Genomic DNA, 72,089 nt, shown 5'->3' on the forward strand with positions numbered 1-72,089 from the left:
TCCTTATGTGGTCACACGCAAACCTAACCATCTTCCTCTGGGATATCCTCTCTGAGTGCATGAGAATTCCCCCACTGACCCTGCAGAAATAAAAGGACAAAGCAGGTGGTATCTTTTCAGTTTTTCTTTTTTCTTGTTAACTGTTTTCAGGAAATCTATACTGAGTCACAACCATCATCCCAATTGAGCCAAATTAAAGCAAAGTGAGCTTTAGAATTCATCCCCACACCTGAAATGTGATGCAATAAATGCAATAAAACCAAATTAGTTTTGATTACAGGTGAGAGAAAGTATTGCAAGAGAAGTCACTTTATTCGGTTGTTTACCTATTTTATCTTGTGTATGCAGTTGTGTGTGTGTGTGTGTGTGTGTGTGTGTGTGTGTGTGTGTGTGTGTGTGTGTGTGTGTGTGTGTGTGTGTGTGTGTGTGTGTGTGTGTGTCTGCTCTGAGCCTGTGCCTCACTCGGACTCAGTCAGCTTAAAGCTGTGGTCTGTCAAACTGTGATTCTCTCTAATGGTCTATCTCTCCCAGCAGATGTGCTCCTCTTTGCTCCACAGCTGCATCCCACATGTTTTCCCGCTGTTCGACAATGCAGTTATATTCTTTTTCCTCTAGTGTTGGTGGTGGCACGTTCATTCTCTGCACATGGTCCCTTATCCCCTCCACGTCCAGAACACTGCAGCGGCACTTTGGCTATACTTGGTCCTGAAATGTCTCCAGTTGGGTAACGTAAAGAATGTTGATGGTGGGGGGTCAGATCTGGCAGGGTGTGCTATACGGCTTCATAGCACACACAGTCATTTCCATAATTGCCCACAATCAAACCAACCCCTCCTGGATTCCTCCTGCTCCAGATTCCTGTAGATAAGCTGAGCTGGGGCTCTGATGAGTGCCGGAGACCCCCAAGTAAGAACAGGTGCCGCTAATGTCACTGATTTCAGATTCTCTGTGTATCTGTTGTTTCTCCAGTAATTGCCATTGTTGGACATTCCCTTTCAGATCGCAATCGTGTGACTTTTCTAAAGAGGAGAATGAAAGAGGATTCGTCCCACATTCAATCCGGTTTTATCAGGAGCCAAATTAAGATGCCTTTACAGTATGTGCAACTGTTGGGCTAGAAAACTACAGTGTAGTTGATTTTCCACTGCCTAACGCATGTATTCCTACATTCTGCAGCTAGCAGAATAAACCTTTTAGAACATATTTAGAAACAAAATCAAACGCCTGTGACACAGTTTGTGATGTAACATAATATTCACAATTTCATAATGTCACTGTTTTTACAGAAATCTCCATGCCTCTTTCATAAGCTCAGTTATTTGAGAAAGAAAAAAAGCAAGTATGGCACATTTTTCAAATATTTTAAAGACTTGGATCATGGCCATGAAGTAACTCCAACATATGGACAGCAGTGGAATATCACGTATTCAGATTATGGTAAATTAACCAAATACCACAAAGTGAAAATACTCCATTAGTAAAAGTCCTGCTTTCAATATCTCACAGAAAGTAAAAGTACAAAATATTATAGAAATAGGCTAATGTAAATACTGGGATTGGGCAGAGCAACCTTTAGGTTATTATCCTGTATCATTAGTGAACTGAACTGTTGGGCTCACAGTTACCAATCAAAAAATAAGTACATATATTTCTATATATAACATTTTAAATCACACAGTTAAGGCAGAAACAGACATGAGTAATATTTGTCTTTACTGTTGAAGCCGATGGAGCCCGACAGTGCGTCTCCCACTTCTCCCACTCTCCGTCCTCTGCTCTAGCAGGTAACTGTTTACCGCGACGTGGACGCGACTGTGGCCACATGCGCGCACCCGCGAAGTCATACGTCACCGCGCTCGCTCCTCTTCTCGCGCGCTGGTTAAAAAGAAGGAGGAAAGAGCACGGGGAAACATGTGAGCGGTCTGAGGACTTTAGTGAGAGACAACTTTTATGTCTTCTATGTTTTTTTTTGACCCCGTGCATGCACAAACCGCCGTGTTGTGCTTTAAAGGATTTACATCTAAAGGGACGTCTTTTGCAGTTGGGGTTTTGACTTTTTTGATTTCATCAGGATAAATTGTGTCATTGTTTTGCCTTTATTTTATTTTATTTTGTTTTATTTCTGAGTTTTACTATATAGGCAAAGCAGAAGCAAAAATAATTAATATTTAAACAGATTTCTTTATAGCAGTGAGTCAAATGTAGGACACCTGTTCTGATTAAACAGCATATTTGTAATTTTTCTTGTTGCAATTTGCTTCTGCTGCTTTGAGAAATATAGCCAAAATTAAATAAATACATAGACTGCATTGCAGGCTAACCCCACTCCTTATTTACAAAAGGGGACCACAAATCTTGAGTTTTGTTTTTTATTGTAATTTCATATTTTTGTCAATTTTGTGATCTTTTATTTTTTCTTATTTTTTTTTATTTTTTTTTTTTAAACCATGAAGCATTTGCAATTTGTGCTCGTGCTGTCCGTCGCGGTCAGCGTGTGGGAATGTGGGGATGCAAAGTTCGGCGAAAGGGGAGAAATTAGCCCCAGGAGGAGAAGATGTTACGACGGAAGCCTCCCCAAGCGGCTGAAGAAAAGGGAGCGAAAAGTGCTGCTTGACGGCAGCAGCAGCGGAGAAGTTTGCCACAGGTTGTATCCCCGCGTGTCCTGCTGTCCCACCAGGAGAGCCGCCTTCCAGATCCTGCACCGCAGGGATGCTCGGGTAGGTTGACGTCCATGCACCACGCTGCATTTCCTTCACATTATAAAGGACAGGGGGGGGGGTTACTGCTTCAACGCCTGAGGAGATGCGTTTCATTCACAGCCCTTTTGTATTGTTATTCTAGCTCTGAGTGTGGGGATGAATAGCCCTGGGCTGTGTTAACTCTGAGTGTCCTGATGGAAAAGTGTTTTGTTTTTTTACATAACTAATGTGTGTGTGTGACCTTACCATACCTTTGTGTGTTTTTAATACCACCTAAAGGTTCTCCCTGTAACACGCTGTCTGTAGTCTGTTATCACCTTTAAACCTGTATAATACACGTAACAGCCCTTTAATATCAACTTATTTTGCTCATATAATGCATCTTTTATTTAAGGGCTTACCTGTTACATTTTTTTTTTTCTTACCTGGTCTGAACATATAATGTTTCATGTTTTGAGGATACATTCTCTCATTTTGTCATTTTGTATCTTCTTTTACACAGTCACGTGCAACACTAACGTAGCCGTGCAATGCGCTTCGGCGTTACCATGGTAATCATTTGACCGATTTACGTTACTTCTCGCCCCAGTCAGCGGTAACTGTCAGGAGAGAGGGACAGCCTGGTAGCCTAACTGTTGAACCGTTTACCCCCCCCAAAAAAAAAAAAAAAAAAAAAAAGTAGGAGCCCGGTGGCGAACCGTCGACACGTTTTCGCCCGTAAGCTGGGAGCTGATAACGATAATGTTTATTAGCCGCGTGTTTGACAGCCATTAGTTCTCCGTGTCGTTACGGCGTTAACGTACAGGAAGTTTGTTGACGTACAGCCGAACGTTCCACGACACGTTCCGTGCTCGCGCTCTCAGTGTTGACCGCTATGGCAACGACCGAAGTGATAAAAGGAGCGCGTCAAACTTGTACAGCTGATACACGCTGGAGCCGTTCTCCTGTAGACCTCGAACCATTCAGTTGCTGGGTGGTATCTCACTTTGTGTTGCGACAAAAAGCCATATTGCATCATTTAATTTGCTCAAGTCATGCAAATAAGAGAGGGGGGGCTGAATGGGACAACTCGACTTCTCCTCCTCCCCACTACACTGCCCACACACGGAGCCCTATTCTGATTATGGCAAAAGAATAACAACAACACCATTGTGTTTGTTGGTTCCACTAATGGGAGAAACTGGAGAACATCACCCCCCCAGTCATCAGCCCTGTCCAAGTGTAATGCCTTTGAGAGGGTGTGTGTCCTTCACTATACCCCCCCCCCCCCCATGCCGCCAGCCAACTTACACCTATTCCCAGAGGACAAGTGTTTTGTTAAAGCATAGCATTGCCTCCATCAGTGCTCTCCCCCTCTCCCAGTCTCCCCGACCATATGAGGTTTGCACAGTGTTACTGATTTATTGCATTTAAAAGGCTAGTGTGGTTTTCTTTTAGGTTTTTTTTCTTCTCCAAGTTCGGCATTGTATTTTAATATGTTTGTTCCGGCAATTTCTTTGGCAAAGGCAATCATGCAGATGCTATCCTAGAAAGAAGAAATCCTGTAACAGCTGTTCTCCCATGTGACGCCATGCATTGCAGCTTGGTGTGATGCCAACTTTAGAGAATGTAATGTAAACCTCTGAAATAGCCGGGTAATTCCTCAATTACTATTTTAGTTTCTTATGGCTCCATGTTTATTTGATTACGGCTCTGTTCTTGACTTGCTTCAGCGTGTCCTCAGCAAAACGTGCAACAGCTGAGCCTCATTGCCATTTTATGCCTGCTTTTGAGGAACATATTCACCGAGATTCAGCAAAACACAACAAACAAAGGTCCACTTGTTCTGGTTTGGATGATGGCAACATTGGAGCCCATCCCAGCAACATATGGACACAGGGCATGGCTGAGAGCACACAAATGCTACTCTCTGTGGACCGTGTGCCAGCCCATGGCACACAGAATCAATGGGCAATTTAGAGCAGGAGGGCAGGCATGCCCACGACACTGCATGGCATGGGTTTTGAGGGCACGGAGACAGAGGAACACACCACACATGCAAGGTCATAGCCAGCCTGGAGCTCCCTTTTTCTTTTTAGGAAAACGTCAACAATTAGATCAAATATAGAACAAAATTTGGGATTCAGATCTGAGTTTAACCATGGAATCGCAGTTAGACCAGAATTTTTTTTCCATCTTCAGTTCTGTTCAAGATTTAATGTATATGTTAGTATATCTTTCAGGTAGACCCTCAAGGTTTTGACAGATGTTCTGCTACCTGTTGGGTAAACACAGCCCTGAATAACTGCTAAACAGCACATTTTCCACCAGTTGCAGTTTGTTGCTGCTGTCAGAGCGAAGTGTAAGGCATCCATATGTTGGCCTTGGGTCCGCTGGTCTAATTGACTTCGACAGACTGCTAATTTGTTGATACCAGAGTGGGAATGATGTGCCTGTCTATCTCTAAATTGGTGTTTACACATGGACCTCACACAGAGCAAAGCACTACCAGCCTTGCCTGCCTGGCTGCCCAAGCAGCACTGCTCTTGACCTAAAACAGATTACATTGTGTTTTATTACAGCTAATTTGTTATGTAAATAATCCTGCTAATTTCTTTTGGATTAACTCTTTGTGTACTTTTGCGTAATGACCCCAAGTCAGTCTTTGAGGCTCTTATTTGGCTCCATTCATTTCATGCTCGCGATCTGTCAGACCTGGGAATTGTAATTTGACTTTAACTGTTTATGAACTTGGGTAAGTAGGCAGTGAATTAGATGATTTCTTTGTTTATTTCTCCAAACAGACAGGGTGTTCCAACCTCAATGTTTAACAAATTGGTATCAAAGGATATCAAATTGCATAATACAGAAATTGTTGTTAGGATAGAAATGCGAAAACATCAGTGTACGGGGTTTTGTTATGATTCAGTTTGTGTACATTGCGATTGTAAAATCTCTGGAGAAATGTTTTATTGGGAAAATGAGGTAAGAGGCTATACCAGTTCTACCAGTGCAAATTTGGAGTGTCCTTGCAGTGTGAGTGGTGTGAACGTTCATGCAGATCGTGGTACTGTAGAGATGCTGCAGACTTTCACACCATGCAAATTACTTTCTGTCTCCATCCTCATTCTTCATTCATCAAATGATGCAAGGAAAAAAGAGTTTCTGTGCAAACAAACTGTTCAGCACAGTATCAACCCTAACAATAGCTAACCACATCTCAAATCTAAGGATCATGTAGAATTTAACCATACTTGATTACATTGATGTTTAACATGTGATGTGGCATGTGAGGTAATGGGTTTATTACATCTAGTGTTGCCTTAGACCTTGTTGCCAACAAGAGAGTATCTCACTTTGTGGGTGTCATATGGGAGAAAGATGTTGTTAACAGACAGTTGTTTTCTGGATGTGTTGTAACTTTAGAGAATTTGTGTTAAGTAGAGATCGTTGTCTTTCTGTGTGGCAACTGGCTGATTTAAGGCTGTTAAATGGGAAAGTCTGGTGGGGAATGGAAAGTGCTCAGGCATCTCTGTGTTTTATTGTAGGAACGTCCTCAATATTTATTCCAAACCATTCTTTTAACGCATTACATGGGCTAATATATACATGTTGTAAAAAATGTAGGTGAAATCTTTTAAGGGCTAATATTTGCCTTTAAAATGTAATTTTGACTCACGGGAATCATTTTGAAACACTTTATTTTGTTTTTATTAACGCAACCTACCATCTGAATTCAAGAAGTAAAAGTTAACAGGCGAACATTTTAATCAGGCATCGGTCCTTGTTGTGTGTGGTCTCCAGATTTTCTCCACCAACAACACCGAGTGTGGACGTCTCCTGGAGGAGATCAAGTGTGCTCACTGCTCCCCCAATGCCCAGGTGTTGTTCCACTCCTTGGACATGGATAAGATGCCACACAGGGAGCCAGACCTGCCGCGGCTCTGCCAGGACTTCTGCCGTGAGTTCTACTACACCTGCAGGGGGCACATACCAGGTAATTACACAGATAATAATGACCATGAATGTGACTTGAATTATAGCTCCTGTGTGGTTACCTGGTGATACGCAAGCAAACATACACACAAGAATAGAGTAAGTGAACGTGGGCATACGTTATACTTGCTCCTTTCGGTCTCCCATGCATTTGAAATGAAACTGACACCTCTGATTGTGAGGAATTAAAATTCACAGCAGGCCTCATTTCTCATTGAGACTCAGCCTGCACATGTAGAACTGGCAGATTTTTGGACTTATGCAAGAAGTGGTGCGTCAGTAGTCTGGTCTGTGAATATTTATTTATCCAGCTCTTACCTCATCTGACCTCACCTCCATTTGTTGCTGAGCTTGTCTTACCCGTTTGCCTACTCGCTGCCTCGCTCCTTGCTTTACTGTTGCACTTTAATGCATCAGTAAAATGACTTGCCACACACTGCCTATATAGTATGCTGATTAGTCGGCAGTCTGATGTAGCACATTTGGTCTTGCAATATTTTAGCCTTTTTTATGACACAATATTCAGTCTAGCTGTATTTATGGCACCAGGTGCAGAAAGTTATGTTCTCTTGTCTCTGTTCGGTTTGTTTGGATCATGCAAGTTTATTTTAATCAGCATAAATTTGCAAACTTTTTCTTGAAGCGCTTGAATGTAGCAACAGTTCGCCAATTTGAGGCATTTCCTGACATGAATGGAAAATATTAGATTTGGAAAAAGTGGGAGTGAAAAAATTCACTAACCAAAGCTGACCCAGCCTAAACAGTGAACCAGAAAACATGACTGGAGCAAAGTGAAATATTTTATGACCTGTTCCTGGATACTGCTCACCAGACTCAACTCCTGGGGTTGGTTCTCTATTCGGGATGCATAAGCACCCTAGCTGAGGTCTAGACATGACTGTCAGGCACCTTGCCTCCCTCAGACATAGACTGTCCCCTAAAAACCTGTGTCCCATTCTCTGCCACCAGTATGTTTTTATTTGACTAGTAAGTTCACATGAATCTAAGCGATGCTTTACTGACCCCTGTCATCTCAGACTATGAGCTATACTATGATATTGCAGACCAGAGAAAAAAAACACATTGATGCAACAGATTTCCTTTTGGAGATGGTACTGCTAAATGATAGGAACCCCTTTGCTCTTTGAAAGCATTTGGTCTTCAGAACTTCCTTTGAAGGTTGTCAACATCAGAGGTACCTGTGCCTTCACAGTGCATACCAAACATGATCAAACACTTTCTGACTGTCTCTTCTCCTCCAGCAAAGTCTTCTTCCAATCTCCGTTGATACAAACTGATTAGATCTACCGAGATTTGCAAACAGAGAACAGTTTCAAACACACTTGTCCGCAACCCACCCACATGGTATGCTTCAGCTCAAGTCGAATATCAAACACATACATTCCATCAGAGTCCATCTGATTCTGCATCTAATGGCCTGCTCCCATATCTTGTACTGCTGTTGAACTACGATGGAGGTTGGTGAGTGGGACTCCACAGAGCAGAGATCGGGAAGAAGAAGAACACTTCAAGTTCGGCTACATTACTCGCTCAGAAGCTAACAGACATATGGCTCAGCGGATCAAACCAAAAAAGCTTAAGAGAGGAATCCAGAGAAGAGTCCACACCCCCTCCCTCTGTTCACCATCGTGCCCCCCCCCCAGCCCTCCACAGATCAGCATATGTGGTGACGAATGACACATTTATTTTTCTACAAAGGTTGTGTGTATGTAAAACTGCTGAAGTGCATCAAGATGTCAAGTACTTTGGGTGGGCCACCCAGGTTGCCTTGGAAGATAACCAGATGGAAGTATAACTTTAGCGCTGAGGAGCCGGGAATATGGACAGAGTTTGTCTCTCTCTCTCTCCCTCTTTCCCTCTTTCCCTCTCTCCCCTTCTTTGCTCCTTCTCTCCTGTCTTTTTTTCTTTTGCATGCTCTTCTTTTTCTCTTTTACTTGGTTCCTGCTCTTTTTTTCTGTGCACAATGTACAATAAAGGTGGACCATGTGTTAATACATGACAGACTAACATAATGCAAGCCCTACTTAAAATATTACAATATTTATTAAATTGGTTAATTAGATTGAATCCTATTGCAGAGATAAATCTCTCAATAGAGTTATATGCGTTGTTTGCATAAACAGTTACAACTGTGAAGCAGTTAACAGTAAATAGAACCACAGACATGAACAGACAATATTATTTCCTTAACTTTTCTAAATCAAAATCGCTGGCCAAAGGAATTCAAATGAAACGGTAGCCTTTTACTGCATCCATAACTGTCGTCCTGCTCCCATCAAACTTCCTACCAGCCCCTTGATCGGGGCATGTACTTAGCCCCCATTTCTCCATAAAGACATTTACTGCCTTGACTTTCACTTCTGCACGGAGGCCTCCCAAATTCTTCTCTCGTATCTTCCTCCCCTCTCCACTCACAACCCCCCCCCCCATCCTGCACCCGAGGTCCCCAACCAGCATGCTTAAGATAACTGGAGACGCAAGTGAGTGGGTGGTATAGCCAGAGCTCTGTGTGTGTGTGTGTGTGTCTGTGTGTGTTTGATCTTCATGTTGTGTTTAGATGTTTGAGGGGATATCCTATCACCTCCAGTATTTGGTGCGGTCAGCTCTTGTGGTCGGTGTGTGGCAGGAGAGGGAGATGAAAGGAGGGACAGGGAGAGTCCTGTTTGTGTTTTTATCACTGGTGTATTTGCTCTCCTCTGTCCTCTGAGGGATTGACTAGAGGAAACAATATTGCTAAGATTGTTTTTAGGTCGCAAAGGGCCTCTGAGACCCACTGCACACTTTGCTTTTTTCCAGGGAATAGTGTTGTGACTGCAGAGGCTGGAGGCGTAGCTGCGTGTGACTGCCATGTTTACGCATACCTCTTTCGACTCTGGTATTGAAACATTTTAGGCAAACCGGCCAAAGAGATGTAAGGAATGATGAGATGGCAGTTGTACCTTGAATTCACATACTAACTTAGTAGTATACAATCAGGAAGCCAGGTCAAGTCAATTCTATTTAGCCCAATATCACAAATCACAAATTTGATACCATGTATTGTTAGACCACCTTTTGATTTGGAAAAGGAATAACAAAACTCAGGAACCATTTGGAAACACATCTTCTTTGATTGGCAATGCAATCTATCACCATGAAAACATGTTTTGTTTATTCGGAATTACATGTATTAAACAGGTTGACTCTTTCAATTTGCATGCTGTGCCCGAGTGTTGCTCAGTAATGAAAAACAGTCGGACCTGTTTAATGGAAAGAACAAGTGGCCAAGACTTATTCACTGAAAAACAAATAGGGATGCCTAAGTATTTCAGGAATCATTCAATATTTTTTACATTGGAATGGAGACAGTTTTGCACAATGAAAACCATCCAACTACACTGAAGTGGCATTTTGATATGCTGACTTTGACAGGCGATAGTAAGAGCTGTGACATGCTGTATCCCTCAACTATTGGGCGCAGAGATAATTTGCTAATTTAAATGTCATACAAATAGCCTTATAAAGTGAACTTTTATGACATAATTACGACAGTTTTAACACTCTGTGATCTCCAAGTAAATATGAGTGTCTCTCAGTCTTGATTTGGCTTATGTTGGGGTGTGTTAAGGCTTTATGAGCAGAGTCTTTGGACCAGCTGGATTAGGGGAATATGACTTTATACCTTGAAAGGTCAGTCAGATTTGAGACTGCAGATGAATATCACTGTGTATTTGCTGCCTTCAGTTGGCTGCAGAGAGAGGTATACAACAAAAAGCTTTCACACAAAACACACTTTGTTACACTGTAGAAATGCTGGTAGGAATCAGACAAGACAATAAACTGGATTTTTCTGTGCATTTAATTGTGTCTTCTGGTTAAGAATGTAAAAGGAAAGGGAAAAAAACAAACAAGCAAAGCATCACTATGTTGCTGTATGGACTTTGAAGAAAGCCAGTCTCAGAGTTCCTTCATAGGAATCCATTAGGACTAGTCCGAAGCATAATCAAAATAATGACAGTGTAAACTTATATTAAGAAGGCAATCTTTAAGCTCTCCAGTGGAGGCATAGTTCACAGCAGGGCCCTTTCTAATTTGCGATCCATTTGGTTTGGCCCATTTTCATCTCACTTGTTCATTTCGGCCCAGTCCAGCCAGGGTTTGGTTTGGCTCATCGAGCCTAATTCCAACCCTCCCAAACACACAAGACCATCACATCGGTTCTCTCCTACTCTTTAGTCCTCTCTTGCACATTCTCATGCATGCACAGCCGCATACATCTACAGAAATGTGCACACACAGAGCTGAAGTACCAAAGAAACAATGTTAGAAGAAAAATGTATTGGATTTTTCCGGTTTTGGTGTCTGCACGAGCCCTGTGTATGAAATCATTAAACCATGCAGTATCTACAGAAAGTGTAAGAGCCTCTTTCTATGTCTATATCTGTTGTGTTTGCTAGAACTGTTCCAGGCCGATGTGGATGAGTTCTGCCAATACTATGGGAGGAGAGATGCCAGTCTGTGCTTTCCAGATTTTCAACGAAAGCAACTGCAAGGGCAAGATTCCAACTACTTGGAAGACGAGAAAAGGTTTGTAGCCTGGTTTATTTCCTCCATATTTTACTTTTTCAATGTGTTTCAGCCAAGTTAACTTTCTGGCTTCATTAGTACTTATGAGTTAAGATTCATGACATTCACCCGTGCTTTTTTATGTTTTTAAAGAAATATGTTCTGGGTTCACTGGTCCATTTTGACATGGTCCATACTCTCAGACAGAAATGCTATGCCATCTTCTCTCTAATCCTAAAGTTTGTCCAGACTGCATTTGCTCAGCTTTGCTCACATAATGAAAATTCTTATCCTGCGTCATTTTGTTTGCCTCTCTCACTGCAAAGGTCTTTGCATCATGGAGGGCTTTGCACTTTTGGTTTTGGGGGGATGCCTTTCATCTCTTATTTCCCCGAGGCAAGAGGGCCAAGCAGTATGTGCGCCTCAATAGCAACAACCAACATTCAGTCAACTAACTTCCAAAAGTTAAAGAGTCAGAGGCTCATTTGTCCCTTATGGTCCTTATTCTCTGAGAGGTCTGCTCAGGTAAATGAGCAGGACTTTCTTATATTAGAGGCTGGGGGAGAGTGTCTAAATTAAATCACAGCTATGGGCTAGCATTTTGGCCTTTGTTTTTAGGAATTAAGACGTTCAAGTGCTCATGTGTTCCTCATGTGATCCACAGAGATAGTGCACTTTTTGGTATTTTGATGTAGAGCGGACCAATCGTCTCCCTCTGTACAGTGATGTAGAGAGGAGTAAGAGGTTTTGGTTGTATTATAATAGATATTATGACTAACTGAAATATTTTCTTGCATTTCAATTTTGCATTCTTCTGGTTAAGAATGTCCCCACCTCGGCAAACGGCAAGTCGCCACATTTTTAAACCAGCAAAGGTGTGGAAAAACCTCACTGAGCCTTCGCAAAATGCAACACCCAACTTCTAAACCAATGGCAGGAGAATGAAAAAGAGCACACCTGCTAGTTTTGTCTGTTGAGACATGTATCAAGTACTTGCAAAGTGATATCTTACTGCTGAATATTGTTTGCTTCCTTCCAAATATTACTGCTTCAGATTCCATCATGACCCTGATACCTTATAATTGGATTATTCACGGCCACTGTCGGTCTCTGACCTTTTGTCTCCCTTGTTACCCAGGAAACACAAACACAACTGCTACTGTGCCCAGGAGGTGTTGAGTGGTCTGAGGCAGCCGGTGGCCGTGGTGCACTGTGGGGATGGATCCCAGCGGCTCTTTGTCCTGGAGAGAGAGGGAATTGTCAGGATACTCAACCATGACCTCGAGCTAATCAAGGAGCCCTTCCTGGACATACACAAGCTGGTGCAGAATGGCCTCAAGGTAGGAATAAGCCCGCCTTTAATGTTAATAGTGTTGGAGGATTTCCAGAGGTAACATGATAATATGGATGTAATTTGGGAAAGAGGAAAGGACCTTGGCTGGAGTATGAAATATAGTTTGTTACATTACTAGAGTAAAGAACTAAAGTGCTAGAGCCTTAACACTAAGCTTTACAACACAACTGTTTGCACCTATGTAAACGTGTGAGGAACATCTACAGCCAAGACAAAGTCTTTGAAAGTGGTGCCTGCTCACTATTAGTATTTAATCATATAATTACACCAAACAAGCAGTCATTCATCAAATGGGATTGTTGCTAATCATTATGCTATTAACTGTTAATTAACTGTACATACAGCACACATTGTGCATACTGCTCATTTTCTGCTAATTCGCACAAGATTGGTTAATGGCTTTCTTAATCTCTCCCATATTGTTCCTATAAAGGTTCTTATACCCCCCATGGTAACCCAATACTCTGGGTATATATACTTGAATGCCTGTGATATCCTTTTGCTTTCCCCTGCTCTCTTTGTGTAAAATAATGAGGCGTTTACTGAGGGGGTTCTTTCTCTCTCTTAGAAGAGCTGGAAAAAAAAAGAAAAAAAATCCTATGTAAAATTGTCATTGTTTTTTGTCATGTTAGAGGTGTCATAGGGTAAGTACTGCTGGTTCTACTTCTGTTTGGCTGTGAGCCCTCTCTGAGAAAAACAAACAAGGGCAGGGCCGTAAAAAGAAAAGTGATAAAATGACATGAAGCATCTTTTTTTAATTTATCCAAAATATGTTTACAAAAATATACGCATCCAAAAGATAAATTCTAGTCTGCACTGATGGTCAGTTGCTCTGTCTGGTGCCCTTGTTAAGTATGTATTTGAGGGCGTGTCTTTGTATTATATTCATTGTTTGAAGAAGATAGCTTGTTGCTCCAAAAGTCACATGGTGACTCTATTTTTTAACCCCTTTTTTTGTCTTTTTGTCCTTTCTCAATAATATCTTTTTAACTTAATGTAGATTTTGAAAATGTTTACATCAGTTATATACATTTAGATATCTTTCAACCAACTGTGTGTTGTTGTGTGGTGTTTGTTCTTCAAAGATCTTCTTCGTGATATTGAAAATATTGCAAGACTTAGACATAAATTGTGTGTAATATGACTGTAGCTCTTAGAATTCTCTATGGATCTCACTTGCAAAGACACTGTAATCTTCAAGGTAATGTCCTTATATTTGTTTTATATCTGTAATCCTTACTTCATCTCAGATTTTGAATTTGAGAATTGTTCGGAAATTGTTGTGATGGCACGAGATGGGTTAGCTTGGATATTTGTAGGGCACACTCCCAGACAGGAAGTTTATCTATCACGCATGTCTCCTCCACTGACAAGGCCCTTTGCTTACAAGGATTCAAACGGAGCGCAGCAATTGAATATGCAACTGCCCCCCGCGGTATGCTCTCACTGCTCTGCTGTGCTCCCTTATCGTCGTTCAATCCAAACTGGTTGTGGATAAAGTGATCATTATGACAATTAGACGTGGCTCGATCCCCCGCAGGCCCCAGGAGTCCTATTCTGTGATGTTGGCTGCCGGAACGGGCTCCCAGCCACACGGGGTGAACAGAACCAGGGGAGGGCTAAGGTGTTTACTGGCAGCATCAACAGGATGGAGCAGCCTTTATACAGAGAGAGGAACCCAGGCCCCCAGGAGACAGGGCAGATAACGGGTTTATCATCAGCTCCACGCACATGCTTTGATTGTAATGTTCTGTGTTTCCTTCTGCTCCTCTATCCCCCTCCTTCCACGGATCCCCCCGGTGCCAATTAAGCTGAACTGCACAGAAACAATGCTGTGCTGTGGTGGTGTGGGCTCCTAGCTGCGCTGTGGGTGTTCTTCTCCTGAAATTCAATCTCTATACTATAAGAGATTTTGTTGCTTCAGCTTGGAAGCAGTCCAATTAGTGTCAGTGTATATAAATACAATACAAAAGAAGATATATTGTGAAATATATAACTTTAAGTGATCAAATAAAACATTAGGGTTTTAGCAATAGTCTATATACAGTACAATGCTTTAAAACAAAGTTATTTAAAACAATCTTCGAGGCAAGTTTGCCGCAAAATTAGAGTTTCTCGTTGCCTGTCGAATAAAGCAATTTGAATTGCTCATATTTTTCACAATTGTCATAAACTTGAGGACACAGTAGCACCTTTTCATTCTATACGTGCCACATCAGCACGTGTGGTTCAGTTTGTGTACGGCTCCATCTTCCCAGTTAAACAGGTTTTATTGGATAGCAGTGCTTCCAGCATACAAAGGGTACATAAAGCATTAAAGAGAAGTAAAGGACAAAACTTTGAACAGAATTAAATATGACGACAACTACAAATATCCTTGAACTTGTTTCTAGCAGCTCTCAGGGCAACCTTTTTTAAGGCGCAACAGTTAAAGCCAAAAACAATACTCTTTGATATATATGTAAATTCTATGGTGTGTAGTGGTATTTGTGGACTTGGATGCTAAGCTTCAGCCTCTGCTCAAACGATGACGCGTTGCATTGCACTGTACTACTTCAGAAAAGACACTTAAGACCAGCACGTGTGATAGTGACAGTAAGTTTTATAAATGCAGACATCTGTGAGCAGCATCCCAAAGCTGACAGTCCACTGACATGTATTAGCCTGCGTAACAGGGGCGAGGGGGGCCTGCAATAAAGTATTTCACTGTTAAAACAAATAAGTCACAGCATGTTATTCTTTCTTTCCCTGCTCCGCTGACAGCTGCTCTGCATTCTCAGCGGCCATCAGAGGCCCAGGGCTGCTCTCATACGGACTCAAATAAGTGGCCTCATCTTCTCTATAACTCAAAATGATCTCACAATTATCCTGAAACAGTGGGATGCCTTCTAGAAAGAGATGTGAACAAATATAGCAGTAACAGTAGGCAAAAAAAAAAAAGAGTCCATTCTATGAACTTTATGGCCCAGTTGATGGATTATATCTTATTCTTGGTTGGTGGCAGGATTAATGCGCATGAAATTGCTGTGAAATTCTCACAGGATTTATGTACAAACAGGTGGAGGAGTTGCCGTGGAGATTTGATTCTCATTGTACTAGGGAAAAGCAGATGATACTACACATTGTCTGTGTGTGAGAGGGAGGTGTGAGCGTAGATGCTGCAGGTACTCTTTGAGTGAAGGGCGTGGACATTGTTTTGCTCCAATCAAGTCATGTGGAATGTCTTTTGGGGGAGGAATGCCCACAAGCCAATGAGGAAGGATCAAAAGGTTCAGGGTAACAATGCATGAGCCAACAGGTGCGTCACTAGGACTCAAAGACAGCTGCCCCTGCAGAATTGGAAGTTGTAGCGTTGTGTGTGTGGTGTGTGTGTGTGTGTGTGTGTGTGTGCTGCCTCCGCCACTCAGAAAGGACCGGCATTCAATGTAATGCACCGTGAGATGGGAGATAACAACCGCTCCTCATCTCTGCACCTCACTTTTCCAGCTTTCTGTGGAGTGACGCCAAAACTTTGACAGTGCCAAAGCCAGAGCCCCAGAGAACAAACTTGGAGGGAAAAGAGGAATGCAGAGGCAGGTGTTTGTGAAAAATGAAGAGATAATACCTCAAGAGAGATTCAATTGGAGCCCCCTGCCTGGCTGTGGAAGAATGATGGCAGTCATAAAAAAACACAAAGATGTTCAAGGGAGAAATGGAGGGAATGTGATTTAAGTCAACACAACAGTCATTTGTACAGTTTGAGGTTTGGAGATGGCAGCCATTATAATCAGCAACATTAACCTCTTTTGTTAGAAAATTATTACATTACATTACATTACAGTCATTTAGCAGACGCTTTTATCCAAAGCGACTTACAGGAAGTATTATGGAGGTAGATTATTATTAAAATGAGGGGTAAGTGCTTCTAATAAAACAAAATCTTTCAGCTTAGCCCTAAATTGTCCCTCATCCTCATCCCTACATATTTGAAGGTGAAAAGTGTATATACCACACAAAAGAGCATGGTATAAAAGTGCACACATTGTACTGTACTGTGACACAAGGCAAACCTCTGCAGCAAAACTGCAAAATCTGATCATTGCTTTTAAACCAACAAAGTAGAATCTGAAACCTCTGGAAAATTCACTTTACAGCTGACAATATGTGAAACCTGCACTTTCTCTAAATTAGCTTGTTTGTATAGGAAATAGATTTTTGAGCGCTGCCAAGACTATCCTGCCTATTGCAGCTCTGTTAGCCGTTATAGCGTAATCAATGTTTAGCACTCTGTCTTCTTTTAATTAATCTATCTCCTTGGATTTACTCTGCAGTGAAAGGCTTTCTAATGCAGTGTTTGTTTCCTTGTGGCCCCGGTGCCAGCTCTGCTGTTCGCCTGCTGCTGAAGGGGCTAGTCATTAGCAAGGGAGCTAATATTTAAGCCCTTTTAACCACCGAGTATCATGGTGGTCCTCCTTTGACTCCGGATCCAGGCCTCTTTGGAAATTGCGGTCTCTGACCAACTCCCTATGATGAGTTTATTTTGGGGATGTGGGTCACTGCATCCCCAAATCCAACACATGGATCCAGTATTTGAGGGTGAGATTGAGAATTTCTCTTCCCAAAATGAAACCTTTTGACATTATTTTGCAAAGTGCAGTCACCTCTGCTCTCACTAACATCCAGCTGTGCAGAGTGCTGAATCCAGGCCCACATAACTCCTTTTTTATTTGACTTCAATGATCTGACGTTTAGTAGTACTCATAAATTTGCTGCGGAGGAACTCTGCCTTTTGCGGCGGAGAGTTATTTGTCAACTTTCACAACATTTCACTTTATATTCAGATTGAAAGAACCCCTGTGGCTTATCATGTGGGTCCCTGTTGTTGCTCATTGCAGCTTCAAGTACATTTCTTTGCAAAGAGTTATCTCTGCTTCATTTACATGTGGCCGGTCTCACTGCTGCGTTTGACTGGGCCGGGTCTAACGCAGTCCAAACAGAACTACAAAATTCAGTACACCAATTTATTATGAGTCTTACTTGACATAGACTACACCTATCCAGAGCCTGACACTTGTGTTTAAGTCAAGATACATTTTTTGACCTGAATTCCATTATTTTACTATTTTGAGAGTGAATACCTTAAGGATGAGACGGCTGTGTTACTTGTTGACATGATACAAGTTTGTTTGCCATGAGTGAGATAACTTCTCTGCATGATGCTCACTTTTCTTTCTTTTTCTTTTTTAAGAATCAAGCTTGTTTTAGAGAGATAAAACCACACAGGGACCACTTTATAAACATTATTCACACCTAAGCCTTGCATTCTGTTCATTCTTTTGTCAAGAAGGAATAGTGAGGGAGAGTACAACCTAAAAAAGGGGCGACCTGGCTAGTCTTGCCGAGGGAATGAAATGCTGTAGCTGATTATTACAGCTAACTATGATGGGAGGACCACCAGGGTAGTGACAACTGATGTAGCTGCCTCCGGGGTGAGACAAAGGTTTACATATTACACAAGCAATTTAGATGTTTTCTAAACATGTTGCCAAGACAGTGGGAGTTGGCAGCTCTTCCCCCCCCCCCCCTCCCTCTCCCCTCAACTCCTCCAAGCCTTGGATTTTGCATGGATTTTGTGTTAACCAGTAAAGAGCGAGGGGACGGGGAGCAAAAAGCACGGACTGAAGCACTCTGCACTTTTGTGCTCTCTATGAACTGTGAGTGAGCTAATAAATTCTTTCAGCCACTCAGCGTAGCATTCACGGATATCCCCCAAAGATTACACACACAAATCACAGCACAATGGAGGCCACCGGGAGGGCCTGGGCGTCGCAGGGGCCCCCCAACCCTGTGGACAGGCGCACATAACCATGCCGCAGAGAGGACTGGGCAAAGGCGGGGGGTTTGTAGAGGAGGTGCAGCTCTACCCAGAGTCAAATGCTTTATAATGGTTGGTAATGGTATATTCAAGGAGGGTGGTGAAGGTGTGAAGTGAAACAGGCGAGGGTAGAAAAAAGAGAGAATAGGAGAATAGCAGGGGTGTGAAAGGGAATGTGATGGATAAATAAAAAAAGGGGGATTAGAGAGGTTGAAGAATTAAAGAGGTGGGGGGGTGGTGGGTGTGCAGGGTTGGCATGTAGTGGTCTTGGTGATGATGAAGATGACCGAGGGGGGTGATTCCGACCCCACAGAGCCGAGCAGAAGCCAAGGAGGGACATAATTAACTGCTGGATCTTTTGTGCTTCTCATCTGACTGCAGGGCGGAGATGAAAGGGGCCTGCTAAGCCTGGCATTCCACCCCAATTACAAGAAGAATGGCAAGCTCTACGTCTCCTACACCACCAACCAAGAGCGCTGGGCCATCGGACCACACGACCACATTCTCCGTGTGGTTGAATACACCGTTTCGAGGTAATGGGAGAAGTGTGTGCCAAATCTACCTTAAATATGGGCCGTTCACTGCCTGAAAGGAAACCAAAACCTCAGCTGCCTCACAGTCTGCACAACATTAAACTGACCTTTTAACTATTGGGGATTCATATAGCGTGGACACACACATTTCTTCATGCAAAGCCTTAGCCCACTTATTTAACCACTGAAAAACACAGGACAGTTTACAATGTGGTCAGTCGTAATTTGTAGCGATGCATGACTATTGGTAAAAATTCCCACAATCTGCTTTTGAGTGCACGCTCTCATTTCACTGCTCTAAAAGTCAAATGGTTCGATTTGTAAAAGTTGGAAGCTTTTTGAATGCAATAAAATGACTAAGAACAGGTTGAAATTGAAACTTATTGGATGTTGTGTAAAAGTTCTGATCACAAAATCCTGAAGGAACACATTTTTTGCCAGAGACCATAGTAACCACAGTAAATACAAAAGCTTCTACAGCACACAGTAATATGGGCGTTCATTTGCAAACACTCTTGTGATGATAGCGATGTGTGCCTTTTGCTGAGCCGGTACCTCACACTCCCTTGACAATGACCTGTAATTTAGACAACAATCTTTTCTCACGAACGTGTTTAAGTGTTACATTTTAATTTGCATAATCACAGTTGTAAGTTTAACTTAATGATCTAATCTTAATTATAGTCTTGGCACGCAGTCTTGGTGACTACAGCGTATAGACCTTAATTTGGGGGTCCAATAGAGAAATGACACTTAAAGTATTTCATGGTAGCTCAAGAGAGTCATTTTTCTTTCTTTGGCAAGCTGCTTTATAAAAATTGCAGGACTACCCAAAATAACACATCATGAAATATTTGTTGCTGATACCCTGAAGCCAAATCCTCACTTTGCACTAGAACTTGTGCAACATTTGAATCCTGTGTTACATCTCCACCCACTGTCTTTGCCTTACTGAGACACTGAATTAGACTTAATGTCTCCACTATTTAAACTCATTTATTTAATGTTAGATATTCTTTCGTACGTCTTGTCAGCATTTCTTATCCATGCCGTGGTATCATTTTACACACAAACACAATTATTCCTCTAAATAATTACAGAGTCATTTTAGGATTTTTTAAATCATGTCTTATGCAGTTTATTTAAAACATTACATTGCATTTCTTCAGTGGCTTTCACCCCAATCAAGAGCCAACCGGTACAAAAGCTACTTACCAAGAACCTTATGCGGTCTAGACTTTTGAATAATTATGAGACTGTGTGGAAGCATGTAGGTTTGAAAATATTGTACAAACTCCTGATATATATTTTGTAATTAGTAGCTTAGCAACCATCATTTTTGCACCCTGTTTCAGAAACCCAGGGACACTGACGTGTTATCACTTTCCTTAGGAAAAACCCGAACCAGGTGGACACCCGGACTGTCCGGATGCTGATGGAAGTGGCAGAGCTGCACAGGAAGCACCTCGGTGGTCAACTTCTGTTCAGCCCTGATGGTCTGTTGCACATCGTCCTGGGAGATGGCATGATCACCTTAGATGATATGGAGGAAATGGATGGGCTCAGGTGAGATCAGACTTCTTATACTACGTTCACACTACAAGCGACACAACAACAGTCAAATTCAATTTGTTGTCTACAAACTGATGACTGACACTTGTTGCTGCATGACGGGCGGTTACGTGCTACAAATCAAAGTTGAGCTGGTCTAAACATTTTTCAACGCTTCAATGTTGCAGCAATGCGTCAACCAATCACACATTTCTAGTTTCAACCTGTTCTGTTTCATCTAAAAAAAAAGGGCCAGAGGCGAGTTCTCAGTGTTATTTAACACAATAACTACGTAAACTAGAGCTTGAGCAACACTTCCATGGCAACCCGCTGACAATGTAGATGGAATACGCTTGGCAGCTTTGATGCTTTTGTCGTTCATAGTGTGTAGGCAATATTAGAATCATACTATAAATGGTCCTGTGCTGGCGTTTGTTCCCCAAAATTGAATCCTTTCTAGCTCCAACAATCGTGAAGGTGTATTTTTTTGTGTTTGAATGCAGTGATTTCACAGGGTCCATCCTGAGGGTAGATGTGGACACAGACAGCTGTACGTCACCTTATTCCATACCGCGGAACAATCCGTACTTCAACAGCACCAACCAGCCACCTGAAATCTTTGCTCATGGATTACATGACCCAGGCAGGTGAGTGAAACATGCGATGAGAAAAACTTCAGTAAAGTCACACTGAAGAACTAAACCGCTGTTCCTGGCTAAAGAGATCCACTCTTCGAAATTGGGCTGCTACTGTATGACTGACTCGAACATTTGCAGCTTTTTGTTCTGTCAAAAATGATTAGCTCACATAGCAATTATCCTAATGTGCTGTTTTATTAATGCTGTTTTTATGAAAGAGTTTTATAAACTCAGACTGTTCTTATGCCAATTTATCACCTTGTATGTGGTAGGGGTCAAGACTTTACCTGAGTCTCCTGTATTCATCCTATATTCTGTTCTGTAGGTGTGCAGTGGATCGGCTTCAGACGGACAATGGGAGTCTCCCGATCATATGTACAGATGCCAGTGGCAAAAATACATCAGCAGGAAGAATACTGGAGATCACTAAGGGGAAAGATTATGGTCAGTTCCAATTTCCATGAGATTTTCTAAAAAAAATTGTGTTTTTTTTGTTTGGTAGCATTACATATAAAGAAAGAAATGAAAATACATTAACCTCTTACATAATCTTTCAGATTTATTCGGCTGAAAATAACATCTGTTTTTACGAATGTCTTTCATTTTGTAAGAACATGGTATTTTGGCAACCCATTCAGAAAACACCCTGTGTTGAGTGCAGAGACAGTGAAGGTTGAATGTGAAAATGATGTGATCTAGAAAGATTCCCCCCCTGTCAAGTGTGGATTTGCCAAGGGAATGTGCGATTGTGTCCACAAATATAATTTAAGGCTGTCAACAACAATATCTGTCTGAATGATGGTTTAGCATTGTTGAAAACACAGCTGAGAGGGGCCTTGCTCCTTTCACATTGAGATAATAATCAATAACAGCAGCAACTTCACAATGCTATCCTTCTTCTCTTCACACAAACAAATAAATGACTGCTGTTTGTTCCAAATTACATGGCTGGTTATCTTTGCCACAGTAAGTTGTTGTTTTGAAAACCCAAATTATTCCCTCTACGTTGATCTCTCACTCCAATTCAAAGTGCCGTTTTTTGCCACAGACCAATCCTCGCTTGGTACCTGATTTAGCCAGTTACCCAAACTCTTAAGTGAGTAGAGTTGGGAAATAAGCACACAAAGTCTTGGATCATACATTTTTAATGACCGCAAACCTTCATTCATGTATCCCTTTGCCAAGACAACTGTAATCCAGAAAACATGCCATATTGCCTCAAAATCACCCTTATTAATAAAAGATGAATGCTTTCTCTTCCAGTTTTGATGAAGCCGTAATAAAGTCTAAGTTGTCTGCCAAGGAAGAAGTCAAATACATTGCTGTCGAATTTAAAATGAGATGCACTCTCTGCTCTTTTTATTTTCATTTAATTGAGTTCCCTAATAGGAACCACACAACCATAATATTTAATAGACTACTGTTAAAATTAAGTAAACATGCTTAATCTTTTTTATTTCAACACAAACTTTATACAAAATGATTATAACATCAAGATGGCGCCGCGGATGGCAGCCTCGGTACTACACTCTCTAGTGCTTTTTCTAGTAACCGGAGTTAAGTCATCAATGCCTAAATCAGACCTTTGCCTCCTTGTCCGTCCCCAGAAAATGAACCTTCTGTCTATGACCTGCAGTCCAGTGGAGGAGCACCACCTGTGGGGGGCTTCATCTACAGAGGCTGCCAGTCTAGAAGACTTTATGGCAGCTATGTGTTTGGAGATAAAAATGGGTAAGAATGAAAAAGGACTGACTTTAGACCATTTTCTCAGCAGACATGGTATGTCAAAGCAGAGGTGTATTTGATAACATTAATGATAGCTGCATTCCACTTAGGGGTGGTATTGTGCATTCTGGCTCAACCACACTTAATGTAACTGAGCCATTGTTCATGTTATCTCAATTTCAGCTGTGCTTTTTCTATTATGACATGTCAAAATATCTGCTGTGAATAAGGTCTATTAAAACAGTGATGATGAACTTGAAATGAAGTTGCTATGTGTTGTGAAATCTAGATTGACTCCATGCACACTTGATGACTAGCTTTATTTTTGTAGACATAGTAGTGGCTTTATCCTATTGGCATTCAAGTGCACTTGATTTACAAGTAATCAGACAAACATCTTCAGCCCTATTGAGATCCACATGACACTTTCTTCTCTCCTCAAACAGAAAATCTGTTCCTTGCATCGGCATGTGCCAAAGTAAACACAAAGTTCCATCCACGTGGGGGAAAACAAGTTTTATGTTACTGTCACCACTTCAGCACGCCCCATCCAGTGTAAATGGAGATAGACATCCTGCTCTGTGCTGTTCACACTTTTCTTTGGTTTGTAATTTATCCTACTCTGCTGATGTCAAACACTGACGCTTGAGTAAACAAAGGAAGTAAATAGCAGGGGGAGAGCACACTATCAGGAGTTGGCACTGTGTTTAAAACAATGTGTGGTCGGTTAATTCTGGGCCTTATTACAATTTGAGGGCATACTGTTGTGGCTAAGTGAAGGCTCCAGCATGATGTTTGTTTTGAAACTAAAAGCTGAGGTCTTAAATTACACCATGTGAGACATGGGGTGGAAAAGGGAAGATGGGTCAATGAACCATGTTACATGAAGTAAAAGTTGTCCCTGTTTCCTGATCTCAACAGAAATGTGCTTAGTATTGCGGCAAATGAATTGCATTGTATTTCTCACTTGTACAACGAGTTATGATTGTGAGAACTGTATATGTCATGTGTAGTACAAAACAGTATCTGGGGGGATAAACCGAAAAAGTAATGATTATAGTAATTCACCTACTCTGTGTGTGTTTGGTTTATCTCAGTAACCTGCGGATCCTCCAGAAATCTACATTGTCAACATCAGCAGGTGGTGAACAGTGGCAGGAGAAAGCTCTGTGTCTGGGCTCAGCTGGCTCCTGTGGCTCCATGCTTGTGGGACACATCCTGGGTTTCGGAGAGGATGAACTGGGTCAGTAGGGCAATGATAAGAAACCTACACAGTTATGCAGATTATCTATCTCTTCTCAGATTCTATTCTAGCTCTCTTTCTCATGTCTCTATTTCTTTGTTTTGTTCTTCCTCCCTACATCCACATTTAGTTACAGTTATGTGTGAACATATTTTCTGAAAATCCCTTGTGGGTTTTACAACATGAACCCTTGAAGGCTTGTTGGCTTCAAATCACGGATGGCAAAACTATGGAAAAACATGGCTTAGAGTCATTTTGTTGTATATTTATCAATGGTGCAAATGTTAACATCACGTTGAAGAATTTTCCAGTTGGTTATTCAAAAATGTGTTTGTAATGTTTTGCACCAACGCGATTGGATGCATAAGAACATGATTAAAAATCTGGAAAAATTGCAACACCTAGCCTAGAAGGAGTAAGGCTCAAATCTACAGGGGAACTATTACCGTTCTTACCTTTATGGCAAATTCCCAACAGGATATTAAAGAGTGCGTACTTCCTTTTGGAATAATTGTAATTTCCATAAGATAGCAAAAAGACCCACTTATGAGCTGGGCCACCTACAATGCAATGTTTTGCATGTGCAGAGAGATGTGTTACTGTTTACCTGGGGGGACTGCAGCGTTAAGATAAGGTAGGGTGAGCTGAGGTGAGCAGACTAATATGATACAGAACATTTTTACCAGCTGGACCCCCACCAGACACACAGAATTAATAACTGTCAGCTCTGGTGTTTCTGATTAGCATGAACACATGATGTGGCTCACTCACACATCCATCAGAAATGTTTGATCACACTTCTTGCCAGGTCTTGGAGTCATTATTTGACGAGGTATTCAAAGATTCCTGCATTTGATCATGATTTGCAAGTAGTGCAAGAATCATGGAGGGGTGGGTGTGTGTCCCAAAGTGTGGGCCCCACACACACATGTTTACAATTTGTCCCCTTATGGAATTTTCTTGTGGGCTTGTTCCTCATTAAATTATCCGCTTGGTTCCCAGTCATGAGTATCCAATTGCCCCGTTAAACTCTTTCTTATAGTCCTTTGGCAAGTGCAGCAATGCAGAAGCTGAAGCCACACTCTTTCTCCTCATCTCCTCATGTCCTCTCCTGTTGTCCTCTTGTCATCGCTTGCTTCCTCTTGTCTCCTCTCCTCATTTTGGCACAGGTATTGCATGTATGTAAGACCGTTTGATTATTGGGACATATGATGCACATTCAAAATCTGTAATGCAAATAGTGCTGACGGCCCGTTTCCATGCGTCTGTTCCTATTTGCAGGTGAAGTCTACATACTGGCAAGCAGTAAAAGCATGGCGCAGTCACACAGCGGGAAACTCTACAAGCTGTTTGACCCGAAAAGGTACATTCAAAATATTTTCTTTATCTCGGGATGGTTTGTTTCAGATTTGGAAAGGGGATTGAGTGAACCGTATTCTTTCAGCCATTGATTGTTTGTAAACTGTTGCGGTATATAGTTTTTTCTCAGTTCAATCAATAAGTCATCCCTCATGTAAACTAATGAAACTCCAGCAAACCAGCCCACCATCCGTAACTCCATGCTGGTTTTGTTTTAAGGTGAAACTACAGCGATTCCACACACAGTATATCATACAAGACACTCATGATACTGACTCTAATGGATCCATCGTTAATCACATTTCACTGCAGTGACGTCTTTTCTTGCTCACTACCTATACATGTCCTCTCCACACACACACACACACACACACACACACACACACACACACACACACACACACACACACACACACACACACACACACACACACACACACACACACACTAAACATATTGCTGTCACCAGAACTTTTGTGCCCTTCAACATGTCATCACATTACCACCTTCCTGAGCCAAAACAAATGCTGAGCACTAAGTGGAGAATAAGCATAGCATTTCAAAATGTTAGTGTAAAGTATTGCTAACAGAAACACTGACTAGCTGGCCCGTGCTTCACATTAGTAACTATTGCCTGCTGGTTATTTTCACAGCATTTGACAGCAGGGTTCATTCTGCTGAGAGTAAGGAAAACACAAAGGCACCTGTTGTCAAGCACAGAGGCTTCTACATATTTTATTTCAACACTCGTAGAAACACTCACACATGTTGATGCATATAACAAAGTGCAACTTTTATTTGTCATTTTGTAGACAAAGCACACACACAACTTAACTTTAAGTGGGGCAATCTGCTTTATTTCTGGGCAGTCTGATGATTCATTAGTTGATGTTAAACATCTTGAATGTGTGGGGAATACTTCATAATTTAAATGTGTGTGTCACTGTGTCATAATCCCAACCATATGCACCACAGTATTAGAAATTATTCTGATAGGGATGGATCTATAAACTACTTTTGCAAAGCCAAGTACATGTGAGAATAATTTGTCACTCAAGACGATAAAATGTGCAGACAGGGCATGAATTCATCCCACAAGATACAGTAGGGATGTATAAGCATATGTGTCTGATATACTACCCTGGCAGCAAGGAAATCACCGCAAACACCAGCAGACTTTGTAATTCAAACCAATTGCATTTTAATTTTCAAGCTCAGTTCCCCACCTCCCCACGTTCTGCCTATCTTCTTATCAGCACTTTTGCAGGAAGTTGATAGAGTGAGAATCTGAAGGGTTAGGCCCATCTGCTCAGGTCAGTGAGTGGGTCGAGTCCAACTTTAAACATACAAGAATGCACAAGTCCCAAATGAAAAACATTTCTTTAGGCTAGGTCCGATTTGATTAGGAGAGGCAGATGAAGTAGGAGAGGCGGACTCAGAGAGAGAGAATTTGCATTTCTCGGAATCACAATAGAAACATATCCGCAGCTGATTATGCCTGGGTGACGACAGTGCCACCCAGGCATTAGCACAATTAATTACACCCCAGATGTTTCAAAGGGTCCCCGGTGGCTCGCTCCTTATTTATGTTTTCTGGCATGACTGCTGCACACATTTCTCCCAAAGAACAATTCTTTCCACCATCAAGTGGACTTGTTTAGTCTGTGTGGACCCTGTGGTGTTGGAGTCTTGACTCCTAATACTCTCTGGCTTCGTTATTATGATCTTGTTACAGCGAGGATGGAGAGGGGGTGACGGGAGGGGGAGAGTAACTGGGGTAGCTAACATGTCTGACCTCAGTGCGTTATCAAGTCTGGTGGTCCTCCCCTTTTTTCTTTTCCATACTGCGAGGACATCTGGACCCTAAAGCCCTCTCATAAAGTGGTTTGTTTTAGAGTATGGTGGTTTTTGTGGTCCAGTATAGCATCTAGCGCTGTGTTTGGGAACATGGAAGGGAAAAAAGGAACTGTTAGGGAGGGCGGCAAAGGCTTACAGGGAAACATCAGCCATAAAATCCTTCAGCAGTGTTTGTGTAAACATGTCCTGGCCAGATGACTTCATTTCTAGGTATTTGTTTGTCAGTTGGAGTGCCCCTCCAATAATAAATAGGCCACCATGCATTTTGAAACATGCAGATATGTGTGTGGTGTGAGAGTGTATGTGGGTGAGAGAAATAGAGAGGCAGAGAGCAAGACAAGGCTTGTTTGTGGTAAAGCAGTTGGATAGAAATATTTCCAATCATATAGTCTCTATATTGTAGCCGTGGCATGCAGTTGAGAGCTCTGAATCTGTAGTAAGTGGACCTTTAAGTTTAGATTTACTTCCCAAAGGTAAAAATGGGCATCTTTTATCGAAGGCAAGGCAAGTTAAATTGTCTAGCAACAAAATGTACATATTAAAAAGGCATCAGACATAAAAGAAAACAAAAACTACGTATAAATGCATATCAAATATGTAAATAATGTCATATCTGATTGAGACAAAACATAATATTGAAGTTGTTTTTTTATTTTTTTTTATTTTGCTTTTCAACAATCTTACTATATTAACCTTAATCATTCAGTAATCTAGCAAAACAAAGGCCCTTAGACAGAAATAATCTTTAGTTTGACTGTGGTTCACTCTGCACATATACTGTACGCAGGTATTCATGGGAAAGTTTGGCTACTTTTACAGTCCCATTGAGTCTGCATTTGATAACGTAAATATTTATACAGTGAGAGCATTATATTTATGCCAGGAACAAATAATGCTAGAAAGAAAAAAATAAACATGCTAACACAGAAAGATATTATGATACAGCAAAAAACCTGTATTTGTTTCAGCCCCTCTGTGTATACTCAATGCGTCATGGGAGTCATATAGAAAAGTTACATGTTTATCATACCATAATTTAAAAAGCACATGTTGCACTCCATCCATGCAGTTGGACAGAATCAGCTCCTCTCTTCCAGTTGGTCCTCTGCAATAGCGTAATTGTAACACGCAGTAGAGAGCCAGACCTCCTGCTGATTTCTGGTGTAAAATGCAATTTGCCTTTCTATTTGTTACAGCCCCCCTCCACAGAGAAGAAGGGAGAGCAGTATTATGAAAGAGCTTTCACACGTTCAGGTTTTGTCAGCTGCAGGCTGGACTGATTGAATTACAGTGAGCAGAGACCTTAAAAAGACACAGCAAACCTCGAATAGGGTCCTGAGACCTCCTTTATGAACTGCATTAGCCATGGAAGTCACAAATCACTGGAGGAATAGGGGAGTGAGACAGCGGGTGCTCGTTTGTGGATATGTTTATCTGTATGTGTGCCTCTCTGTGTTTTTGCGTGTGCGTGCGTGTGCGTGCGTGTGTGTGTGTGTGTGTGTGGAGAGAGATATAAACTGTGTGGGTGGTGCGTACGCGCGAACATGCACATCTGTGAGCCTGTGTGAGCGTGCGGTACGCTAGCTCCCAGCACGCTGCAGAAAAAAAAAAAGCCTTTTCTTTATTTTCCTATCCCTCCTAAATCTTCCTACATCTCTGCTGTGTTCCTCCCCTTGACAAAGCTGCTTGCCAGTCGCACTGAATAGCCCTGGCTCCTACAATACACAGTAAATTTCTTGCACAATTAAAACAAGGAATGAAGCTACAAAAGGAGCCCCCAAACAATGGAGTCGGATGACAAAACAGCAAAAGAGACCACACTGGGCCGTTTGATTAAGCCATTGTTAGGGCACACAATGTACACCACTCCACGGCCCTTTTCTCACATATACCTCATGTCAATCAAACAGGCCTTGCGAGCCAACAAGCTAAACACACACTCACACACACACACACACACACACACACACACACACACACACACACACACACACTGACAAACATAATGATTAAACAGATCAGGAACGAATCTGAGGCAGAGCATTCACACTGCTCTGATGGCGCAGACCTGAATGGATGTCAGTGTTATGATATGTTATGTGTTCATCTTCCCCTGATGTAAGGACAGAGGGGAGGGCATTTTTTAACACAAATCAGTCTACCTGCATTCATCTTCCTTGTTCTTTGCCTTATCTTTACAGCTGTGCACTCATGCCTGAACTAGTATGCCTTGCACACTTTCTACGCTATTTTCATTTAAATGATGACATGATCTGTATTTTCGATGTTGTCATCATCATCATCATCATCTCTCTCTGTCCATGTAACCACCTCATGTGTGAGCACTGTCGCCCTTCTCCCACTCCCTTGCTCTCACACATAACACCACCCCTCCCAAAGTTGATAAATTCCCACAGTGGCTGTTGACCCAGCTGCCTTTGTCAAGTGGCGCTACCAGCAGGTGCTGTTTTCACAGCCACCCTGGCAGTCGTACAGACTGTTTAGTAGCGCTGCTGACCCCTGCCTGCTATTAACAGTGTTAGCTACAGACCCCCCCCCACACACACACACACAATCCTCCAGGGACTCTTACTCTTTCTCTCACTCCCTCTCTTTCTGTTTGCTTCACTCCTTCGCTCTTTTTTTTAACTGCATGCAGCCTGCAACAACAAAAGCCAGCACGGATGGAGTCTGGAGTTGGGTGCTGATGGGAGCATGGGAATCAACTCCCCCCTCGCCCCGCCCTCCCATCATCCAAATTTAAAGCAACTTAAACTCACACAGTCACGGTATTGTCACCGCACAGTGCCATTAGTCAGTGTGTCTGTCAGAACATTTGCAACACATTTTTTAAACAAGAAGTAAACACCAGCACAGTCAAATAAATACAGTTATTACCACACAACTTTGTAATTGCAATCATTTATCTAACAACTGACAGACTTTTATTTCAAGCTGAAACATGTGTCGTCCCACACAGTAATTCTTGTACAATAGGTAAAACAAATATTATATTTCCCCAACTACTGAAGGTCAGAACAGGTGTGACTCAACAAACTCTATAAAAAGATCCCCCCTTCAGATTACTGAGAGCTATATATGTATGTAATACAGGACATTTCAAACATCGCTGATTTCAGATTTTATATACAAAATGGTCACCCTGGTCGTAGGGACTGAACTCCATCTCGTTTTGGTTGCTACTGCTGATTGACCATTTGCTCTCCAGCCATGATTGATGAGGTCTGCTCTACATGGACTAAGCATTACATATATACACACTGACCTCACTACTATTGCTCTTCAGCCCTCATAGCAGCATCAGTCTACAGGAGTCCAGTTACCAAGCCCTTGTGTACGAGTGTATGTCCTTCAGTCACAGCAAATAGTGTAGCCTCATTAGCTTCTTACCTCAGTAGAGCAGAACTGTTTACACGTCCATAGTTCTCCCCTGCCTCTCTTTTACAAATGTATACACAGACAAATGTGTGTGGGCAACAGGCACCAACAGACGCTTTGCATTTGAACGTGATTACACACTGTATTATTTCCAGATTTGTAGAGCGTGATATGAAATAATTCTGTTTCAGCCCATTTGCTGATGTGCGTGTCTGGGTGTTTGTCTTAATATGGAATGATCACAATATGTCTCTTTGGTGTTCAGACTTGACGCATATGGTGTGGAGATGTTTGTGTGTGTGTGTCTTCATTTTCCAAATCATTTTCATACCTTCGAGAGCCCTCTGTTTAACCCGACATGTCTGCGTTGTTTTGTTCTTCAAGTACGGAGAATTTAAGGAAAACAAGTCAAAACAATAAATGCGCCAAACTTGACACGGGTATTGTTCCTGCTGTACAGTTTAAATCCTTCTTAGACAGTTGATTATAAAAATCGACAATATACAGCAAAGCTGCTAACACGTGAATGATATATCATTGGAAAATGTATTGACATATACATATTTAACATGCTAAAGAGGTTAAATACATACTTCTGATTGTACATCATTTCAACAGTGATGTTGCACTTTGGCCACATATCAACAAAGCCTATCATCTGAGATCATAAACACAACATATGATGGCAGATGAGTTAATCCTTCCAGTTGTAACATTCAAAAATAGCTTTACAGTAAACAAATGGCTACAGCTGTCATGATGCATCCAAAAGAAATGTTGGATGTTTAAATAGAACATGTTTCATACAGTACCGCCACGAATCATAGTGTAGTATTACGGTGTACCTCAGCCAATAAGAGTTGGATGAGGGTTTTGTTTTGCCAAGTCCCTGCTCTTTGTTTGTGTCTTAGCAGGCTATTTAAAGAAAAGTAATTCATATTGCATGAAACTGGAGATCTGGATAATAAGATCTGTCTATCTAGTCTCTTCTTTATTCGTAACAGACTCATTTACTATTGTGTGCCTGAAATCAGACATATGAAGAAGGAAACCATCTATTACCACCTCTATCAACCAACCGGTAGACACTGAAAAAGTCCTTTCTGTTTTGGACATTGCCACCCTCCCAATTTATCAAATTTGCACGGCCGCTCAGCTCAAAACAAATACATCACTGATTAGCCGTGTGGTGTAACTGGCCCGAAGTCTGAGAAAGTAGGTAGAATTGAAACAACAAATCTCATGATATCAAATCATCCAAACGTGGAGTTACTGTATAACTGCACACCTTGACAGCACACTTTGATAATACAATAGGACCCTGTTTACAGCTATAATTATGCTCAGAACATACGTTATTATTATTGGATGCATCTGTTGCCAAAAAGAAATTTGAGGCTTTTCAGTGGAGGCGGTACATTGTTCAGGTTGTTTAAAGATTCAAAATTGTAAAGAGTGGCGTGACTCAAGATCAAATATGTCATTGTGTCATAGTTGGATGTAGGCTCAACATTTAACCTGATATAACTAAAGAAGAAGGACTTAACCCTCCAAACTTAGAGGGACAAATGTAAATGTTTTGTAATCCCCCCCATAGTAGACTGCTTGAATGATAACCAACAGTATTTTGGGTGTCAAGTAAAGGAGTTGAGAGTAACTGTTAAATGTCTAAATATTCATTAGATTCTGTTATCATATACACACTATTTGTAGTGTGTATATACAAGCCGAAATATCTCAGTTGGGAGAGTGTTAATGAAATTGTCTTAAAAGCAATATATTGACAAATGATGTTCCCTAAATGGCTCTGATTCAGGGATTGTTTGGTGTCACAATGATATCATATTGTTATCAGGGTGTGTCTTTATTGAAATACATTAATCAGTAGTATAAATGAATGCCTCTCTCTACTTTCTGTTGTTCGTTAGCATCCCATGTGACTCTTGTGTCCACCCCACATATTAACTTTCCCTCCTAACAACTGTTACAGGCCTCATGCCCCGAAGGAGTGCCAGCGTCAGGTGGAGCCTCCAGAGCTGCTGATGACAGCTTGTTCCAGACACTGTAAGAACGGACACTGCACCCCTACTGGCAAGTGCTGCTGCAGCCCCGGCTGGGAGGGACCCTTCTGCAGAGTTGGTGAGTACCTTTTAGTAGATTTGCATCTGCTCCTTTAGAGTTGTATCATCTGGACAAACGTCCATGTGTTGTTACTTCCCAGATGTTCAAACGAGGTCCATTAATGCACAACATGCCTGCCGAAATATTCAAAAACGTATTTGATCTTAAATTCAGAATAAAACAGAGCACCGGTTTCTGTTTCTTCTCATCTTTTCCGACTTAACTTTTGACCACTGTGTTCTCTCTCTCTGTGGCCGTAGCCAAGTGTGAACCAGCCTGTCGCAACGGAGGGGTGTGTATGGAGCCCAACAAGTGCCTGTGTAAGAGCGGCTACTCCGGGGCCCAGTGTGAGAAGAGTGAGCAGGGCATGCCCAACGACCAGGAGAAGGACGGCATACTAGACCACTTCATCGACATGACCTCGTACCTCCTGGACCTGACCAGCTATATCGTATAGGGGTGAGCAGAGGGGGGCTGCTCCTCACTGTCATCCTCAAGTTGACACAAATCTACCTACCACCACCAGCAGACTCTAATGAGGTGTCCTCAATATGGCCTCTTAATCTCCCCCACACCCACACAGGCATGTACACATAAACACACACACACACACACACACACACACACACACACACACACACACACACACACACACACACACACACACACACACACACACACACACACACACACACACAAAGGATCCCCATCAGACTGCTTTTCTTCCTCGTCCTCATCACCATACCAGACTCATCCTCTTTTGCCTATAAGCTACATGCTCTTGAGCACCAGGCCTGGCATCCAAGCCGTGTTCACACTTCGGAGAGACCTGCGGACAGCGGTGGAGATGATTGATAAGCACGGCCAAGTTACGGAAGATCCACTATGACATTTCCTCTCTCGTTCAGAAAATGCTCACTCACGGCTGACTCCACAGGAACAGACCATTTAAACCCAAGACTTTGGATCTCATCAGGGGCTCATCTGTTGCCTTTGAGGCATTTCAGAGGAGACAGTTTATTTTTTCAGGGGTTCTTTTAAGGATTCAGAATTGTAAGGAGCGGTGCGGCTCCAGATCCAATTTATGCTCATGGTCCATTCATAATAAATGTCCACATAAACAGACTTTGAAGGAACACTCTGCACCTCTTAATGAGAGACGATGGTCCCATAGAGCCGGCAGTGCTTTGTGCTGTACTATTCTAAAGGCACTAATACAAGAGAGATGAACCGTGTCGTCTCACTTAAGATGTCGTATTTAGTTTGTGGGCACATTGTCATAAAAAAAGCTATAACAGTATACAGTGTGTATACTTTGTTTTTTTGCAACATTCACTTTCTATCAATGTACAGAATGGATCTACAACCGAGGACCGACACCTACGCAGAAATAGGAACGACTAAGTGAGAACGTTTCGTCAAAACCAGTTTCATACAATCTGAACAGAGTTTTTGGCTCTCATGCACTGTATTCATTTTTTTTTGTTTCATTCACTTTATTATTCAAAATGAATTAAAACATTTATTAAAAGCGCAATGGGAGTAGTTTAACGTTCACACGCACCCACACCACACTATCACAGTAATGATTTAACAAACTCCTTTCATGGCGTCACACACTAAAACTGAACCCGAACTCAAGACTATAAAGGGAAGAGATAGCGCAGTGATGTATATTTCCAATAGAGCTTACCTAAGTACTACTTAGCATTGCAAAAAAAAAAAAAAAAAAAAAAAAAAACTATAGCATTACTATTGTTATCATAGAGGAGGGTTTATTTTTTTAAGCGTAATAATATATGGGAGAGAATGGTGTTTATAGAAAGCAGTTTTACACTAAGCTTGTCAGTTCATGTTCTTGTACTTATACATATGCAATTTTTTCCTCTGTTAAGAAAGACACGCGAGGACAAGTACTTTTTCTACTTTTCATCCCCCCCTTACTGTAAAAGTAATGCATGTCTGTTCCTGCAGAGAGTAATTCGGAGCAGTTGGCTGAGTCCATTGAATTCATGTGGTTTCACTACCACTGTCAGAAATGTGTCTCTGTTGTCAGATGATCAAACGTCCTGTCAGGCCACCAAGTCTTTGTGGAAGCAGTTCACAGTCAGATTAAAGATTAAACTAATGATCTGTCTGATGGAGATAAGGTCGATTGAACTCTAATGAACATCTGACTCCTACTTGTAGTCAGAAAACAGTTGAACACAGACTGGGATGGTCTGGAGCCACATTAATGTGTGATGTCTTTTCAGATGCCAGACAGAAGTTCATACAGACACAGCACACATACATTCTTGCCCATAATGTCTTCAACTATCTTAAAAAGAACTCCACCTTTTGATCTTTTGACATTTTAATTCATAATTGGAGTTTTGGCAGAACCATCAGTCATTGATTTTTATCAGACAAACATTTGTAGTTTTACTCTCTCCCAAACTTTCATTTTGAAAAAACAGTTTCAAAGTATCACGGTTAATTGAAGTTCAGTGTCCGTTAAAGATGTACTTGTTCCTCATCTCCCGCCTCGCTTGTGTATGCTGAAATAAATCAACTACCTGGTCAAATGGAATTCATGCTGTAAAATGGAAAATTATCATTTCTTTTAGCACTTAATGTGAAAGTTGCATTGTAGCTGCTGAGACGGCGTGGTGTGAATAGAATAACCATTTTCATTATTTAAGTAGTTACACAAATAAAATAATTATTTAAGTTCTTCTATGTTGTTTTTACCATTGTACTGTATGTGACAATTGTTTTTGTATTCTGTATTGTAAATAAAACTAGGGATAACTTTGTTTCTCTACAGAAATATCAATATGTCTATTAAAATTTATAGCATGTCTGAAATATTTGTCTCTCTTTGTTTTTGGTAAAATATGGTCAAGTTTAGTTTTCCTAATAATTTCTGATAAATTTTGGAGTTCTTAAAAAAATAGAAACTTCTATGGAAAAAAAGATAATATTCATTCATTCTGTTTTAAGTAAGGCAGTCCTGAAGTAAGGAGTAGCTCACTATTTTAAGAAATGTGCTTTTTTTTTTCTCACAGAAAGTAAGATAAGAAGATCAATACCACCCTTATCTGTCTGTTAAATATGAGGCTACAGCCAGGAGATGCTTATATTAGCTTAGCTTAGCATAAAGACTCGACAGGGGAAACTTTATTCTGGCTCTGTGCAAAGATTAAAAAAATATATGATAAAAAAATCTTCCTTCCAAAACCTCTCAAGCTCGCTGATTATCATGTTTCATCTTGTTTGTTTGCTTCAGTTTTTGTTAAATCTTGTTGTCAGGGTGAAGTTGCCAGGCAACTAGAGGATGCTCCAGGAAAGTCACTGCTCCCGGCCAAGAAATTGTCCAGCACATAACAGAATTTGTCATTTTTACACAAATTATAGTTTATTAGTATTATTTAATGTAACATGTTTATTATTGAGTTTTGAAAGTACTTGGTAGATTATATATTTTTTAAGTCTTGGTCAGGTTCAGGCTAGACCTTTACCCCGAAGGTAAACCGTCTCCAGCTGACGATGTATATCTATAATACAGGTGGGAGAATGGTATTGGTCTCCTTATCTAACTATCAGCAAGAAAGCTTAAAAAAGTCTATCTCCCCAACTGCTTCTTTGAAATGTGCACAATGAAACTGTCCCTGTTTGTTTTTTCATCTGGGGACCGCTGTTGGACTTGTCTCTCTCTTTCCTGACTGTCTCTATACTTTCACTATATGATATCTATATAAACAAATGTCAACACCAACAAAAGAATCTAAAAAATGTATTGACTTTGTCTCTATCTTGACTATTAGGAAATTATGAATCTGTAAAATAAAGCTTTACCTAAGATTTTAGTCTGGACATAATCTGTCTTTATGGGATATGGGTAATTAAATGTATAAGAACCCTGTTGTCTCATTTCTGGTAAGTCAGCTGCAAAATGTCCACAGATGGTTTGTCCTCCAGCCAGGTAAAACGAGTAAAGAGAAGGATGTTGAGAAAATGTTTAAGTTAAACTAGGGCCAATGTGGCAACAGGCTCAGGGTTTTCCTCTTTACTCCCGCTTGAATGGAAAAGCTGCCTGTGGAGTTGACAGCGAGGAGAGAGGGAGCGGAGATGGCGGAGATGTCGTCATGCAGCGTCATGGCATCACTCAAAGTTCAGACTGAAAAAAAAAATGTCCTCATTTGAAGTGGAAATTCTCTGCTCTGTTTTTTTCGGAAGTACGCAAAACACGCTCATGCATGGAGGCACACACGCAAGAGCCGCAGCTGATGGCAATATTAATTTCCTTCTCAAAATACCAATGAGGCTTTGTGTTGTATACTGATAGTGAGTGGAGACCACCCACCTCACTCTGGTCTCACTCACACACACACACACACACACACACACACAGCAGTGCACAACCGGCCATATTTAGAGTAATGCAATACTAAGTTGTCTATGCACTGTTCGGATCCAATCAAAATTGCATAAAGTGGAACTGTCCAATAGTGCTGCAAGGGGCCAGCGTATATTTGAGTTTATACACTATCTGTGGCATGAATCATTACTTTTCATTTGGAATAGTTTTCTTTTTCCTTCCCAAAGGGCCCTTGTCTGGCTATCTTTCCCAAACAGTGTAACCCAGTACTTTGAATAAACATGAGGAGCCTGTATACCAAATATTTGTAGGACTGAGATGGCTGGAAGTGCATGCTATAATATTGTATACATGAGCGAAAGAGTCAGCACAAGCGATACTTATAGGGTAACAGGACTAGACAGGAAAAAAACAGGAAAAAACAATAGCCCTGTGATTAAAAAGAGATACGTCATTTGTTTTCTGCTCATCCAGACGAAAGTGAACAATTTGTTTGGCTGTATTTACTTGTGTTTTAATTCTGTAGTGACGTATTGCATTCCTGTGGGAGAGTCAATAGACATCCAATACATTACAGTCATTTAGCAGAGGCTTTTATCCAAAGCGACTTACAGGAAGTGTATTCAACATAGGTATTCAAGAGAACTACTAGTCACCAGAAGTCATAAGTGCATCTCCTTTCTTAAACAAGCATAAAAAACTCAATGAAGAAAATTATTTGTTTTATGCGACCTCTGTACTGTAGGTGTATTAAGTCACTGACAGGTTTTGTTTCAGTGCAGAATTTATCTCTTGTTTCTATCATTACATTTACAATAGCTGCTTTGTTTCAGGACCATATCTTTTTTTCTGCCTCACAAATGAATCACAGAAATAGATAAATGACATAAGAATATAGTGATCTGGATTCAGGAAAGGTGCTAAATAATTACAGCTGGAACTATTGTGTCATAGGAGGCCAATCAATCCCATGCAATTTTATATAGACTGTTTTATGCATAGAGGTGAAGATCTGCTCTGTTCAGCATGTACGTCTTAAACTAGTCTAATATTATGGATGCATACTGTAGAGCAGACAGTGATAGTTACTGAATAGGTGACTACTGACGGCCACATGATCACATGATCTAAGTTGAGCTGTGAAGTGGGAGGAGCTGCTGGTTACGCACATTTTTTTACCCCACTTATTTTATTCCAAAAGGGAACAAAATGTGGCACCATATTTGCTGAAAGTATCTCAAATTTAAGCTTGAGATTGTCAGATTTCTCAACAGCATAATCTTAACCTTCAGTCAGACAGTTTCTAACCTAAACGTGCCGTGGGAGTCAGAGTTAACTCGTTTTTGTGCATTTCAGGCAAAATCAAGATATTTTCTATTGTTTATCTTTCCTACAGATTATTCATGCAGGAGATATTTATTGAATCTTGGAAGCAAATTTGAGTCATCTAAAATTGTATATAGAGAAAATGAATGGACTCACAACTAGTACTATGCATTACGTCTATGCATCTGAAGAATGTGATGGACAACAGTTTGCCTATAGCAATTCAAATGGAGAGTATAATCATATTATAAATAATGAGAGGGATCACCAAAACGACAAAAATATGACCCCAGTTGAATTATTTTTTGTAAAATATGTTCAGAGTAGCTTCATCAAATATCTCTACGGATTATAACATAACCTTAAGTGAATGATCCTGTAACTTGAACCCTTTTTTAAAAATGTTTTACTTTACATGCTGAGTGTTGACTTCATGTTTGGGAGCCAGTATTATAGCACCTTTTTTTTTCACCGCAGTCCTATGCAAGTGTAGCACTGTTTGTGTAGGAGAGGACTGTGAGCTCAACAGCATTAAGTGAATATTTAGTTGCCCTTGTTACTGTGAGGTTTATATGTCTAAACTGCAGTGTGCACGTGGAGGTAAAACCCAACACAGAGCAGGTACAGTACAGTGACTTAGGCAGTGGAAAAAACATATATATTTCTACCCAGACATAAGCGACATAAACTTGAAAGGTCTAGAGTCGGTGTGAAATATGGGTTTTAATGACCTAATTTCTTAATGGCCTTTTCAAAGTTGTATAAATATATAATATGGTGTAAATCATTTTGTAGAAAAAAAGGCTAGTCCTTCTAATAAAACTGCTAGATCAAAATAATTTTACAGGCAGACATTTTCCTGAGATTTTCCATGAAGGCACTGCTCCTTCATCAAACCCACATTATAATCCATTATTCTAACTGTTGACACCAACGACATGATTTTTCTGATACCACCCAATGGTCCGCCATGACACTTTTCTGGAAACGTCTCCCGATTCCTCACCAAGATTGTGACATCTCCACAAGTCTTGATTGACTCTCCCTGCACCATGAATAACTGTTTCCACTGTGATCTAACTGTTACCACTTCACCACCTCACCACAACATCAATGTTAAATGTACAGCATGTTGTACATGTTGGCTGAGCTCGATGTCACGCGTTAACATATGAAGTCATGATGTCTTGTCAGGAAAAAGGATCCTGCGCTGATTATTGTTGTGCATTAACATCTGTGTTTGTCCACATTGGCACTGGTCTCCTGTGATTTTCAGTATAAATCGTGGCCCTCTGGGTTCCAACATATTGATTCATGTGAGAATATTGGATCTGGACTGTGTAAACATGTGTGCTGGTTGTTTTCGGTGAGTCTGTACCTGCATGCGTACATGTGTGTGCATGTCAAATCCCCCCGTTGTATATCTGGTTTTGTCACACCCCTAATTGCGTAGTGTATTCTGTGACCTCATGTGTTTACTCTTGGTGGACTCGGTGAGTACTACTGCTGAAACGCACCACCGAGGCAGCTGAAATCTCATATTCCCCGGCCCCGATCGCTTACTAATGAAGACACACTTTCCGACCAGCCTGCTGCTGCCTTTTCCTTCTGCCTCACTCAACTCCCGGCTTATCACATAACAAAACAAACCTCACTCGACGACCACCTTGGAGGAGGTTTGGGTGGTTTTGCAAGGCTGTTGCTTTTCGTGGGTTTTTGTTATTAGCTGAGAGATTTTCTTTTTTGCCGTCTTGACACCTCCACTATCTCATATTTCACACTTTTTCAATTCATCCCAGTATCGCAGTAATTTTCACCAATTTCCCATCCTGAAGCACTTCCTCTTCTTCTTTATACCGGCTCTTGTATTCATGCTCCTCGTTCATCTCTCCTTCACCATTCCATCACTCCCCCTCTCCCCTTTCTTCTCCTCCCGACCCTCACTCTCTCTCTCTGCTCCTAGATTCAGAGCTTGTTTACTCTCCCGGACCACAGCACTGACTCGCATCCATGAAATGATGCAATTAAGGTTCCCACTGGGGCTCAATCTGTCATGTTAACACATGCTGAACCCCTACAGAGGGCTGAGGGCAGCTCTGAGAGTTGGGAGACAGGTAAGACTGGTGGGGCTGCAGAAGATGCAAAATAAAACCATGATAAATAATACCACACAGCATTTTAAGGAGAAGAATCTGAGAGAAAACATCAGCTGCATGTGTGTGTGTGTGTGTGTGTGTGTGTGTGTGTGTGTGTGTGTGTGTGTGTGTGTGTGTGTGTGTGTGTGTGTGTGTGTGTGTGTGTGTGTGTGTGTGTGTGTGTGTTTCTGAATCCAAACCAGTCCGTTCCTATGTATTACTTTATGAAGATCTAGCATTTTGTCAGGAGAGACTACTTGAAAGAAGGTTTTAAAAAGTCAAATAAAAGTAATGATTTATTTGATTTATTGAGCACAATTAAAAAGTTGAAACATGCTGATATGAAAGCAGTATCTGTCCATGACTCGATCGTTTTACAGGTGTAGACACGCTGTACACTAATATCCCCCCAATAGAGTCTAGACACATTGGTGGTAAAGAGTGAATCTATCAGATAATCTGTATTGATGTCATGTTTGAAGAGGGATTCCTGACGTGCTCACTAGACAGTCCCACCTCGTTCTGATAAAACTGGGAAGATGTGGCGGTTCAAATCAACAGGGCACTGAAATGACAGCAACGAGATGATTGGTTTAACTGAAAAGTGATAGATAGATAGATAGATAGATAGATAGATAGATAGATAGATAGATAGATAGATAGATAGATAGATAGATATTGCAACAAAAATTCCCTAGACCAGTAGGAGTGAAACGTGCTACTGTGAGGGTTTGTACAGTGGCATGAAGGTCCTAACAGTGCATGTGTAGCTTTGCATATATCTCATGTTTCTGTGTGTGTTTCTGTGTGTGTGTCTGATCTATCCGAACGTCAAAGACAACACATCGCTCTTTGTCTGCTTCCCCTCTCTGTGATCCTCAGCAGGGCTAGGTAAACAACTGATGTAGGCTGGAATGGACCACCTAAGTATAAGTTTCCATGTCGGGGTATCCCCTCAAAGCAAAGCAAGAAAATTTTCCAAAACACATTAACAAGAGTTATGCAAATGGTTTACGGCAGCGCTCGTGTGGCTGTATTGTTATATTAATCTGTATACACTGTGGCTCATCTTGGCAGGGCTCTTTTGTTTGCCTTCACTCTTAATCTGCTGGGCTCATCTTGAGCTTACATCACTCCGAGTCAACAGATGGACATCCGCCTCAGCCTTACTGCTAACACTGGAGCTGACACTGGGGTCAAATAGTGTGTGTGTATGTGTTTGTGTATGTCAGAGTGTGCGTCAACCGAAGAGACCAGGCAAAGCCGAAAAAGGTCGACAAAGTGTCCACTGATCAACCGATCACAAAGTAGTCCAGCTCTCTGTCTCTTATATACAAAATAAATGGCCCAGAGCAATTTCCTGATGACCGTGTTCTCTTACATATTTGCTCTTCAAACACTGGACTCCTCCATAACTTTCCTGCCCTACGAGAAAGAGAAAAGGGAACAGGGAACAGGGAAAGGAAAAGAAAGTAAAGCACAGTTGGGTTTTTCTGTGCTTGCAAAGATGTGGTTTCTTCCGACTGATGTGGGGCCATTGCTTGCATCAGCCCTCTCTGTCTGCATGTCTGTGTGTCTGTGTGTCCAGGCCAGTGAACTCTGCCAGATGCCTGCAGCCTTGTTATCTGTACAGGGCACGACCTGTTCTGCTGCGCCGTGTGGGACAAACAGTTTATCACACCAGCAAAGAGGTTTGGGGTCTTGCACAAGTGACAGCACACAGACATACACACCAGAGTAGCATGTTCAAATGTGGATGCGGACAAACAATCAACATCCAACATCCCACAGCAGCGTGTATCTGGAAAGTGCTTTTGCTCAGTCTTGCTTGGTAAATTCCTTCAGCATACGTGACAAAACTCAAATCTTGCTTTAGCCAATTTATGGAAATAATTTGACATTTTTTAAATAAACTTTCTTGCCGAGAGTTGAGAAGTGCGATCAGTCACATGTCTGATTGTTACTAAACACAGAGCTGAGGACAGTTAGCTTAGCTTACCATAAAGACTGGTAACTGGAGGGAACAGCTAGCCTGGCTCTCTCCTATCAACACCTTTAAATCTCATGTGTTTAATCCACACACTAACAGAAAAGTAAAAGCGTCCACGTGTGTCGTATTGTAATGACCTGACGTATCTGTGTTTGTCCACATTGGCACTGGTCTCCTGTGATTTTCAGTATAAATTGTGGCCCTCTGGGTTCCAACATATTGATTCATGTGAGAATATTGGATCTGGACTGTGTAAACATGTGTGCTGGTTGTTTTCGGTGAGTCTGTACCTGCATGCGTACATGTGTGTGCATGTCAAATCCCCCCGTTGTATATCTGGTTTTGTCACACCCCTAATTGCGTAGTGTATTCTGTGACCTCATGTGTTTACTCTTGGTTTACTCTTGGTGGATCTGGACTTTAAATCTCATGTGTTTAATCCACACACTAACAGAAAAGTAAAAGCGTCCACGTGTGTTGTATTGTAATGACCTGACCTGATGTTTCTTCTAGCCCCACAATGACGTTAAAATCTCGTTTTTTCTTACTTTGAAATTTGGTTCAGACATTTGTGTTGTCCTCAGGATGAATTGTAATGGAGCTCAAGCGTCAGTTCAGTCAGGAAGACTTTTCTTTTGCATGCTTAGGCCTGTAGTTTATTTCTCATATCCTGCATTCACTCCGCTCACGCATGTTCACTCATAATTTCCTGCTGTCACTCTCTGAGACTCTCAATCCTGACATCCGCTGGTCACAACTATCCAATAGCACACTGACACTTCAACATTGTTAGCCTATTATCTTGCTGCTCTCTGTTTTTGAATATGATTGTCTCTCTGCTTTTTTTTTACGTTCATGCTGCTGTTACGCAGGCCCCACAACCCCCACATCACCTCCTCAGCTTTATCAGTTCATCAGCCTGTGTCCACGATTATAAATCTCTCTGTAGAGTCTAAGCACCAAAAACTTTATATCAAGTCTTTATCATCACATATCATCTGTTAATAAACTATTGTTTTTTTCTTCATTCGCATGTCTCTCCTGATTGGAATAACCTTGTTGATCTCATAACCTTTCTAAGAAAATCATAAGATCTAAATTCTCACTTATTCCAATATTTGGTTTTACCTGTAAAACTAACGTCACCAGCCTCAGGTGTACTTTGTGTTTAGTAGCAAATGTGAGCATGCTAAAATGCTAAAATAGAACATGGTAAACATATCGGCTAAATATCAGCATGCTAACATTGCTATTGTGAGCATGGATGTGGACTCTGTTGAGAGAGCCAGGCTAGATGTCTCCATTCTTTATGCTAAGATAGGTTAATCACCTCCTGGCTTTAGCTCCATACTTAATGTACAAACACGAGAAACTGCCAAGGAACAAACTCTCTGCAAGAAAGCAAATAATTGCATTTTACAAAATGTTGAAGTATACCTTTAAGGATTGAAGAGTAATTAAGGAAAGCTTTTAATTGATTCAAAATAAAACTAAAATCTTCTCTTATGTTAATGAATCAACAGTTACTATGAAACAAAGAAGGCAAAGAAAGGCTTGGTAAACAAGAAAACCTTATTGTTTATGGCTCTGCTTGCAACGGAGCATGGCCTCTCAGTCAAACCCACATAATCACACAAATGCACCCCCATAACTCCAACTCCTGCGTCAGAGCACACTCTACAAAATGAATCATAAATAAATCTAGTTAGTGTCCTTCCAGAAAGGGAGGATTACAGAGTAAACATGCCCTTCTACTCAGAGACATATTGAACTAAATAAGAAATATTGCTCATTCCTTCTCAGAAAATATTGCCCATTCATTCTCATCAGTGCCACATAAGGTAAAAACACATATGGTGGATCTTTTTCTTTGGCAGGGCTCTGGTGTGCTGCCTTGCCATTGCCAAAGCCCTAATCCTTGTTTGGTACAGAGACTGCCTGTGTTGGTGGTGTGTGTGCTTCTAAATCTCTCCAAAGCTCTGTGTCTAATGGCTGCTCTGCCTCTCTGTACACTGTGTACCTCCAGTTTGACTGTTGCCTAACAAGCATGGCAAAGTGGTGACAGAAAGGGGTTGTTACACAAACAGACCAGGAAGGAAGGCCCAGTCTGAAACTCTGTGACAGTATAGATTGTGAAAATATTCACAGGTGATTGCAGAGAGGGTGACTTTATAATTGAAAACCACCCTGATTTACAAATATGAAATACATGCCTCTTGTTGACAAACATGACGGATGTAAACATTTTCTGATGTAGTTCGCTACATCAGAAAATATTCATTACCAAGACTTTGTTATAAGTCTGTGTCATACAAGGCCTGTCAATCAATTTAGTAGCAATAGCAAGCTCCGAACTTGTGTTTTAAAGTGTGATGGTGGGGCTTCACATATATTTACATTATGTACTTTTTACTGTCTTTTTTAGACATCAATCAAACTTTTCAGATTCAGATTTTCAGAAAACAGGGAAAAATACAAAATCCCCAAACCAAGTAATAACTCTTATCTTACCATTCAAATGAATTACATAGATATTAATATCCGACATAAATAATAACAGAGATTAGTATTGACATTAATGATAATAATATTGATAACAATAATAATAATCTAAGAGATTAATATTCATATTAATATCATTACAATCCCTTAGGAACACAGGGATATACAATTTACAATCACAGTTAACGGAGAAAATCATTACATTTATGGATTTCTGGAGTCAGCAAACTTTGTTTTTATCCTTATCAGGGGACTTCTTCATGATAATATAAAGATATAATTACACCAGCAATGTGCTTTAAAACAAATGGGCAACCTGCCAATAGACAGATTTCATTTGATTCCATGATGGTTATATTTGTTTTCTTGTTATAAGTGAGGCAGATACCTCCTCATGTAGCACGACATAACTCTCTGGATTTATTGAGTTTCTTGAAACAGCCCTTTGTTGGATTCATTAAAGTTATTTTAACACACTGACATAAGATTTAAAAATAAAGGTGATTTCTCAAACAGAAGACATTCTGAACATGCCTGTCTTCAGTAAACCAGATTAAATGTGTAAATATAAATGTACATATGTCCCTGCACATGAAAGAAGGACACAGTGAGCGGGAGGGTTACAGAATGCTGCACCTGCATCGGGTACTCAGCGTCATGGTGATGGATGGAGTGAGAGTCCTCCCTATTTCTCACCCCAAATCTGTTACATTCTCCTCCTGCCATCCCTTCCGGCCTCATCAGACCCTCGCAGGTGTCCCGTCTGCTGACCTCATCCATGACCTTTACTCTTTAACCCCTCACACCTGGGCGACTCCTCTGCATACCCACTCCGAACTCTGACCTCAGACTGTCCATCATCGTGGGGGTCACCTGGTAAAAACATTAACCAAAAAAACTATGGTAGCCCTGTGTTGATCAAGCTCACAGCTACTCATAAAGCAGAGAAACACCCTCAAAACAATGACAAACTACTTTGACTCACAACTTTGATTTGTATTTCTAGTTTCGTCATACTTTGCTGTGTCCTGCAGGGAGATTGATGTATAGAAATAACCATGCGAGTGGTGATTTATATCAACAATATGTCAAAGAACCTGACTATTTATCTGTTGATTCGGTTTGGGGTCTTAAGGAGCACGTTCAAAAGTGTTGAATAATGTCAGTTTCTTGCATTTTGCTAGGAAATAGAGAAATAAACATGCAGGTACACATGCACATACATGCATTCATACTGGAAACTTGCAAAATCATACAATCATACAATGAGAGATACATACAATTTCTAGCTATGAGTCAAATAACTGAAAATCTACTGTACTAGTCACTCTGCCGGCCGGGCAGCTTCTGGGCATGAAGCAGCTGTTTCACATGATGTGGCTTTGTTTTGGTTTTGTCAGTCCAGATGGGTGAAAGTGATAGAAAGCTGCGTTGTGCTGCAGAGTGGGATGGTCTTTCTGAGTGGTACTGGTAGTGCAGTGTAGCAGTCTTATATGTGTTACTTAATGCACTTTTATATAGATTGTTTATTTCAATCCCCAATGTAGTGTTTTTGGGCTTTAATAAATAAATAAATCCATGGGAGTTATGTTATACTCTAGAATTAACTTTAAAGATACACTTAAAACTTTATAAGAAGTATGTGGTTGTCTTTCAGAATATTGAGATCAAATTATATTATTGTTTGTAGAAAAATAAAAACCATCCAAGTGAAAATTGGTAATCAATCTTTTGATGGTATGCAGTGGGAGACGCTAAATTCATAATTTGTTCGAAACTTACAAATCATTAAATATAGTTTTAAGTTCATAACAAGCCGTTCATTTTTGTGATCTTTCACTTTCATTTCTAAATCAGTTAGAAAAATAAATATTGAGCTTAACATCTTGATAAGATAATATGAGCAAAAAGTCTATTGTTGTGTTCAAGACGGGTAAAGTTTTATTGGAAGAATGAATGAATGAATGAATAAGAATGCTCTGATAGCTCAGACTTTATGAGAGCCAGTAGAAGTTACTTTTCAGACATATTTCTTATTTGAAACATGTCACAACCCGAAAAAGTCTTCCTTAATATTTCCTGAGTCATGTTCTCAATAAGATGTAGGCAGTATAATCCCATTTATTTTTCCTATTTTATAGCAAAGAAAAGCCTCCAAAAACTCCAAAACTTTATCCAGCCATGATTGAATTAAGCTTGAATTCCCAGCTCACTGGTGGTCTTTTCATCTCTTTGGACACGAGAAAATGCATCTGAATTGTTAGTAAAATACATCCGCATGTCACTATTACATATGAAAAAGCACTATTTAATAAGAGCAGAAGGGCTGTCTGTATGGACCGTGTGACTGACCACCAACATTGTTCCAGGAATCTTATTTTCACATCGGGAGACTCACTCCAACCTCATCATTTATGATGGATATGTTATATCTTTTGAGCAGGTGGGGGTGGGGAAGAGGCTTTACATAAATGACATCTGATCCCTTCGTGGGGCATCGCCTTTTCCAGTTGAGGAATCAAAGACCACCGATGTGTTACACCTCTAATGTGGTCAAAAGAGGAGGAGGAGGAGGGGGAGGAGGAAGAGAAGGAATCTGCAGATTTGGCGCAGACACACACACACTTGAAATCTTGATTCGCTCCCAACGAGTCCATGCTGGCAGATGGAGGCGAGCACAACTCTCTCTGATCAACTCCTGCACTTGCCACACACTGCGCCAGCACCGACAACGTTTATCATTCTGTTTTACTGTTGACGGACACTTTCTTTTTTTTCTCTCAATTTCCCTCGCTCCTTTCCCTTTTGGCAGGCAGGATTACGTTTAATTGTATTGTTTATGACAGATACGGAGTGAGGTTTGGCATTAATTCAAGGCAGACCGTGCACAGCCATTTTATGGTTTCTTTCCACCTCCCTTGCTGATGTGTGGTTGGTGACACATTTGACAAAAACCATCCAAGATGGAGGTTTTTGGTGGAGGTCTGTGTGTATTTGTGTAGGGAGAGATTGAAAATGAACTGACATTAAACTTTAACAAACACCAATTTTCCATTTTCAGTCACCCTTAACCACACCTTATTTCCTGCCATCCAGCACCTCATATAATGAAATTCCTCTACAAGTATGATTGGTTGAATTTAAATAACTGTGTGGCTTTCAGTTTGAAATAGCGATACCGTCTCCTCTGCAGCTGTAGCAGCCCGTGGCCACCTACCCACAGTAATCTTATAATTAGTTGAATGGTATTGGAGGAACCTGACAAATATGTGCCATTTTGTTGTTTTGTGGTCGGACAAATTGAGGTGTCGATTGAAAACAGGAGGTTTGTTGTAAACTGACTAACTAGCAGAGTAATGTTGGCATCGGTACAGATGTTCATTCATCAGACAGATGTAGTGTTAAGGCATGGTGTGTGTGTGAGTGTGTGTGTTTGTAATTTTGCATCGTGAGCGATACCACAAGGCGTCTAGACATGAACACCACCTTTGAGCCTAATACAACTGATTTCACTCTGATCAATGCTGGTAATAGTTAAGTCTTCGACGGCTTCACCTCTGAGGCTGCCAGCAGTTATTTCCAGACTTAAGTCCTCATCTCTGTCCTTTCAGTTTTAATATTTAATAATTTTTCATTTTACTTAATTTTTTTACTTTTTAAGTTTTATTACAAGCAAACAATAGATAAAAAAGGCAATTAGTTAGAATGACAACAACAGGTATTCAGGTAGCTTTAAAATAAGCCTTTAAAACCAACAAAATTATTAATAATGATAACAAAAATCTATTACTATCATAATATATTCTGAACCAAAGGTCCCTATCAGCAGGTGAAGTACAGGTTTTTAGATTATATTTTTTGCCCAGCACTTAGGACTTAATGTTTTTGTTGGTTTGGCCAGTTTGCTTATAACGACTCGAAGAAGCAGGGAGAAACACTCTATGTGTACTATACCAGCTCCTTTGCTCCTTTGTTCCTTGTCTGTTGTCTTTCTTGCTTCATTTCTGTTTGGAGTTTAGTTTCCGGTTACCTGTTAGCCTCTGACCTTGCCTGCTGTTATCTGCTGGCCCTTTTTTGGGCTCAGGACCTGTAAGCCAATTTCCAGTAAATCAATGAAATGTTCCTGCTGCCTCCTGTTTTATGCATTAAAGTCATTCTCCTGCTGCCTGCTTTACAGACTGTGACATCATCTCCACTTAAGGTTCCCTTACATTGTCCTGCTGATGAAGACCATGTGATATGGAAGAAGCAAAAAACAGGGGAAGGTGAATAAGTAGATGGATTGCTTTGTCAGCTGCTGTTTTAAACTTCAAGAATTTTGAATCATCAAATCGACATAAGTCCTAAAAGTACTCAGGAGAAATGACACCTGAGCATGTGATGATGGAGACTCTGATATGGCACAGAACAAGTAAGTAAGTGGACATTGAGTGGATATTGTTTTGTCAACAAATATATTTTTTCAGTTCTTTGTATTCCTTTGTTGTTGTCTTTTTTCCCCCCTCCCTACCTCTCTTTGTCCCTCTCTCTGTTTTTGCACACAGGTGAGCTGTCACACCTGGACCCTACAATTAGACCATGTGACTCCCCCTCCACTCCTCAAACAAACACATTCACACACACTTTAACGTCCTCTGGCACAGAAGACACCTCTCCCATTGCCTTTAAACACACATCACAAGACAAGCGCCTCTGTCAACAGCGAGAAGGTTTTCAATGGATAGACGTAGTTAATATGAACTTAAAAAGTTGTAATAGAAACCGTGGTGGAAGAAAATGATTGAAACAAACCGTAGGGTCTTTGTGGTGATTCTGCATTTTATTACACTCTCGATGGCTCTTCATCAAGACAGGTAAGAAAGAGTTTTTATATATGTTAATCATAAAAAAAAAATCTGAATTGTATGACTATATAAGCCAATTTATCTTTTGAAAGCAACATCTTATATTAATTAATCAAGAGCAGTCAAAAGCTGCTCAACTATCAGGACAACAAGAATGAGAAGACAATTTAGTCAATTTCTTTAAAGAATAAGGAGGGTGAGTGTGGCTTCGTTACAGTGTGACCATGCAAAATGATCCATTACTTGGTCTGATCCTTGTCATTTATTAGCCTCCATTGCTCTGCGGGTGTGAGGAGATTTAACAGCAGCTATGAATAAATCTTGTTCGGTGGTTCTGTAGGCTTTGTAGTTTATTGCACTTTTGTTTATGACAGTAGATTTTAATGAGGCAGAAATGATTACTGCGTGGAAATAAAGGACTTTTCTGCTGTATGCTTGGGAATGAAGGTGTTTCATATGTAGTTATGGCAAACAGCTGCAGTAAATGGGTTCAAGTGTGGTCAAAAGATCCGGTAAGCTATAAAATGCATGAGATATTTATTTGAATAGGAATTGTTATTTACTGGCTTTTCATTGTTAACTAAATTCATTCTTGACAAGATAAAAAAAATTTTCTTTTGTTTTAATCCCTATCATTTATATTTTTAGTTAACATCAAAAGATGGATCGTTGACGCAATTCATCATATTATGTAGATGTGAAAACTACTTGTATTGCTGTGGATGTAGAACTTATACTGCTCACTATATTGGTGTATGTTTACTAGATTCATTCCTGAGTTGTACTTCCTTTAGAAACTTGAAATTGTCTATTCTTGAATAGTTTTCTTGTTGCTTCATTAATACATATTTGGAGTACCATTTGTCTTACAATTGTTTAAATCAAGGGTTCTCACCCTTTGTTAACTTTTGATTGTTGAACAACTTCTGAACACCACCTTCCCATATAAATGAGGAGACAAAAAAGGAGAAAGAATATACTGGGCTGTAAATTAGTTATGCCTCTGTCAGCTGTAACGACCAATCTAAATGTACAGCTTACCTTCACCCATCACTACCTGTCATCATATGAATCCAAAAGGGTCATATCTCCTCCCCACACGTTTTGGAGCTTTTACTGGCTCCAGTTGTCTCCCAACTCACTTTTTCGTTTCAAAAACATATCTATTTTGTCTCGCTGCATCTGAGGGAACTTTGGCTAGCCAACAGTGGCAAAACACATTTGACTCTACCTGATGTGTCATGATTGGCGTGGTGATATTCAAACCTAACTGGTCACTAAATTTGGATATTTTAATTTGACAGGTTTTTTTATGTGAATGCACAGTTTGACTGAATTCAATCTAAAACTTTCACGGTGCCTCCTCAGCCCACAAGGTTGCACTCATTAAGACGTCTCGTTTTTCTGATTTGTTAAATCTGTCATTGAATTTGTCGTCCAATAGTGTTTCAAGTTTGACAACTGGTTGCAGTAAAAATGAAGGCAGCTGTGCTCAACCTTTTATTCAAAGTCTGTTTATTTAGCTTGTCGCATACTTGCACATATAGTCAGGCCAAACGAATAGCCTAGCTCTGTGCTTTTCCAATACTGAGATGTGTCACCACATTCAGGGCAGCAGTCTGTTTGGGTTCCGTGCTGAAATTGAAGCCCTGAAAGCTTGACGATGCTTAATGATCTGATAAACTTTTGTTGCATCCTCCACAGGTCAGTGAAGGATGTGCTGGAGCACTCTGGGGGTCGCGCTGGGCCAGGACTCTGCAGCTATGGTCAAACCACTTCCTGCTGTTTGGGATGGAGGAATGTTAACGGCATTTGTCAGCGTAAGTCATTCTGCGAAGCACTGACAGCACAAGAACAATGACACATTACCCACAGTTCACAGGTTATCAGATCGGCATCTCGGCAAAACAAAAATACTAGGAAACACATGTGAGGAAGTTTGGATTCTTGCATTTCTGGTTCTTTTCTTTGCATTTTCCCTCATCCATCTATACTAACATATAAATATATATATAAGTAGAACTCTGAATGCAAATTTTACGTGAAATTCAGTATTTCTTAAATTTAAAGCTGCTTTAAACAATATTTCTACATTGCTTATCAGATGACTGTGTGTTGTTTTACATAACAAACAAATTCTCCAAAAACCAAAATCCAACTCTGCTATTCCCCTGTTTTAGCATCTCTCAGGCCGAAAAACAGACAGTTAGCGACTTGCTGGTGAACTTAGTGGAGCTTTTAGCAGCTAAAGAATCAGACATTTACACAGGAGTTGGTGGAGACCAAAACAGAGGTAAAAGGTCACATTTTTCAGGCACCATAAAAAACTATTTTAAAAGGAATGCTCACATTGCTATGTACCTGTGTTGGATGTGTGAATAGGCATTTGTTTGCTAATACAATCACCATATTGACTTTATCAAATGATACATGTCACTAGCCATGTTTATATGCACACATGAAGTTTATCATTAGAAAAGCTGTTTGGAAACTGCAAAATTCTGTAAAACAGCTTACTTGAAGTAGTTTTTGCCTTTGTTGAAAAATTGCGCTGAATGCATTATGGAAACAACCTTGCCAAGATAACTACTTCTAACATATTGAACATTTAATTCGCATGAATGATCAGCTGTTTCTGCTCTGTCAGTCTTGGCGGACATTCACAAAACATTCCCATAATGCTTGTCTTTGTCCCAGCATGAAACATGGCCAATACTAGGTGACATGAACGGACAAACAAAACTTGCCCAATTAAAACAAATTCAAGAACACCTCTCCATTTTTCGGTTGTAGATTGGCCAATGTGACTTGTTTTGTTTCTGGTTTGCAGCCTCTACTGCAGGTTTTATTTACCATTTACAGCCGTGCGTAGCCTTTACCGGCAACGTCTGAAGAATCTACGCAGCATAGTTTATTTGCTCAAAACCAGTTGATGGAAACGCGCCTAATCCACATTCTTTTTCTGTTGCCCTTAAGTGAACAAAAACTGAATCCATGCTGGTTTTGATTTTTATATTTATGGAGTATACCATTGCTATAGTTATGGTCTTATCATATGCCAGTGTACAGAAGTTTATGATGTTAACATGATTTGGTTTTTATTCTGTCTTTCATGCTCCTCAGCGGTGTGCAAGAAGTCATGTGTAAATGGAAAATGTGTGGGACCAGACAAGTGTTTATGCTCCACGGGGTATAAAGGACCTCAGTGTGATGAAGGTAGAGTTTAATGCACAAAATCATTGTCAGTCTCATGTTTCAAATTTTTTAACCCATTCTCCTGCATGATTTACTGCAATGATTTCTATCTGCTGCTCAAATAATGTTTCATTGACTCCAGATGTGAATGAGTGCGGTTTTCTGGAGAGACCATGCTCCCATCGCTGCATGAATACACACGGTAGTTATCGCTGTTACTGTGAACCTGGATACACACTCAATGCAGATGGATACACCTGCACCAGTGAGTACTTTTCAGTTTAAACTCTAGTATCTTAAGAACCCAAAAATCTGTAAACTATATTATTTATTATTATTTATTACTTATAATTCTGATATTGGATCAGTTTTTAAAGCTTCCTGCCATCTTTATACCACAATAGGAGGTTAACTGTCTAAGGTCTTGGTGCTCAGTTTCCAAACCTTTTTCTTACATAAATGTTTATGACAGAAATTCACAGTTTATATTATATAAAGTGATATCATAACAATGTGAAGTGGTATTTAAAAGGTACAAAATATAAATTAGAGATTTTCAGTTTTTTGTATTAAGTAATATTTGCAGAGGCTGCACTTGTGTGCTGTGTGAGTGGATGTGGTGGTATGACTGTGTGTGTGTTTGTGTGTGTGCGTGTGTTCTCTCAGCGGTGATCCAGTGGCCCATTTCTCTGACCGTTTCTCAGCCAGTGTTTCCCTGTCTGTCTTCCAGGAGAGGCCGCATGTTTCTCCCTGCGCTGCCAGTTCGGTTGCCAGATGGAGAGAGGGGGAGCGGTGCGCTGTCTGTGTCCCCCCGGCCTCCACCTGGCCGCTGACAGCAAGACCTGTGAAGGTAACGCTCCCTCAGAAACACCCCTCATTATCACTACAACATGCCTCACTTGTTTATAATTAGTGCTTTTCATGGTTCATGTTGGCGTGATATAAAGCCTGAACTGCCGTTTCTATTCACTTCATTATTCAGGCTGATATCATGTTCGTGTTTGGGAGCGGGTTAGGGTTATTTTGCATTAACTAATAGTGTATTAATCATTTTCAGCTTGTAGTGATGAAATCACAGATAATTATTACCCCTCACCTTTAGCGGTATTTAGCGTCTTTCAGCTTGTTATTTCGGTTTTACAGCCCACATGTTTTGGTTCTCTCTCACAGCTCTCATTAACCCTTTTTGAACCCTAAAAACCCAACTGTACACTTTATACATAGGAGCAAACGGCAGACAGACAAAGTTGGCAACTTGCCTGTGAACAAAGTGGAGTATTTGGAAGTTAAATAGTCAGTTACTTTTCTCAGGAGATGGTGGAGACCAAATCAGAGCTAAAAAAGAGAGTGAATGTTGGACTGAGATTAATCAGGTGGCCAGAAACACGACTCTCAATGAATGCGTACATGTTGCTGCCTATTTACTTATTTAGTAAATAGGCAAATGTGTTCTAACGAGTGAGAAGAAAAGCTACTATTTCATTTTACTTTTTGCCCATACTACAGCTTCACTAACAAAGTATGTACTGTTGTATGCAGCATGCATTCAATTTGAACAAACTACTTCCTAATTACATGGCACCTTGAGCTTCGACCCTCTTGTTCATATGTGTGCTGCACAGAGGATTGTGGGTCAGAGCAATAAATGCATGCTGGCTTACATACTGTGAAATGCGGCCTGATGTAGTAGGACATCCTGGTATTTTTGGAATATTGTAGTTAACCTACTATGTATTGGGGCATACTAAATATTTTTCTAGCATACTAAATAGTATGGTAGTATTGGTATTGGAATGCACAGTCGATTTTTTTTTTCCCCCTAATTCATCAAAATGCAGGTTTAGTTCCTAAAAAGGTTTCCTGTCCCTGTGGGAAAGTTCCTATAGTGATTCATTGTAGCAACTCTTCTATTTATTGCCATTGCTCTTATATTAATACAGTTGTTTATACATTTGTGTGTTGTTGCCACTATCATGTGATGTCAGATAATTTCGATGTTGGCTTTATTTGTAGAGCAGATGATGCACACAGCTTCCCATGCACATTATATTAACCACCTGCAGCGAACTAACCAGTGGCACCCCTCCACTGGGTCGGTCCACCTAATTGTGAAAAGCCTTTAATTACCTGATGTAAAGAAAAACATAGCCTGCACTCTGTTCCTCAGTGTCACGCTTCTTTATGACTAAAGTCCCACCTCGATAACTCACCTCCTGTCCTGTAATGAGCGAACCCTTCAGCAGCCTCTCACACGGCTGTTAGGACATCTTCACACTGTGGGAGAGCTTTTGGTGGGAAACAATTAAAGGTCCAAGACGGAGAGAAGTCATAGCTTTTGTGTCACAGATGCACATGGGTTTAAAGTAGTGTGAGACATGTATACAAGATACGATACATGGAGTAGTACAGTTTGTATTTTTCTGGGTTTTTACATCAATATTCAATCTACATGTGTTTTTTACCATTAAATAAGTTAACAAAGTAGGACACACTGACTTTCCAGGTTATCAGATACAGGTATTTTCTCTACTTCTCTATATTTATGGTCTCTTTTTAAGATAGATGTAGCCGTGTGTGTCAATGAACCTGTAACTCAGTCTATCAAAACTGACGAAATATTTTTAGAAAACCACTTGTGTCATTATTAGTAAATGTAGTCCAGATGATGCCATATAGGACTTCATTCTGCACACCTGAAGTGAAACATTAGTGTTTAGGTCATTCCTTGTTGTTAAACAACAGTGTACCTTTCAACGCTCGAGTACAAAGAGGTGGTTGCAAGGTCAAGTTACTCATTTGGGCCTCTAGTGTCTTTTTGAAGGTAATTATTGTTTTTAGCAAAAGACCAGAAAGCTGTGTTGTGTAGACAAGAAGGTTCTAAACTGTGGTCTGTTGTGCAATAAAATGAGTCAAATGTGTTGCTGGCGCTTGACACATGTTTGTGTTGCAGATGTCGATGAGTGTCGGCGAGATGCTGATGTGTGTCCACCACGGCAGACCTGCAAGAACACTTTCGGCAGCTTTGTCTGTGTGTGCCGAGATGGCTTTGTGATGGGGATGCTCAAGGGTGCGGTGCAATGTCGAGGTGTGGTCCTTATTCATTGTTATACAAAGTTACATTTTAAAAAGAAAAATGTGGTTTTTGAGCATGTAAGTATCCAGTAGTTCCCCATCATTGTTTTGCAGATGGGCAATTGTTTTTCAATGTCATTTTATTAAATAGTGTTATATGCTTGATTGTAAAGGTATGTGTGGGGTTTTATACATAATTAGACGGTAGGGAAAAACAGGAAGTAGGAAACATGGGGAGAGAGTAAAGGGGATCTCATGTAACAGAAGTCTCCCACCAGAATCGAAGCAGGGTTGTTAAAACCACGTCTTACATGACTGAACGGATCACAACACAGCTCCACATGTTCTCCTCATCTGTGTTAATTGGCAGAGAGAGGGATCATGTTTGGATGTGCTCTGGCAGCAAAGGATCCAGAGACCATGTTTATTTGATGAGCACTCATAGCTCACCCACTCAGCTGTGGGCTCACCCACGAGCTGTTTTTGTTTTCATCCATGTGATGAGCATTGCAAAATTATCTCCCGAGCAGGTTTGAAACAGACACTTCTTCGAAACCCTTTGCTCTCTCCGTGCTGATCCAACATGACTCGATGCAGCCTCGCTATGATAAGACAATAATGAAATACCTGACAAGCATTGGTTCTCCTCCGTTCCACAGATAAGGATGAATGTTTAATTGGGACTCACCGGTGTAGCCGCCATGCTCAGTGCGTCAACACAGATGGCTCCTACACCTGTCAGTGTTTGGAGGACTACTCCGGCAACGGTCGCACCTGCTGGCCCAGGAGAGCCCCACAGTCCAAGGCTGACATGTACTTCATCTACAAACTCTCCAAAAGGACCAAGCCCATACAACCTTCATCTTAAAGCTACTTCTTACAATTTACATGGATCAAACCAAAAGGGACACGCAACATTAGAGCATTACTTAAGGGATGTTCAGGTCAAAACGATGGTTAATAGACATGAGGAAGTTTTCAGTACTCTCAGAACATTTCTCAGGAATTTGTTAAGTTATAATTTGACCTTTCTTTTTAAAGCGTTTTCCTTTTGAGGCTGTCATTTCTCTAACCAGTCAGCAAGGCAAAAACCTGCAATAACCCCAGCACCATTAGTTGCCTGTTTGAAGTCTGTTGAAGGAACCCTTCATTTAACGAATGCAACGCAACTGGACCACACTCTGTACTTTGCTTGTGTGAGCTTCTGATCAAATGGGCTGTGATGACAGGAGAGCTTTCCTTGCGCTGGCATTGCCAGTGTCACAGAAACACCACCCAGGTTTTTGCATGTTGGACCTGCTTTGTCCCACAAAATGCTGCGTAAAAATTGCAAACATTGCCTATGAATCATTGGTAATTTATTAAACATTTCTTAAGTTTTTTCTTGATAGAATAAAGCTGTTTTTTGAGACTTCATCAGAATTTGTTAATAAAAGGCTGACCTCTGGTGGATAGATAAGGGAAGATATCTCTTCTCACTTTACAATAACCTAAAAAATGCGGTGAAAGAAAATGCTTTGAAAGCATATTAACTGTTATTGGTACATCTGTCTACAATTTTTCTGAACTTCAAATTAAAATGTATGAAATTATAGCAGCTTTAAACTAATTATTATAAAATATTTACTCTATAATATTATATAAATTGTTAGGAAAATAGACAATATCTTGCATAATTTAAGCAAATCTACAGTTATTTATAATAAAGAAATTCAGGAAATGAATGCATATCTAGTAGACCAGAATGTGTTGTTACTTATTTTATCAATAGACAAATACAATTAAGACACAAAAAAGTATCTTAAAAGATTACAAATTTAACAGTCAACTTGGAGGCATTTGAAACCCTGCAAAAACGCAGACTGATGTTTTTCATACCTCGCTGTATATCTTCTGGCCTCTTCCTCTGTTTTGCCACAGGGAATGTTTTCAGACCTACTAAGTCACACGCAGGGCAGACTACCACACAGCAAGAGAGCATAGACAGGTCAGACCAACCAAATACCAGGAATCTTTGTCTGTCAGCAGCTGTCTGGAAACCTCTTCCTGCGTTCAGAGAGCATAAGAGTGGAAATTGAAGTTCGTTTTTGATGTTTTCCTCAGGTCAATTTTACATTCCCATCCGTACGATTAACATCGTGACCCCGGGACACGGGGGAATTGGAGATAATAACTGTAATGATAGTAGATGATGGTAGGGGGCACTATGTGTTGTGTCAGGGCCTCCGTTGTGGTCCTGGAGGCTTTGGAGCGCTGAGGGAGTCGGGCTTGCAGTGAGAACAAGCAGCTGCTGCCTGCTGAAGGGCCCTGCCACTGACCCTATTCATCCCAACAGCAGGTGTCACATCAAGTCCCCGCCTCAGCCTCACGCGCACACACATTCACACATGTGCTCCACACACATACGCCCATGTGCGAAATCACAGAGCCTCGTGCACATTTACACACACACACACACACACACACTCATCTGTGTGTGTGTGTGTGTGTGTGTGTGTGTGTGTGTGTGTGTGTGTGTGTGTGTGTGTGTGTGTGTGTGTGTGTGTGTGTGTGTGTGTGTGTGTGTGTGTGTGTGTGTGGGGGGACCTGGAACTACTTACAGAGAACAAAGAGGGAAATCAGGAAAAAATGCAGCCTCTTCGAATAAATCTCACCACAATGCTGAGAAAAATCCCCAACCTCACCCCCAGAAACGCAAGAAAAACCTTGTTTCTCTCTTTGAAAGCAGTCAAAAGTGTCCTACAAAAGCAGAAATAGAAAACATTTTAGATAAAAGGATCCAGGCCCCTCTCTGAAAAGGACCTCACACCAAGTTGTGTGTAATTCCTACCAGAAACTGGTTTATTTACCAAAAAATAATAAGATTTAATGCCAAAGCACTTAGGCCACAAATAAAGGACAACAAGTGGTGGGTACCCTGAAAGGGGTGAGGGAGGGAGTAAAAGGGAGGGACGACGCCGGGGTGGAAATTTTCCCTTTTTCTTGTGCTTGTTATTTTCTGGTTCTCTGTTTACACGACACACAAGATTTTTGCATGGAGGAGGAGCGGCGGGAACGGTGGCGCTAGAGCCGTGCAGATTGGCCTCAGCAAAATAAAAGAAAACAATAAACATGTCAGAGGAATTTGGACATCTGCAGTGACACAAGCTCTCCCACCAAGGCCATGGCAATTTCACGAATCAAAGCGCTGCTGCCTCGGCTTTCCCTATATAAAGCAAAATCAACATTTGTCCTGAGAAAGTGAGCAATGATGCTGACAAGTGCAAAGAGCCAATGACAATACGATAGCGGAGATGCTAGGAACAACCGTGCCACCCACGTTGCTGAAAGGCAGTGCTTTCAAACACCACCACTGAACTGTAAAACCACTAAAACCCCTGTCTTGCCCATACTGTCCTTTTCACTTTAGCTTGAAATAAGCCAGTTTTTTTTCTCCCCGTCAGAGGAGGCTTTTCCATGGCTAATTCTGGTATAATGTTCCTATTGGACCCAATTCTTCCCTGACACACAGTCACTATACGGAGAAACACAGCGCAGTGTTTCCATGAATGAATTAAAATTATAAATGCTGACCAATCCCACTCAGGGGGAATGAGCCAAAGCTTGAACCCTTGTCGTAAAATGATAAATCTTGTCAGGGAGTAATTTTCTCTTGCTTGTTTTTGCCTACAAACTCTGCAGTACAGTAGAGAGAGTGGAACAGCTCACTGCCTACAGCAATCCTCCAAGATGTCTTTTATTGAATTTGACTAAAATGAGCTCAACTAAATAAAGCTGAGCTTATTGGTTCAGTTGCCAAATCATTCCACGTATTCATGAATCAGCGGCAAAACTAAATTGAACTAGGTTAATTTGTTTCACTTTAGAAATGAAAATAGAATCACATCACAGCAGCTTAATTTCCCCACTATTCCCAATTTTGCCACAGGGATCATTTTCACCTTAAAGGCAGCTCTGTCCTCTCAGTCACTTATAAATCATGTTATGTGGAGCAAATACATGTGAGTCACTCTTTTCTCTGTGACCCTTGGATGAAAAAAATTCCTGTGTGCACCCGTGCTTTCTTGTAATTCTCATTCATATTAATACACTCCCGATGAATGTTTGGCTATGCGGTGGGTAAAGTGTGTGAGGCTGAAGGAAAACCTGATGTGGAAACACCGACAGACCTCAAACGTCTTAAAAAGTTAACTCCCAGACACCCTTGTTCAAGCACACAAACACACTTTCTTACAAACGGACTGAGCTGATGTGTATCTGTGATCTTAATTCATGTTTCGAATCCACATGATGACTTTGAACTCTGTTTGAACAGAAAAAAAGAAAGCCCTCTTTTCCTTTCCTTTCTTCTGTCGGATCCTGTTCTCTCCACAAGGTACGTATAACAAGTGGAACAGCCACATCATAACATGAAAGTGGAGCCCTGACCTGACCGGAATTCACTGTGCCTAAATCATTCTTAATATGAGCGCTGAGCGGCCTTGTTCGGGGGATTATCCTCGATAGAACAGGAAAGATTTCTAGCTAATCTATATAGGAATGCCCACTCTGGAGAAGGTGAAGGGAAGTGGCTGGGACCAAAGGTTTCTCTTGGAAGCCAACATACTTCATTATTCTTTTGTGCAGCAATTAGGGCCCAACCACCAAGAAAGCAATATATTTCTGTTCTTTTACAACATGTGTCCTCCATGGTACCGATTGAAGGGTTTAATTCATGTTGGTGTGGGAATGAGTATTCAAATTTTCTCAACAATTTTGATAATTGATCTATTGCCAAACATTTTAAGGTTCCATTTAATCGAGTGCAAGGATTTGTTGTTTATTCTACAATTATCTTTGGGTTTTTGGCTGTTTGTAGGAAAAAACAAACAATTTCAAAATGTCATCATTAGTTCTGTGAAAATCTGATTTTTTTCCCTGTTTTCTGACATTTTATAGATAAGAACTTACACTTTTTAGGGGGCTAGTTTTGGTATCTCGTCAGGGGAGATTTCAGAGGTTTGCATACTTTTTTTCCTATTTGGAATTCATGCACCACTGCCCGCTGTGTTTTCAATAGCACAAACAGAAAAGGAAAGGATAGAACATTACTGAGTAGAGAGAATTCAATCACACAAAGATTATAGCTGCACAAATCAATGTTTTCACATTGAAATAGTGACGAGTTGTTTTAAGTGAAAAACCGAACGGGAATATCATCCAACTGCAGTTTCCTTGACTTCTACAGAGCTTTTTAGCCAACAGGCCCTCATAAATTAAAAACCAAACAAATTTATTGTCTATGCCCTCCAGAACGAGACTGTTCCTTTCTGATTTCTAACCACAACAGGCAGCTGTTTTTTTTATAGCAAAAAAGCTCCAATTAACCACTGTGCCAGCACCAAACGGCACACTGACGAAGTTAGTAAAAAGCTAGGGCACATAGTGGAGCGTTTAGCAGCGAAAGAGACAGACATTTCCCTCAAGAGTTGGTGGAGACCAAAAACAGAGCTAAAATGAGAGTAAATATTGGAGTTACATTCACCAGAAAGACACACTCCGAAGAAATGTTGCTCCATATCAGCCGAATGTGTAAATTAAGAATTGATGGCTAAAGCTGTTCACCATAACAACTTCATAAGGTTGTTATTATTTCAGTGGTGTGGTTACATTGTGTTCTGCTGCTACAAAGTTGCCAAATATTGCAGGGAAAAGGACAAAGGTTGAACATTTTGTTCTGACCAAAGGGTGGTCAGTAACTGAAGGTGCTGAAGAGGGCAAACATGAGTTATGGGATGTGTATTCATTTATTAGAGTGTGTCTGAATGCATGTGTGCATATATGAAGGTGTGTACGTAAGGTTCTGGCAAGAAGAGGGATGGGCACAGTTTAATTAGTGCTGAACTGGAGGCTGAAACAGTGGAATCGTTGTGGAAAAAGGCCACAACAGCTGCAGAGGCTGTTTGCTTTTAAGCATAGCCCTCATTCCAAACATGCACCCTTCCAGCTATCCCTGTTTCTCCCTCTGTCCTCTCCGATCCTGCGCCAGTTCAGGTGTCTGGGGCAGCTAAAGGAAGCGCAGGGTGGCACCAACCCAGACCCGCCGAGCTGGCAGCGGCCGCTCCGTTGAGGAATGTATGAGAAGGCTGCTGGCAAACTCGTCGCTTGGCAGGTTGTCCAGCTGGGGAATCACTCAGTGAGAGCAGACTGCAGCCAGTTTCCTGTCAGTGGCCGGTGAGCTCACAAAGGGCAGCAGTCGGGGAACATAGACGTGGACACAGAGACGGACTGTAGTCGTGCTGTGTAATACCTTCCCATTCACTCCGCCTTGCTGCCACCCCACCCTGCCCTAACTTAGGAGTGAAAACAGTGTTTTCCGCTAAAAAACTTCAATGAGTGGAAATGGTTTTATTACTGTGGTGCTTAAATTGCATGTTTATATGGTTGACTTAATGTCCAACATGACCACTTTACAGGAGCATGGTAGAAGATGTTATTTTTACTTTTTATGTTTGCACTATTCAGACAACAATTAACAGAACATCAAAATATGTTTTGTGTCTTATCTATCTTTTGATGATGCTCAAGAACTCTTCCCCTATTCCCTCCATTTCTAAACCCACACGAGTCCGGCCAAACCGAACCTCAATTTCCACTTAAGCTAAACTTGAGGAGGAACCGACAACCCCAAAACCTCACCTCAACCTGACCGCGCTGCAACCACTGCTGGCAGTCTGACCCATCGCTGAGATGTTAGGAGCGATTGGTTGAGATATTGTTTTACTTTAGGCTTTAACTCAGTCTATTTTGGCACCATAGAAATCCACACTGGCCTCCATGTTAGCTCCGTGGATTACTGGCAAACCGTTTCAGTTTAAAAAGGTTCTCGAAAAATTGCGTCTATTTTGACGGAAAAGTTTAAATAATTTGACATGGAATGTTTCTTGAAGCTTATTTTCCATCCGACTGTACCGGCGTTTAGCCGTGAGTCAGGTGCTGCCAAGAGACTTTCAAAGGCTCCTTTCACAAAACTTTTGGGGGACAATGACAGATTACAGTGCAACACTGACATCTCATGGAAAACCAGGAGATGTGCAAACAAAACAAGTGGTCATAAATGTAGCAAAATGCATGTTTCTGAAATGTACATTTTGTGCCACTTATATTTTTATTTTGGAAAAATAATGTGGGAAAAAATTGCATTGGATAAAATATGCAGAAGAATAAGTTTTTGTAGAAGTTCCACTTTGAATCTCTTTAGAAAATTCTACCTTGAACCCAACTGAAAGTGTTAAATGTAGACCTTTTAAAACAAAGTCTCAAATAATATCCCCAATAAAAAACTTCTCCATAAAAGTTCATTTATTCCATTAATTTTCCCTCCTAGAATTTGATTCTATTTTACCAGAGTGATTTCAAATATACATCCCCTGCTAGACAGCAAAAACATTCTAATGTTTATCCAGACCAACAATTCATTATGTAGGGCTGGAGGTAATCTGTTGCAGCCCTAATCACAAGAAATCATGATTTATAATCACAGTTTTTGGGGCTGTGTGGGTGCTCCCTTTTAACACCCATGCTTCTGAAGAATCTTTCTTTCAAAAAAGGATTCTTTGGAACCTCAGTATAAAGACAACACATGAGTTGAGGAGGAAGTTTTTCTACATTTGGATTTTCTTTTGTGTTCTATGACTCCCCAGACTGTCCAGAGACTGTCACCTATGACTGTGAGACAAAGGTATTACATGAATGATGTAACACATACAGTAAAAAGTTCCTCTTAGTCTGCCAAGAGTAAATGTAAGACAGGGGGTTTACTTTCTGATTCCCTCTGGATGAAAGAACTAGAAAAATCATTATTTTGCAACTATTTATAATAATGCTTTAACTCTAATGGACCATGGATTTCTTTTTTGACATAAACAAACCCCAGATAGCTTAGAACAGAAACCATCAAGCCGTCAAATGTACATTCATAATACAAATATTCAATCTATGTGGGTCCTTCTTTATAATTGTTCTAAATTTGCAATTTTCAACAATTTTTGTTGGTGCCTATTACCCAGATAAACCATAGTAATCATCATCATCATCATCATCATCATCAGACATGTGACATTATTCACCACATTTATTAATCATGGAAATGCTTTCACGTTATACAGGAAGTTAATTTCAGTAAGAAACAACATTGCAGATATTCTTATTTTTTGTATCTACATTTTTATTTGATCTTAATCAAATAAAATTGATCTTAATTTTTGTTGAAGATGCAAATTTTGGAATCAACCGTTAATTAATATGAAGGATGAAAAGATGACATAACGATAATGATATCAGCAGATAAGGGTCTCAAGTGAATGGACATACAGACAGAGGCGAAGGGTAACTTTGGAAAAGTGGGACAAAACACCACCTGCTGGCAGCAAAAAGACAAAGTTTGGTTTTAGTGGGACTGAGTGATTTAGAAATAATGCATGACATAAAGACCAGTCATTGGATGGAATAGTAAAATAATCATAATACAAAGTTTAACTGGGCTTCGCTACAGAGCTTCTGATGTCATGTGATGATAGGAATGATGACTGCACGCGGCTATGTCAAGCTTTGCTGGTGTGGGAAATAACAGCACACATGCCCAAAGCCTCTGACAATGCCATGCTGCAATCTGATTGGCTCTTTGCCAATAACTGTTGTCCACGTGTTTATAGTTGAAAAATGAAAGCTGCAGGACCACAAGGTAAAGTTGGACAAATTTACCTTTAAAACCAAACGAACAAACCGGTAAATCGAGCAGTATATCAGCAAACTGAGAACAGGTACAGTACCAGTCAAAAGTTTGGACACAGCTTCTCATTCAACTACTTTGAAGAATCTAACATATTCTGGTTTGTTGAGCATTTGTTTGTTTACCACATAATTCCATATGTGTTCCTTCATAGTTTGGATGTCTTCAATATTAATCTACAATGTAGAAAAAAATAAAATAAATAAATAAAGAAAAACCATTGAATGAGAAGGTGTGTCCAAACTTTTGACTGGTACTGTATGTGATCAGTCACAGTATCACCTGTGTGCCCACGCTCAACACATCTGTCTTTCTGAAGAGAATATCAAATTAATTTACAACAAATAAATTATTATAATTATTATAATTATGAAGTTGCATGCATATTTGAGGACATTTTTATATCTTAAGATATTCTTAAGTTAATCAAAGTTATATTTCCATGTAGACTATTCCAGCAGTGGAAATAGTATGTGTCTTAAAGCTACTTGGCCTTCAATAAACATGAGAAGCTTGCAGCCTTAAAAATCTAATCTGCAAAACCTTTCACTGACCGCTTTTCACCACTAGATGGTGCTCAGTATCTACTTAATAGTTAGCTCATATTCTGTACCAGTGGGCAGTTCTGTCCACATATTTATGTATTTATTTAAACAAATTACTTTTGTTAAAAAGCTATTGAAACAATTCAATATTTCTTCATTTTCCAGAATATCAGGAATCTCAAACTTTTCAATTGGCTGGAGATTAATTTACACTTCCTCTGCATTTCAATGCTTGATCAAGATTTTTTAAATGATTGATAAAACGTTTCTACTCTGTTGCAATGTAATTTACTCACAGAGCTTACTTCCGTTTAAAGTCATGGTATGTGCATTTAGTCAACCTTGGTATTGTATATGCAGAATATGAATCAAGCTCTTGATAGCTGGTTTGGGGAAAATGTATTTCCTATTCTTAAATAAAATAAAATAGAGTTAAATGTGGCTTTGATTTAATCAAAACACAATGCATCATTTCAGTTTATGGTGGGGACGAGGTGACAAGTGTATCTGGTGCTAAGGAAAAGCTTTTTCTGGTACTAACAGATAATTCATTTATTTTGAAGAGAGGGGACTAACATTTGGAATCCTGCACACCAGACGAAGAGAAAAAAAATCGAATCCTCAGAACTCATAAAGAGCAGGTCAAAGGAAGGTGGACTGTTGTCCTGAGAGGAATGACTGTTGTAAATGGTCATGATCGATGAGCACCTACCCCAAGGGCTGAGTCTTTAAACTGAGGGTGCAGGGCCGAGGAGGGGGGACGGGTGGTGCACTTATCTGGCTAAAAGAAACACATGACACCACGCTCACACATGAGCCGAGCCTCGGTTAGTTTACTCAGGAATGAAGTGAATTGGAGTTCAGATGGAGGATTATCTAATTACGTTGGGCAGTTTAGCGAGCTTGTTCTGTAAATGTCTGATTCTGTTCAAGTCCCTATAAAACATATGAACCCCCTCCTGTCCCTGTTAATCACATCTGTGCTGGTCACATGACAGCTGTAACCACAGGGATCAATTAGAGATTGGTGACATCACCCTGAGTCCTCCGTGTGAGAGGAGGGAATTCCCAGGTTGGCAATGTGTGTCCTTTACTTCATTTACAGCTCTCTGCCCCCGCTGTTGTTACTGGTTCAAGTGAGCATTGGCTCAGAAAATGTTTCAGATTCATGTTACATTTTTAGCTAATGGTTTGCACACACATCAACATTCATTTCATATGGTGTCATGATACGGCAGTAGAGAAAATGTCTGCTCACCCAACTACTGAGTTTGACAAACATAGTGTCCTATTGTTATGTGTTTATGAGTGCTGTATTCAAAAACATCTCCCCTTATCTCTTTTCTGTGAATGGCTGGGACAATCTCATAATTGTTCAGATTTTTTGGACATAAGTTTATTGCATTTCTGTAGATATTTCAAAAAATACCCATTCAAACGAGCATGCACACAAATCAAAAGTTAGACTTTTAGAACCAAGACACAGTCAACAACACTCAGTTTCTATCGAGGCATACAGAATACATCACAGTAAATAAGACACAAAACGGTCTACAGCCATGTTAGCGGCTCTGAGGCTGTTCTTAAACACACAGTGGTGCTTTTAGCTAAATGCTAAAATCAGCATGGCAACATAAGGTCAATGCTACAATGCTAATGTTTACTGGTATAATTTATACCATGTTTACCATCTTAGTTTGTGTTAGGATTCACACTAGTCATTCGTTCTGAAGGTATTTGGTCATAAAGCAAAATTTTAGATAAATTGAAAATTTGACCCATTGATTGCACTAGATGAAAAGTTGAGGGATCACCACAGTTACAACAATTCATCCTCTGGGAAACACAAATGTCTGCACATCATTTCATGGTAATCCATCTAATAGTTGTTGAGAAACTTCAGTCTGGATCAAATTGGTGGACAGACTGCCGTTGAAATCCCAAGAGCCATGCTGCTAGCTTAAATAACATTCTGCTGGTAAGAATCAAAGGACACATAACAGGGTAAACAGGTAACCTTACACATGTAACACAATATAAAATGTCCAGAACCTCTGTCCAGAAACCTTCAACAATTAATCAGTCCCACATAGACAATTAAATAATGTGCCCCACATCTGATAGAAGTATCTGTAATATTGGCATTATCAATTTAACAGAGTTATATAGAATCTCGTTATCCATTTACAGCTCTTGACTCTGTGACATTTGACCTTTATGTTCTTGTCGTTTATCCACTAGCGTAATCATTTTTTCGCTGCAAACAATCAGTCATCAGCTTTGTTTGAGGAGCGGTCTATTTTTGCCCTGCAGATCTGTCTTTGGAGGCCAAACCAGGAAGAGGTGATGTCATGATGGCTATCGCTTACAATGCTCCAGCCAGCTGCAGATGCACAGACCCCCTTCTCTCTCCCGAGGTATGACCTCAGCCTGGTTGAACAGAGGGAACATCTGCTTGATAATCTGGTTAGCAGGATGCAGGATTCATCTGACGCAAGACATTACACTGGAGAGAGGTTTTCTTGTGTGATCTTGGGGAAAATGTTTGTGATCAGTCCTCATCTACTGTAGCTATGATTGGAAACAAGAAGAGTAGTTAAAGGTTTCTGTTTCTCCTTGTAACCTGAACTGTACTAATTTATGCAATATGAATTACGGGGACATTTTCTAGAGTATTTGCCATTAAATGTTTCATAGTTATTCCAGACAACATGGAAATACCTTTGGCAAGGAGATCCAGCTAAATACTGAATTTATTTCTTAAAAGTGTGACCCTGACATTCTTCAGTGCTGCATCAGCTAAAAAATCAAACCTTTTATAAGGAGCGTAAGGTCTGCCTCTTGGACGGGAGTAGTATCTTCCTGAATAATGACATTTTCTGACATATAAGACATTTTTACACTTTTTTTATGCAGAATAAACAAAGAGATATGACGTGTTAATAGGTGAGCTTTGGAGGTGGTGGTAGGGTATTTTTGTTTTCTTTAGATGGAGCCAGTCTTGATGCTAAGCTATTAAGCAGCTTATCAAACTTCCCCTATAACTCTATGCAAGAAAGCAAATAAGTTTTCTCCGAAATGTTCAAATTTTCCTTTAAAGGGACAGCGTTAATGCGTGCCACCGACTTCAAAACTGTGGTAATGCTGTTCGCCTCGCTAAGAGGCCATCTTTACCATAATAACGCTACTTTAAGTGCAACATGGCTGAATCTTTGAAGAGGACTCGCTTTTTTATGTAGATATAAAGGGCTCTTCTGCGAAAACCCAGAGATTTTTAGTTTCAGGTATACACTAATGAAAACATAGTTATGCATATAAAGTAAAACCGAAAGCTTGAAACTGTAAATATGCCTCTGTCCTTTTTGGAGTAAATTTTGGGTCACCTTTGTTGCATACCATCTCACTCAATTTGATTTCAAATTTGAAATTTACTTCAATAGTGTGACCATAATTAGGAGAAGTCTTGTCATAGCTTCTGAAGTCTGTTCCATCTCTTTTTACTGCCTCATAAAGTCAAAACTGACAAAAAAATGTGACTTGTCTAGCAGGTATCAGCAAGCCTTTGCTCAGCAAGCCTTTGCTCAGCAGCCGAGGTCAGAAGGATCTTCAAAGGTAGAACCTGTCAAGTACAAATTCATTAATCAAAGGGGAAACGCCCTGGATTGGATACCAATCTTTTGCAGGTCTTTGGCAGAATAACTCTGGGCAGTTAGAAGTCTCAAAGTTCCCTTGACTCACATATCTTTGCCAAATGAAAGGAAATTCATAAAAACACATGTAACGGCGTCATATATAATAAAAAAGACACATCCTTAGAGAAGAAATGCTTCCGGGAGTGCACCTGTATGGTGCGTGACAGCTGACCAACATACAGGTGCACTGCCATGTGTCCACAAGTGTTGATTGAAGTTCATCGTTTCACCACCCCGTTGTGCAAAATGTGCCGCGACTGCTTTGACTGACAGCTGTGCTATCTAGGGGTTAATGTCCCATCTAACAAGTGACTGTGACAGCTGCCATCAGACGCTCCCCCACCCCAAGACTCCAAGAGAGCACCACCAGACCACCCTCCATACTGAGCCCATGGAATCTCTTTGCTGGGGGTGAACTGAATTGTATGTGTGTGTGTGTGTGTGTGTGTGTGTGTGTGTGTGTGTGTGTGTGTGTGTGTGTGTGTGTGTGTGTGTGTGTGTGTGTGTGTGTGTGTGTGTGTGTGTGTGTGTGTGTGTGTGTGTGAGGGTGGGGTGGTTGCAGACACAGTCCTCAAGGGAGTGTCGTTTTACACAGTGGGATTAGATTGGAAACACAGCATTGTCTAGTGAGCGGGCCAGTGATCAAACCTGTGAGAACAATAAAATCAAGTGTGTTTGAGAGGCCATGAAAATAACATACGGTGCTCATCTGCCCATCATGCATGCGACTCACTGCATGTAGATGGACATATCTTGACCATAAAATGACAAAGTGGCGAGCTCGTAGGACTAAAGGCAGTGTCCCCGCTCTGATTGGTGCATCCTCTGTCTCTGTGCAACGGAGGTAGAAGAGGTAAACCGAGAGCCCCTGGAGACAGCATTCAAATATTACCACCCCGGACATTATTTCTAGAAGGACTTGCAGAAAGCCGCGCCAAATGAACCACCCGTTTGAAATGTGAGCTGGCCTGATGCACTGCTGCCGTGCCTCGCATCGCTGCGAAAAATGCGATGGGGCCTGCCAAGAGCCCCTCGGACAGCAAAATGAATTGCATGTGTGAGGGAGTGTCATCTAAACACTTGTGTCAGTCATCGTTAAGCATTTCAACCCCGTGTTAATTCATGGGAGTCTATGGAGTTAATGTTGTAATCAATCCGAACCCGTGAGTCCACTCTTCCTCCGTCTGGTCAGAGACAGGCAACGCACCAAAGTTTCTAAATGGCTCCCGCTGTTCATAAACCCTGACCTAATACAGCCTACTACTAAGTGCTTCAAATGTTAATGTCCTGTCTAAATGCTTCACAGGCAACACGTTGGCCTTTGCAGCTCTTGTCCTGTTTTGGGTCGAGGGAGCAGATAAGTATTTGACTATTTCAAGAGCCGGAGCTCTTCTTTTAGATGAAGATATCCGCCCTCTCTGTCCTCCTGTAGGATTGTGACAGGATAGTAGAACAGGATTAACTGCTGAAGAAATATTGAGGTGACAGAATGATGAATTGAATTTGAGGATGAAACGTTATTCCGGAGCTTTGGGAACAAGATCAAAGGCACACTTAGCTTTTTCTGAGCTTTCAACCAAAATGAAAATATATATTTTATGTGTAAGGTATGACTCCTTGCTGCTGTGCGATGTGTGCTCACAAATATGCACCCAAAAAAATGTACACTTGACACACACTTTAGATGATCGTACTCTTATTTGTTTATTTGTTACCCTATTTTATTGTGCATTTTCATATTTCTATTTTTAAATTAGTCTTATACTTAGACTGTCTTGCATGTTTACTGTTACGCACCAATAGATCACCTAGCCAAATTCCTTGTATGTGTAAAGTACTTGGCAATAAACAGCTTGTGATTCTGATTCTGATGACATTTTAAAGGGACAGTTCACACCAAAAACAAATACGTATGGTGCATCTTACTTGTAGTTCTATTTCTCAATCTAGATTGTTTTGGTGAGAGTTGCCTAGTTTTTGAGTTAACGGCCATAGAGATGCCTTTTCTCGAATATAATGGGACAACATGGCACTTGGCTTGTAAACATAAATATCACTCAGGATGCACCAATACCGGTTTCAAGTATCTGGTCAAGTATCTACTGTGCTCATGTACTCGTTCTCGTACTCTTGCAACTACTCCGTTACAACTGCACCTGAGTTGAAACTAACAAGCCCAACTGCAACGATGACCCGATGCACAAACAAGCTAAATCCATAATTTATTGTCAGCTGCAGTTTATGTGCAAAACTGGCAGTCCTCAATAAATCTCCAATGCATCAATGTGTTTAGCTGTGAGGTTGTCAGCAGTATGTCTGCCTGGCATAATATGCTGGTATATTTTTGGTGAATAAATTCTGAGGATTAAAGGGAAGGGGGTTATCCCCAAACTTAGAAACATCTCCGACACACAACACTCCAACGCTATGCTCCTTTAAATCACAACTCGCACCTCTGAGTTTTTCTCAGCTTGTTTATTTTGAATATTTCTTTTAACTGTTTGACTGACAGCCCAGTTAGTTATTAGCATCCTTACTGTAAACTCTGTTTGTATCCCAATGTTGAATGTTAAAATGTCAGCAACAGCACCATGTTGTATATTAAAATAGTAAGTCAAAAAGTCTGATGAAAATAAAACATGATTTCAAAGTTATCGTTAGAACTGTAATGTACTCAAATGTTTGTGTGGGGTTTCTCCCTAATCGAATGAAAGGTGTGAGAATACAAGATGCCTTAAGTTGTACGGATAGTATTGCCCTCTGAGGGATTTTAGATTTTGA

At 40.6% G+C, this 72,089-nt stretch overlaps 2 protein-coding genes across 2 annotated transcripts; both read left to right on the forward strand.

Annotated features, from left to right (window-relative positions):
- The first annotated feature begins 1,926 nt into the window (after window positions 1-1,926).
- On the forward strand, window positions 1,927-35,724 carry hhip (hedgehog interacting protein). The gene is made up of 13 exons (XM_054604241.1): window positions 1,927-2,717; window positions 6,483-6,675; window positions 11,132-11,261; window positions 12,379-12,580; window positions 18,830-18,981; window positions 20,374-20,547; window positions 21,036-21,179; window positions 21,496-21,614; window positions 22,778-22,901; window positions 23,993-24,138; window positions 25,420-25,501; window positions 32,744-32,892; window positions 33,135-35,724. Exons 1-13 carry the CDS (start codon window positions 2,448-2,450, stop codon window positions 33,329-33,331), a joined length of 2,082 nt encoding a protein of 693 aa, XP_054460216.1. The 5' UTR covers window positions 1,927-2,447; the 3' UTR covers window positions 33,332-35,724.
- A 14,082-nt stretch (window positions 35,725-49,806) lies between these two features.
- On the forward strand, window positions 49,807-57,712 carry LOC129096374 (nephronectin). The gene is made up of 7 exons (XM_054605141.1): window positions 49,807-50,043; window positions 51,739-51,854; window positions 53,158-53,250; window positions 53,372-53,494; window positions 53,960-54,079; window positions 56,180-56,314; window positions 56,961-57,712. The coding sequence occupies exons 1-7, from the start codon at window positions 49,967-49,969 to the stop codon at window positions 57,167-57,169; spliced, it is 873 nt and encodes a 290-aa protein (XP_054461116.1). The 5' UTR covers window positions 49,807-49,966; the 3' UTR covers window positions 57,170-57,712.
- The last annotated feature ends 14,377 nt before the right edge of the window (window positions 57,713-72,089 follow it).

Source organism: Anoplopoma fimbria, chromosome 9, assembly GCF_027596085.1.
Source record: "Anoplopoma fimbria isolate UVic2021 breed Golden Eagle Sablefish chromosome 9, Afim_UVic_2022, whole genome shotgun sequence".
NCBI lineage: Eukaryota > Metazoa > Chordata > Actinopteri > Perciformes > Anoplopomatidae > Anoplopoma > Anoplopoma fimbria.

Excerpts from the sequence above, each read along its gene's own strand:
- hhip (XM_054604241.1), top strand. The coding sequence starts at position 2,448 with ATGAAGCATTTGCAATTTGTGCTCGTGCTGTCCGTCGCGGTCAGCGTG. Across the intron at positions 11,262-12,378 it reads TACTTGGAAGACGAGAAAAG|GAAACACAAACACAACTGCT; the intron begins GTTTGTAGCCTG and ends CTTGTTACCCAG. Across the intron at positions 22,902-23,992 it reads GTGTTTGGAGATAAAAATGG|TAACCTGCGGATCCTCCAGA; the intron begins GTAAGAATGAAA and ends GGTTTATCTCAG.
- LOC129096374 (XM_054605141.1), top strand. The coding sequence starts at position 49,967 with ATGATTGAAACAAACCGTAGGGTCTTTGTGGTGATTCTGCATTTTATT. Across the intron at positions 53,251-53,371 it reads AGGACCTCAGTGTGATGAAG|ATGTGAATGAGTGCGGTTTT; the intron begins GTAGAGTTTAAT and ends CATTGACTCCAG. Across the intron at positions 56,315-56,960 it reads GGGTGCGGTGCAATGTCGAG|ATAAGGATGAATGTTTAATT; the intron begins GTGTGGTCCTTA and ends TCCGTTCCACAG.